This window comes from Parasteatoda tepidariorum, chromosome 4 (assembly GCF_982258835.1).
Source record: "Parasteatoda tepidariorum strain Cologne lab strain chromosome 4, Ptep-v5.0, whole genome shotgun sequence".
NCBI lineage: Eukaryota > Metazoa > Arthropoda > Arachnida > Araneae > Theridiidae > Parasteatoda > Parasteatoda tepidariorum.
In genome coordinates this window covers 94498273-94570361 of record NC_141758.1, presented here as the reverse complement: position 1 = coordinate 94570361, position 72089 = coordinate 94498273, and the positions used below count along the sequence as shown (strand labels likewise).

The window sequence follows — 72089 nt, the reverse complement described above, 5'->3', positions numbered from 1 at the left end:
TGAATGAAGCTTCTTATTACTTTCCTTTTTTTTTTTCCTTCGTTAATCTCCTTTTTCTTTTTGTATTGTGTTACCCGAAATTTTTCCGTCTTATAAAGCGTGTGGTGATAAAAGATGTAAAACTTACCCTAATATTGACAAAAAACATATAATTCATAATAACGGTAGCTCCAGATTTGTTTGTAAAATTAGAAATGTTATTTATACCTGTGGTTTTTGTAATATGAAATGTGTTGGACAAACCAGTCAGTATTTTAATATTTGAATTAATTGACACCGTTTAGATATAAACAGTGATAAAATTATCTATAACCTGGAACTGAATCATTTTAGAGAACATAATTTTAACAGAATTAAAATTAGAAATAGAGAGATATTTTGATTTAAGACTACAAAATGAAATTTATTGCAATGCTTTTATACAAAACAATTTCGCTGTATGCACTAAATGATACCCTACATTATACACAGTTTAACTTTAATAACTCCTCAACTTAATCATTTTTTCCCCACTAAGGATAAGCGTACAAATCGAGGTAAACGGGGGATCAGGATGTATAAAATTTCTCTTAATAGTGACAAATTAAATCTAATATGGAAAAAGATTTTAAAAAACATTCTAATATTAAACCAATAAAAGATTTTGTTTTCTCCTTTAAGAATAATGATGTATATAGGCTTCAAGATCTTATTATTATCCTTTCTTTTGTTGATTTACACTTCAAAATTTTTTGTCACAATTTTGTAAAAGCTAAAATGAGTAAATTTTATTTTGTTATTGACTTTCAAATCGTTATTTTCGATTAAATTTCATGATATTTTTGGAAATTTAAGAGATATGTTTCCATTAAAAGATTTTAACTTAATTCAAAAGCTGTAAATATAATAAATCTATTGATATAACTATTTTTAATTATAATGATATTTGCAAAAATTTAGGGAAATTTAATCTACCCGATTATGGTTGTCACTGTGAGGAGCAAAAAATTTTTTGAACTTGTTGATAAACATCTTGAACATATTATTACTGGTAATTTAATTATTATAGAAAACTTACAACTAAATTTAATTACAACTTAAAACTTGGGATATTAACACATAATTTAAACCCATTTAAAATAGATAAATTAATGAAATTCTAAAATACTTTTTCAATATTTTTTTAAAGATATCAAAATAGATTCTCTTTACCTTTATGTTAACAGAATAATGGACTGTTTATTATTACTTTAAAAACTTTGTTTTCAATAATAAGGAAAATTTAAATAACAATAATAATTCAGCAAATTTTAGGAAAATTGATCGATCAATTAAGTAATTGCAAAGAAAATTTTCATTACCCCATAGACAAAGCTAACAATAATTATGTAAACTTCTGTATAAATTCTACGTTGAACTTTTAAATAAGGAATTAAAAAATAATCAAAATTTTAAGCTTATAAATTGAAAGAATAATATTATCATTAAAAAATTGTTTGCTTTATATAAGAAGTTAAAAATTAAAATTAGCATTATTACTGATAATTAACATATTATTACTGATAATTTAAATATTATAGGAAACATAAAATTTGGGGATTTAATGATAGAAGGTACAAAATTTAGACCCATTTACCATATATAAATTAATAAAATTCCAAAATACTTTTTTAATGATCACAGTAATTTTTGTTTAACGATATCAAAATAGATTCTCTTTACCTTTAGGTATGTAAACAGAATGTAAATGGGCTAATTATTATTACTTTAAAAACTTTGTTTTCAATAATAAGGGAAATTAACTAACAGTAACGATTCAACAAATTTTTCTAGTATTGATCAATCAATTAAGCAACTACTTAAAAAAATGTGTAATTACCAGCATAGACAAAGCTAACAATAATTTTGTACAATGGAATAATTATGAGCAATAATTATGTACAATAGAATTATGTTACAGTGGGAAAGATATTTTTATTAAAATTGATGGAATAACGCAAGGTTCTAATTCTTCATCTCTCTTAGCTAATTTATTTTTGCACTATAATGAAAAAAATTACACTCTTAATATTAAATTTGTTTTTAGGTTTTTTGATGGTCTAATTATCTTTAATTTTCAAGATTATACAATTATGTTTAATAATGTTTACCCGAGGAATTAATTAATCTTGCTTCGTAATCATGATGATAATATTAATTTTATTTTTTTGGATTTGGGTATTAAAAAATGAAGAAAATATCTTCTTGTTTTATTTATGTTATAAAAAATTATTTTAATTTTAATATAAATAAGCTAATTACTCGGAATTCTAATGTTTCTAAAATCATCTATTTAAATGTCATTTTTAATCAAATGAATAGAATTATAAGAATATGTAGTAATGTTTAAAAATCATGTTTCTCTCTCTCCCTTTATTAAATAAATGTTAATTTGCTAAAGATCATTAAATTTGTATAAATAAATATCAACCTTATTAATTATAAACTTATTTAAAAGATCAAGTATAATATTATTACCTTGCTCACATCCATTTTCTTGTTATTTATTATATAGTTTTAAAAATATTCAATGAAATTAAATAAATTTTCAAAGAGAACTTAAGAATTAATTACGAAATTTTTGCTTTAAAATTTGAGAAAAAAGTCGTTCAAAATCGCACAAGATATGAGTAATTAAAGTAATTTCTTTACATTGCGCATCAGCGGAAAAAAAAATTTCTTCTTAATTTTGAAGACAATTGTATTTGGTTATTAATAAAAAAATCCGATATGAATATCTTGAAAATTAAAAAATTTCTAATTAATTTTTGTACTTTTTAAAAGAAGCTCAAAATGATATGGGGTTTCCCACAAGGATCATTTTATGCTAAATGAGATTTATTAAAACTGACACCGGCATTGATAAAAATCCTCAGCATAAAAATATATTTTCTTTCTCCTTTTTTCTTTCTCTATACAAACATATTTCAGCGTATGAACATATATTGTAGGGCGTTATGATTTGTTATTTATTTATCGTTTATTTATCGTGCGTTTACTAATTTATCGTACTCGTTGTTATGATACAAAATAATAATTGGAGAATTGTAGAAAACTGCTCATCACTTTCAGTTTTTTTTAAGTACTAATACTGCTTAGAAAATTGCCTGAAACTTTTCAAATTTTTAAGATATTCAAATCGAACTTTCTTTATTTGTTGCCAGATGTGATTCTCTTCAAAATTAAGGGGGGAAATTTCACTTCTTTCCCAGCACTATTAAAGAACTACTTTAATTGCTCAAATCTTCTGCAATTTTAAACGAATTTTTATTAAAATTTTACAGATATTAATTTGAGGCAATGGTTTTCAAACTAATTTTAAATTGCTTTAAAAATTTTGTTTAATTTTATTAAATACTTTCATAATTAGCACCAACAAAAAAAGTTAGACAAAAAATTATTTTATGCCCATATCTCCATAAATATTTAAGCCAGACTCACGGAATTATTGCATACAATAATCAATATAATTGCTACAAATTACAGATTTATTTCTACATTTTTTTGAAATGGGGTGTTCAAAAACACTATTTTCCTTTTGTAATTTATTGTCGGTTCCTTAAACCTCTTAAAGCATTAAACTTCATTGATATGTATGAAAAATTACATAATCTAAACACTTTGGAGGTCATAAAAAAAATTTTTAAGTAGTTCTTGAGGAATATTGAAAAATTTATTAATATAGAAGTGTTTCCATTATTTTGTCTACCCCCTGTGTGTATATATGTATATGGTCAACTCCTTGAATTTAACTCCGGCTAATATAAGCTGCACACATAGACTCAATATTGAGTCTAGGTGTGTTGCAATAGTAATTACATGCATTGTAATCGATTTATTTCAGTAATAATTCATAGATGCATAGTAATAATAATTTAATATTTGTAGTTAATTCGTGTTCGTTCTCTTTTTCTTGTATTAATAATTTCATGTAAATTCCCGATTCTTGATGCATTTTTTACTATTTACTGATGGATGCAATATATTTAAAATTTACTTTGTATCTTATTCTGTGTTTATTTAATTATTTATTTTTTTTTTGCAGAAATTCTGTCTTTGAAATTAAAGTTGATAGAAGTTAGAACTGAATCATGGCGGAGTATAAAGAAAGTAAGTGTAAATGTTATAACTCTCTTTCACTGTGATAGTTAAATGAATATAAAACTTAAGAATAAAATTTAATTGTCATAGTTTTGCTTATGGGATATTTGAATTCGAGGAATTTAAAATTTCAAAATATCTTTTTTTTTAACTATTATTATTTTAGGAAATTTCATTTCTCTCAATGTTTGAAATGACAATGTTAAAACGTGTTAAAACGACAATGTTAATGAACGACACTGCCACCGCTGTTACAATTTCGCTGCTGTAAATGTTTTTATTTTTTATTTTCCTACTGTTGCTGCGCAAAAATACTGCGTGGGGCCCCCACTCTAAATCTCACATAAGTGCTTGAAATTCAACATTCTAAATGAACCATTTTCATTTATGAAATTGCGGGAGATTTTTTTTTTCTCAAAATTTCAATTTGTTTAAAAATTATTACGTTTTGCTTTGCCCTTTTGGCTTTAAATAATGATCTTGACGCTTTTTATTGTTTAATTAATGAATTTTACTTTAATTATATAAAGGCTTCGTTGATTAGGTGGGGGAAAAATTGAGAACTGTTTGAACTTCAGCGATTTTTTTTTCCTCAAAAATTTCATATAATAATAAAATTATGTAGAATGCTATTCCTAAGAAGAGAAAATTTATACTTGTTTGTTTTTAGAATTTCTAAACTTGACAGTATACTAAAAAGTTAACTTCTCTTTCATCTTTTGATTTCATGATTAGTTTTCATGTACTAAATCCTTAATCTTTAGAGTTCAAGGATATAATCTCAAAAAGCTAATTAATATATGCAGACGATATTTTAAACTGTGACATCAGACGCAATTGGGTATACTATAGCCAACGTCACAGGTTGTGTTATTCCTACTAAATTTAACCCATGAACGGCATTTTCTGCGAGCCTAACTTCAAGCCACAAATAAACAGACGAAGTGTTTGATCGTTTAAATAGCTGCTCGCCAGATTTTATTGCATTATAAAGAAAAGTAATTGATATTCGATTTTTGATTAATAATTGATTTATGTGGATAGTGGCATTTATGTGGATAGTGGCATAGAATTTAGCATTGCGTCATGGTAAATGTTATTCCTACTAAGTGGAAGTAGTTGTGTTTTTATTATATTAGACCCAATAACGAACTTTTTATGGAATATATTTTTCCCCCGACAGATTAGGAATCTTGACTTTCGAAGCCGGTATCTGGAAAAAATAGTTTCAATAGTGGCTAAAAGTTTGGGCTCCTTGATATCGAACTTAATGTTGGCGTATTTCGCTATATTTTCGTATCCAATGAAGAATATCATACATTTTTCGCAATCAGCTATAAATCTTTTTTTTTTATTCAAAAATAATTATCTTCAAAAATTATTTTTTATAATTATTTGATATTTTTTATTATTTAAGTTATTCAATGCAATTTTAAATGAGTAAATCCAAAAATTGAAGGGAATCAGTCGAATAGTTGTTGAAAAATGAAAAGTTGAATTCTTTGAGTTACGCAAAAAGAAAATAGTACAATTAAGAGGCTTACTTTTCAACTACACTACTTCAACTAAAGGGACCGTATTTTCCGGATTGAGGAACCTCCATATTTTGACCTTTCTCCATATGACTACCTTCCTCCATATTTTGAAGGTCAATATTCAAAATCCGCTTAAGGAAAATGGTATATTTTTTCAGAGAATATCCATTTTTGTCCTAGAATTACAAAAGTTGATTCCTAGTACGTGAAAATACAATCTTTAGATTTAAAGTCATTATAAGTTTTTCCCCCTTTGATTTTTTTTTCACAGTGTAAATTCAGTGTTGTTTATGCTGACGGAAACTGATTTGGTTGATAAGGAAAGCTTCGAACGTAAGTTACGTGAAAAGGTGCACAATTTTCGAGATTCTAAAAACCATCATGCATGTAATAGCTACTATATTTCTAAGATGCACTACATATAAACTACTTTTCTGAAAATTTGTAAAAATAATATTAAAGGGCCAAACTTTTTAACGTTCTCCTGCCTAAGCGATTGAGACCATATTTACCAGATTGCGGTTAACAAAAATCCAATCCGCCGAGAGAAAAAAAAAAGGCATTTTTATTCAGAGAAAGAACGCGTCTGACTGCGTAATTTAAATTATCGTCTACATTAATTAAATAACATATTTAAAGCGAGACTCTCAAAACATTAAGACTGAGTCTCTGATGTGAAATCACAGGTATTCAACGTTTTCCGGTTTTTATTTTTATTTATTGATTAATTTTGTGCTCTTTATGTAGCATTTTTAAATTGATGAACTAATGGGATGGAATACGATTTCCTCGGTTTATATAATGGCGTTTACTGAAAAGATTTTTCCTATTATTATAATTTTCATGATATCAATAGTAACTTCTTTTAATAATAATGACTTCTTACAATAAAATTTAAACAGCAATCCCTAGCAATTTCCTATAAAACCGTGATTGGTCTCAGACAAAACAGAGTAAGAAGTGCATAAGATGCGATACATTATTTTCTAGATAGCAATGTCAGAAGAGCAAAAAGGTAGAATTCTTTTAGTATATACCTATAAAAACAATACGCAGAAAACTCAATCGTAATAACTTTTGATTTAATGATCAAATTTTCATGTACTGTGATTCAAACTTAATGGTTTAGTTGGGTAATTTAAAAATGTTAAATTATTTATGCAAACAATATTTTAAGCTACAGCAATTAAGTTACGAAAACGGCAGGTACAAAATCGTACACTTTCCTTGAATGAACATACCTTTCCTTCGGCGGATTTGGATTTTATTTTTTGCGTTTTTCACCATAGAGGCCTTTTAAAGCGAATTGTAATCTTTTGCAAGCAAATATAAAATTCGTTTATACAAAGATAATTCCATGTAAAAAATAATTTTTATTAATTATATATAAATTTGAATTTTAAGGACTTAAAAATTCTTACACCGCTTTAAAGAAAGTTATTTAATATATTATAAAACAAAATTTGTATAAAATTGGTCAAATAATTCTTGATAAATTGAATTTTAAATGTGAAAAATTCGATTTCTCAGGTTCGACTTCATTCATTCTTCTCCATTATACAGAAAGATGGACTCTCCCTCATACTGTCTAGAGGCTATTAATTATCAAAAAAATGCTAAAAACCCTGTCACTGCCATTTGTTAGAGAATTGATGTTTTTAGCCGAAATTTTCCAGCAAAAAAATTTTTTTAATTTATGGCGTAAAATTTTCTGAGTGGTGGGTATTGTACAACAGGTTGCTTGTGATCAATGACATATTTATTCTTTTACTTAAGTGCAATCCACAAGAAAACTTTGGGGTGGGGGCTATCCTCAGTAGGGTGTTGTATACCAAAAAAGGTAGTTTCAGTCTGGGACAGAATTGAGGGCTACCATCATCGAACTCGGCATAATATTGATGCATTGTATCCACGGGTATTGCTCAATATCCAGACCCTGATGGCAGAATTTTTTTTATATCTTTGTTTCCTATCCAGGTAGAGTAAGGACTGAATGCTCCTTGTATATATGTAAAAGAATATCCACTTTCTTAGTAAACATATTGGTTTCACGTTGGTTTCCTTTACGTTAAACTATAGCACGAGAATAATCTGGCTTTATTTAAGTGGGACATATTGTACTGGTGTCAACGCTACTAACATAGTTTTCAATTTTTCTTTTAAACATAATTTAATTTCCTTACCTACAAAGTACTTCTATTTGTTAGATTTTTTTTTCTATTGTACCGAATTATTCTGTTGTTCTGAATAGCCATGATTTATTAATGAAATTTTCATTTTTGAATCTTTTAGGTCGAAGCGTAGCAACATCAACTCTCAAGGAGTTTCGAGACTTGAATCTTCCCAAAGGGAAGGTATATACTAATCTCAGTAAATATCTAATGGACTCGAAGTATTTTGACAAACTCACCCACGAGCTGACTAAGGGAGCCAAGATATCCGAACATGGAACAGTTGTTAGGAAATGCTATAGGTGCCGAAAAAGATTTGAGGTCACACCAGAGGGAAAATACACGGTGAACGAAAAATGTTACTACCATCCAGATAAAGTAATAAAATTTTCTGGCCATCCATCTATCTTCAAGTGCTGTAAAAGACACGCTTCTCTTATTGGATGCAAAGTGTATCCGTTACACATTTGTGGAGATCCACTGCTCAAACCGGAGATCAAAAGAACTGGTGAAAAGCGCCTTGCACACCAGCTTCGTGGAGTCTACGGATTAGATTGCGAGATGGTTTACACTATAAAAGGATTGGAAGTTGCAAAAGTCGGTTTAGTTAATGAAGAAGGCTTCACAATTTACGAGTCCTTCGTACAACCTGAAAATGAAATCCTTGATTATTGCACCAAATTTAGTGGCATAAAGGCCGAAGATTTACTTGGAGTAACAACAACTCTTCGTGATGTGCAAAGTGTCCTAGGTAACCTGCTTCACAGCGAATGCATATTAATCGGACATGGACTTGAAGGAGACCTCCGATGTCTAAGACTGACTCACACAAAAATTGTGGATACGTCTGTTGTTTTTGCAAGGAGTGATGGCTCTAAGCCAAAGCTTAGAGATCTAGCTTACGAAAAACTAAAGCTTGTGGTGCAAAATGACATTGGTGGGCATGATTGCATCGAAGATGCAAGAACTTGCATGGCTTTGATGTTGAATAAAATTAAGGAAGATAAAGCTGCAGAAGCTGTATCACAAAAAAATACTGCAACTAATGAATGTCGAAAGTTCAATATCCCGACTCAAGGTATAGATATGGCATTTCTATCAGCCCAGGGCATTAGCCAGGAAGAGTTACACACCAGAAAATGGCCTTTTTTTGAAACATCACATCAGCCTGAATATCACATAGTTGAACAGAAAGGTAGTTTTAAAAAAGTGTGTTATATTTGCACAAATCTACAATTTGGACATGAGTCTTACTGCTACGCTTAAATTTTTAGTTCTTAATTACGAACGGTATACAGTCATGTTCGTGTGAGTCGAAATAAGGATAATTAAGACTTGACTGTTACATGTTGGCTTATTAATTCACTGTAAGTAGATTTGAATGAATGGATCACAAATATTAATTTTTTGTTTTAAAATTTACTTCATTAAATTAGTTATTAAAATTCATTTAAATTAGTTATTAAAAATTTAGGAAAGTGATTCAGTTTTTTATCTGTATATTTTGAATGATTTCTTGAGTTATGAAAGAGAATTGTAATTGTAATGTTCTGAAGTTATATGCTGTTTTAAGTGAATTGCTGTATTTTCTTCTATTGATATCATTTGTAAATATTTGCATATTGCTGTGTTTTTAATTTTTAATGTTTTGTGATTGCTACTGTGACCTGAAAAATCTTTCCTTTTTGGTATAATTTTTTCTGTTTTAAGTAAATTGCTGTATTTTTTCTATTAATATCATTAAATATTTGTATATAAAATACATTTTTTCAAAAATATTTTGTGATACTAACTGTAACTGTGATTGATAACTGTAAACTGCAAACTTTTAACTTTTTGGTTCAATTATTCTGTTTTAAGCAAACTGCTGTATTTTTTCTAGTGACATCATTTGTAAATATATTCATATTAAATACATTTTTTAATTTTTAATATTTGTCATTATTACTATGAACTGCGATATCTTTACTTTTTTGTATGATTTTTTATTCAAAAATGTCCTTTTTTTAATCTTTTGTTGTAACTGTAGTGTACACTGTGAGCAGGAACTTTTTTGACACTATGACAAGTTCCAGAACGAAACCGTGAATTGAACATGTTTCATGTCTTCTATTTGGTTTAGAAACATGACAAGGTGCTAAAAATTTTAAAAATCTGACAAAATTTTAAAAGTTCACGATAGTTACAATTTTTTTTAAAGAAACATTTTTTCTTTTTAAACGAAAACAACAGGTTGACTTGCAACTCGAATGCACATCCAAATGATTTTAGTTTAAGTTATGGAGTAAAAAGTAAGATATTTTTAAAGGGATAAAAAATGTTCACAAAAATCTTTCAGGTATAATTAATTTAATTCAAAGTAAGACTGATCAGTATTTGATTATAATTAACTGATCAATGATATTAATTTCAAAGTATGGTATTGAGTAATTCTTAATCAAAATATTTTCAAAAGAATCGAAGCTTCCTCTTTGTGTTAAAAGAAAGTTAATGCAGCCATCTCTGCTGTGTCAGAAAATTTAAACAGAGCGTTCTTTTTAATGTCCTATAACTCAAAAACTATTGCGTGAAACGATAATGGAATTGTGCACATTTCTAGATAAATGTTTAAAGAAAATTCTGATAACAAAATGTTATTGATGAAGTCATTAATTCTTGAGTTCCTTGATGTTGAAGAATAGAATGTTACGCATTATTCAGTTCAGCGAGAACTATTAACACAATTATTTAATTTAATTAATGATATATATATATTATTATCATTATTATTATTAATTAAATTACGATATCAGTTATAAAGCAGTTAGCAGTTTTACCGAATAAATATATTATTATCAACTTTCAACCTTTCTTTGCTCATAAATACAGAATCTGTGTTACTCACAAAAAATCCCATGAAACTATAACATAACGTTTATTTGATTATTTTTTTCATTACTAAATTCCTTACAATGATATTTATAGAAATTAATTATAAAACTAAAAAATATTACATCATAATAATAATTAATCATTTTAAACTTTTAAAAAGAACTGAGCTTTTAAGCAAAATTAGTCAATTTTAATTTTTTTTAAAGTCTTTTACAAAGGATTCGAAACAGTTCTAAAAATAACAGCTCTCACCAACGCTAACCACTTATCCATATTAATGGGTAATTTTAAATTTACAATTTAATTTCACGGAGTTTTTGTTCCAGAATTGATTTGGTAATAATATCATTTAATCGTTTGCAGTGACTTAGTTAAAATATTAGGATTCGAAACATATGATTTTCTAGAAATCATATGTTTTTATTCTTCTGTTAACAATAATTAAATTATTATTAACAATAAATAAATCTTTGTGATAGAAGGAACAATATATCTTTCGAAGGTTATCTGTAATCATCCTGCAGGATTGAGACTAGTTTCTCCCATTTGTTTCTGATTACATATGATCTAATTGAGGTTAGCGTACGAGTCAAGGTGTTGAACTAAACAGAATAACTTTTATCTTGTACAGAAGAGAAAATTTTAATGAAAATCTCACTTGCAAATTTTTTATCTTGATTATCATTTTAACTTTTGAAGAGATTAATGGTAGACAGGGTGTGATGAACTGGCTGATAAAAAATGGCCACCAAAAATAATTGTTTTCATAAGTTTATTCAAGGTGATTAAATTTTAAAATTGGAACAACTTGCGATATTTTAATTTTTCTTATTATTACAATTTTATTTGTATATTATTCATAGTTGTCTCAATATTCTTCAATGTTACAGACCTATAAGTCTAAACAGCGGTGGCTTGCTCAGGGGATAGAACGTTCACTTCCCAATGAGAGACCCAAGTTTGATTCCCAGCGGTGGCTGGTTGATACGTTTTTTGCTCCCGTCTAGCATCGACTCCAATGGTGACAAAATATCCTCAGTGATAAAGGGTGGGAATCCCCTTGCCGTTGGGCTAACCTTGGGAGGATTTCGTGGTTTCATACTACATGCAGCGCAAATGCGGATTAGCTCCACCAGAAAGTTCCACTGCTTGATCCTTCTTTTCTGGGTTGGTTCACAAATTACAAGGCTACGGAATTGAACATTGGTATTTGTAAACTCAGAATTGGGTCGGCTGTCCAAATTAAATTTTAAATACTTATAAGTTTGCAGCAATTTACATTTATTACTTTAATTCGTATCGGACAGTGTTTTAGAAATTTAAAAATGTTTCGTAGTAATAATTTTGAAAATGCACCTAATAGGTTTAAAAAAAATTAAAAAAACGATCGACAAGGGTCTCATAAAAGAAGTTGTAAAATATCTAAGTGTCTTTATCATTTCGAATTTATTACTTTATATTCGAAATGATATAATTTTTTTAATACTTTATTTATATATGTGTGCGCAAACATTTTAAAGATTCTTGATAAACTATATATATATGTTACTCGGCGTTATTCTAATATGTACTATATATACGGATCATGATACCTACTATAAGTACTGGAAAAATAGGTTTTTTTACAGCTTACTAAATGGGATAAATACCGGAGAAAATTGTTGATTATAGTAAATTTTGACTATCAGGAATTGGTTTCGAGCAGTAGAATTAAGCCAAGGAATGCTGAACATTGTTAATTTTTGACTATCAGGAATTGATCTTGCGCAATAGAATTAAGCCAAAGAATACTGAGCATTGTTAATTTTTGACTATCAGGAGTTGGTCTCTCGAGCAATAGAATTAAGCCGAAGAATACGGAATATTGTTATTTTTTGACTATCAGGAATTGGTCTCGAGCAATAGAATTAAGCCAAAGAATACTGAACATTGTTAATTTTTGACTATCAGGAATTGGTCTCGAGCAATAGAATTAAGCCAAAGAATACTGAACATTGTTAATTTTTGACTATCAGGAATTGGTCCGGAGCAATAGAATTAATCCAAAGAGTACTGAACATTGTTAATCTTCATTTTTGAGAGGACGAACTTCTAAAAACATGCTTTGCTTAATCTAATAACTTAAAGGCATGAAAATGAGCGAGAAATAACAATTAAAAATTTTTTTTAAAGTTAATTAATTGTATCCTCATATTTCTTTTAATTTTAGGCATGATTGCGCAATATTGTTCATTACCGATTTATTGAAATTTTATTTCTATTTCATTCCATGCGAAGAACGAACATTCAGCTCGTAACAATAATAAGAAACTGAAAAAGTTACATAAACACAAAATGATATTTAGTTTCAATGCAACTTAGCTGAAATTCATTACCAAGGTCTCTAATTCTGTCAACTAATTCAAACCAGAAACAAAAATTATATTCTGAAGCTATTTAAGAGTTTTTTTTTTCGTTTTAAATTATTGATTTGTAAAAAATAAATTTCCTTTAATGTATGGAAGGTTCTGTTTCAGATTTAGGTTAGGTTTTGTTTAGGTTATTGACTACTTGTCGCTAAGTCACTTAACTATTCTTCCATCCAAAGAATACCTAAATAATGTCACTTTTCTGGTTCTTTCATTGAGTATCTTCGGAATTTATAGATTAAGCAAAATATGAATGTTATACTTTTAAATAAGACTAAAATTAGAAAGTCTTCCAAGAAATCTCAATTTTTTTAGAAATGGCACTTAGCCGGTTCTTCCACTAAAGTCTTCATTTATTACTGAGTTATTGCAAAAAATTCATTTTTTAGAATTTACTTTTAAAGTTTTTTTATCCTTTGAAATTTTATGTTAAAATATCACAAGAAGAAAACTAATACAAATAGTTAATACTTTAAAGTATATTCTACTTTCATTCGTTAATCATGAAATTAAATCAGTATTGGAAGGAGATTTTCTTTTATGACTTGAAGGCAAATCGATCTAAAAAATTATAGAAATTATTTGAAAAAGTGAAGACGATAACGATTCTCTACAAGTTATGCTTTTCGTAACATGTAATTCGAACATGATTTCTTTTTTACACTAAAATTTCATAAAGCTAACAATCTTATTATATTAAGTTAAATATTCGAGATATATTAATAAACATAAATGACTTTTTGTAATTCAATTTAAAAATTTTTATTGAAAAGCTTACCTAAAAGACAAACAGCAAAATACTTTTTGAAAACTACCAGAACCAAAGATATGTTTTAAAATTAATGAATTTCATCCACTAGTATACTAAGTATTTTTTTCTGCAAACGATTTTTTAAATCATTAAAAAAAATCTTTTGTTTTTATCAATTCAAATATTTATTTCTATATTTTTTTAAACTAGTTTTGTATAATAAGTAATATTTCAAATGTCATATTATTTCATTTTAATTAAAACTTATATTCTAGTTGATTAACTCGAACAATTACTTCAACTTGCCTGCAAACTAGCATAAGTTAGGGATATGAATAAACATCCACTGAAAAAGGTTGTGCACCCCTACTAGGAGCTAAAATTAACATTTCAGCACATAAATAAATAAATATAAACTGTTTTTAACTTCCTTAGTCATAAACATAAAAATGAAATGTGAAAAGCCTTAAAGCATTTTTGATTTTTAAATAACCGAAAGGCGACTATCATACTTTTTTAACGTTATTATAAGTTTAGAGAAATAAGAAAATTGCTTATATCTTCTTATTACAAATTCTTATGGTTTTCATAAAATTTTTGCTTCTTGTTCACCTCAGTATCAAATTGAATCGCTTTTTTATATCATTTTTTATCAAGAGTTCTGAAAAATTTATTAATGGTAATGAAAATTGAATATCCTGTTCAAGGGTTAATTAAAATAATTTTTAGTTTTTTTTTTCAAAGACTAATTTAAAATATAAATTTATTTCATTGGAAAAAAAAAACTGTAAAAATTAATAAAAGCCCGCTGACTTCCAAAATATTTATTTGAACGTAAATAAAGGAAGCATTTATTGAGAAATATTAAAATAAAAAGGTTAAAACAAACATAAAAAGTTATTTACATAAAGATTTTTAAAAAAATCTTTCGAAAATTGGAAGATTTCGAAAAATCTATTTTTCCAATTAAAAGTTTTACATCAATAAGACAATTCAATTTTTCAAACGTCTGTCCTGAACGATATAATTGAAATTTTTAAACTACTTTTGAGATCTGGGGCAAAATTTGCGCTTTTCATCCACTGTCCAAATTTTAGGACGATTCTGTTATAACAAAGACCCCGACATACAGACGCACAAACTCTTCATTTTGATAAATGACAATGGAAACACTGAAAGAAATAAACAGAAGAAATTTTGAAAATATCTTTCAAGTTTAAGAATTTTTTTTTGTTTTTTAACCAGAAAAATTTACAATTATTAAAATCTTTCGTGGGATATGACATGTACTGTGATGTATAAATTGCGAAACTATCGAAAGTCTGAGTTTTGATGTTTCATATTCTTAAAATTAAAAAGGCTCCGGCAAGAGGTAAGGCCTTCCTGTAAAGAGGTAAGGCTTCCGATTTCAATAAATGAATACATAAATTGTTTTTTTTTCTCGATTTCCCTGTGTATTTTTCTTAATTATTAATACATTTTGATAGAACATTGATTTTATAAACTTTATTATTGGTTATTAGCTATAATTATTGGTTATAATTATTTGGTAAAATTATTAAACATTTTCTGAAATTATTAATTTTTATTCTAATCAAAAATAACGTTCAGAGGTTTAAAGAATAAAATTTAAAAAAAAATTGTAATTTTAAAAATTTATGAGGGAGCTAACACTACACTTACTAATGCCAACTGGTATAATTTGAGTATCGTAAATTAAAATGAATTGTTATCGTAAATTAAAATGAATTGTTATCGTAAATTAAAATGAATTGTTATCGTAAATTAAAATGAAAAATTAAAATGCTCATAAATTAAACTAAAAATGTAAACCAACATTAAAACCATTGAGAACTTATTAGTTAAAAATCATAAGAATATTAAATACAAATATTTTATTAAATTTTTAATTAGAAACTTATATTTATAGCAAATCAGAATATAAGCTTAGAGTTCAAAACTAGCCCTAAAACGTTTAATACTATGAAGCAAAAATGAGTTGAAAAGATACTGAAAATAATACCAGCTACACACTCTAAAATAAAATTTATTTAAAAATCATTACACAATGCTGATAAGAATTTAGTAATAATTAATAAATAATTAATAGCCTAACATTCATAACATAACATAAATTTTTATTAAGTAACTACAAACTAAAATTATCAACTAAATTAAGATATAATTAAAAGACAATTATGGGTTTTGAAAAACCGTTTACATTAAGTGATAACCATAGAGTTATTTTACTTAATTTTTGATAAATTGTCTGCAATTGAATCATTTTTACATATATCAAGAATAACTTTTTGAAATATTAAGAAAATAACTTGTAAATAAAAAGTATTTTGCAACCAAAAAAAAAAAAAAAAACTCTGTGGGAATGATTAGGGATACTCCTCTAGCAACCCTCTACAAGTTCATCTTCATTCCTCTGCCTTGCTCTAATTTTGACAGTTAAAGATTGATTGAGGATTAGGACCACAGAGGGGGGAGTTGGTTTTGGGTCCAGATAGCTGGAACAGGGCTGGGTCAACTGAGCCTTTTATCCCTTCAGTGAGTCAATAAAATGAGTACCAAGCATGCTGGGGGACTACAATAGAACACTGGGTGTTCCGTGTTCAGATAACCACCCAGCCCGAACAACTGCTATTGCACCCCAGAGCTCAAGGTCAAGAAAACTGAGATGGCCTACTATGGGCTGCCGCACCACTGAGTTTAGTATCAGAACTCTTAATCTTCTGGACGTTTTCCACTTTCTTCCCATCCGAATATGAAAATAATCCAACTGTAATTTCTTTTGTTACTTTCTTTTTTTTGCATTTTAAATGTATATTGAAAATAAAAAGATTTTAATGGCGTACCTAAGTATTGCTCAAACCCCCCTTTCCTCTTGTAAGCAAAAATAAGCAATTCTCAACCTCTCTCGCCGTTTTAGGTGCTTACGAAATATTTGAACAGCCCCGAAACAATACTTTTATTATTTTGTTCAACCAGGACGTTCTGCTCCCCCCTATTTGATACCGACCCCCCCAAAATTGCATTTTTGTTTCTTGATTTCTTGAAAAAGCAGATTTATAAATCAGAATTAAAAACAATTCATTTAAGGAATCCAGAAATGTTTTTCTATAAACGAAAATTTGATGCTATAGATATAGGTTCCGATTCTTAAAATGCAGTCCCAGATTACAGGGAATCTTACAGCAAACGTTGTTGACTAATTAATCCTTCTCTAAACAAAATAGAAACATGAGTACAGGGCCGGATTTAAGCTTGGTGGGGCCCTAAGCTACTGAAAATGATGGGGCCCTTATGAGTTCAATTCCATTTCTATACACCTAAAGTAAACGGTCATTATTTTTTATTGTTGAGCATTAACATTATATTACTAAAAAATTTGATAATATCCCTTTATTGTTAAATATATTAATTGTGACGAGACTATTATGTAGAACTTTTCTTTTATTGCACATATTTTTTGAACGAGGGAAAAAAGTTACAAAAGAATCACATTTTAAGCACAGAGTAAAAATTTGGCTTGCTGGGCCACTATATATTTAACAGAGTTTTTTTTTTTAGATTCATTTTGAATATATTTTATTTGCAATTTTTAATGATTTTTTCGCGAATTTTTTTCTCAATTGTTTTTTTTTTACGTTGCAAAATCTATAAGACTTAGAAACATGAAATTTTGAAAGTGCGTAGAAAATATGCAAAGAGTTAGAAATAAAACAAGAAAATACATTTTGATTATTAGTTTTATTTTTTTTTATAACCGCCGTTGAACAACCGATCCAATTTCGAGTTACGACTACTAATATTCAGCACCGTGGCCTTGCAATTTTGAAACCAATCCAGAAGACAAGGGAACTGCCAGATTAGTACCCAGGGGTATTTCTTTGTTATGAGAACTTGGAGGAATTTGTGACCCCGACAGATTTAACATGCACCAGTCACCATTTTACACATGGGTATTCTTCTGCCGGCTGGATTCAAACTCCCATTCTCACGAATACGAGTCCAACGCCCTATCAACCAGGCTATCCCGGCCAAATTTATTAGTTTATTTTATAACAGTCATAGCACAGCCGACCCAATTTCGAGTTTACGACTACTAATATTCAACTCTGTGACCTTGTAATTTTGAACCCAATCCAGAAGAACTGTTAGATTAGTACCCAGAGATATTTGTTTTGAGAACTTGAAGGACTTTGTGACCTCGACAGATTTAACATGCACCAGTCACCATTTTATACATGGGTATTCCTCTGCCGGCTGGATTCCAACTCCCATTCTCACGAACACGAGTCCAACGCCCTATCAACCAGGCTATCCCGGCCAAATTTATTAGTTTATTTTATAACAGTCATTGCACAGCCGACCCAATTTCGAGTTTACGACTACTAATTTTCAACTCCGTTTCCTTGTCATTTTGAACCCAATCCAGAAGACATGGGAACTGCTGGATTAGTACCCAGAGGTATTTATTTGTTGTGAGAACTTGGAGAACTTTGTGACACCGACAGATTTAACATGCACCAGTCACCATTTTGTACATGGGTATTCTTCTGCCGGCTGGATTCAAACTCCCATTCTCACGAACACGAGTCCAACGCCCTATCAACCAGGCTATCCCGGCCAAATTTATTAGTTTATTTTATAACCGTCGTTGAACAGTCGACCCAATTTCGAGTTCACGACTGCTAACATTCAACTCCGTAGGCTTGTCATTTTGAACCCAATCCAGCAGTCCCTGGAGCAGGTAAGGGCCGTTATATTAATACTAATTGTAAAAATAAAAAGACCATTTCGTAAGCTGATATTATTTAATTGATGTTTATGTTGAAAATATTTCTTCATTATTTTTGCTTTCTTTTTAATTATTTTAAGTACATTTGTTAAATTTTTGTGCAAGAAAAAAATGTCATTATTTATGTAAATTTTTGGCTTATATTTTTAAGGATTTATTAAAGGGTCTATTAAATATCAGAGAGAATAAATGTCATACGAGTTGAAAGTATCAGCTCTGCTCTTGATGGTGTATAGTGGCTAGGATGTGAAAGAGCAACAGTCCCGGGCATCCAGCCAAAACGAGCATTCAACATATCAATAGAACACACTAAAGCTTTATATCAATTAGCAATTAGTTTCAGATAATTACAATTGTAGAATAATTATCGTATTATAGAATGAAATGTTTTAAAAGACAAATATCTGTTAATTTTTAACATTTAATCAACGAAAAAACAACCAATATTGAAATCTAACGAATTTATTGTTTTTAATTACTGATAAAGTTTGTGACAGAAAAAAAAATTAAAACCTGATAGATTTCAGAATTTTAGAAACACCTTCTAGTTATACTATTACAATCAAATAGGTTTCGATGTCTTTCATCCCGGTCTCATTAGTGATTCAGCATATTTCGATATCATTTTTGTTTCGTTCTTACTTAATATTAATTTGTTTGCGACAGGTAATTTATATACCTCTTTTACTATATTTTCGAGGAGTTTAAAAATATAATATTGAGGATTTTTACTTTTTTGTTTGCCTCTTTTATTACGTCATCCTCACACCCACACGCAACTGTCTACTCTAAATAATGCTATATAGAATGAGATAGTAAAACAAACGTGTGTAGTTATTTAAATTCTTATTCAAAAGTATTAGTTAATTTATTTTTTTTGAACTAACAATTTCTGTTCTTTTTTAGATATTTTAAAGTGCTATTTAAAACTGCTGCATATCACATGAAAGCATTAAATATATGATTTGTACAATTTTAAAGTAAAATAAAAGGGAATTCTGATCTTTAGAAACAGATATTAAATAGTCTGATGATCGAATGATGGGGCAAAAAAAAACTTTTTTACTTTTAAACTGGAAAATCGTTTATTTATAAATAATTTATTAATATTCAAATTGCTTGAAAGATGATATGTTCCCTACTAGTGACAACGAAGTTTTTTGTTTTATTTAGTCATTTATTTATATTTATTATGTCCGACAATGTAAAAAAGAAAAAAAAATGCATTTTTGGACTTCTGGGGGCCCCAGCTCCGAATAAAACTTTAAAAAAAGAGGGAGGAAAGTAGGATCTGGGGGCCCTTGTCATCTCGGGGCCCCAAGCTACAGCTTATTTAGCTTATACGTAAATCCGGCCCTGATTTAAAGTTAATGAAATCATAATGAAATCATAATGAATGCATACAAATGAATTCAAATTGGAAAAAACAGTTGGCATGTTTTAAGAGCTCAAAAATAGGCACTGATTTTCAAGACGTGAATGAAAAGAAACAAAAGTGATTGGAAAACGAGAACGTAAAGTTAATTTTTAGTAACTCTAGTCAAATTTTGTAGTGAATAAACAAAACAAAACATATGGATATTTTTGGGATTAAAAATTAGTTTGTACCAAATCGGAGGTTTTTCATTAATAGTTTTGGATAATGTTTAAATTTTGTCATTGGCTACTCTAGAGTTTTTATAAACCTTTATTTTGATTGAATTAATTGTTAACCTCCAAACTTTCTATTGCGAACGAATCCATTTATGAGAAAAAGAAGTTAAGTGTCAAAACTATTTATTTATTTGGTAAATTTTTTTCTTCTTGTGATGTACGATAACAGTTTTTTTCTTTTCTTACTGTACTTCTTAAAACTTTCGTAAACACAACCTATAAAACCAAGCCCAACAAACAGGATATTCTTGGTTGAGAGTGAACTGATATCAAGAAATAAAAAAAAACAATTCTCCCAAATTAATAAAACAAGGCTAATTCAATGTTCCTAAGATATAAGCTTAGTGTTAAAATAAGTTTAGCATTCAAAAAATACAAAAATAAAAATTTTTTTCATATGTTTTTTATTTTAATTTATTTATTTATTGACATTTTGCAGGTTTGTCTTATTAACAAATTATTGTGGAAGGTGCTACAGTAGTCTAACATGTAAATTAAATTAAGGTTCTATTAAAATAAGTGATTAATCCGAAGAAGCCGCGAGCTACTTTGGACTAAAATTTTAAAAATAGTAAAAAAACTTTTTTAAAAAAAGCGCATTTTTTTAAAAGAAATTATACAATTCACTTCTTTATACTTTTGTTAATTGATTAACTCCTAATTTAGTCGTTGATGGTCCATTTATTATATTTTTTAATAACAAACATGCAAGTGAAAACGCGAAAAATAGCCCTCGGTTGGATTTATCATTTGATAATATTTCTTTTCTAATAAATTAGCCTTTATTATATTTAAGTTGGGTAAATCATTTCTTTTATTTCAGTTTGTCAGTTGCCCTTTTTAAAGTTGGTCTGGAATATGTCAACTGTAAGATGCCTTTTTTAATATCCTGATTTTTTCTTTTGTCTAATACAAGACCTTATAAAATTTTTTCTTCTAAAATAGAATTCCCTGATGCTCGTCCAATAAAAATTAACTTAGACGAGTATAAAAATTTTATTATTATAATGACCCATTTAATCAGGTTTATTGCTCAGGACTCTCTATGATTGGACTGTAGACTCTCACTTAGTATTTCTTTATTTCATCACAGTATTTTAGACTCTCTCCTGAGTCTGTTACACGCACACACTGCTTCAGCACTCAGTCGTACAATTAATTAAATTTACGCTTACAGCGCCATCTACTATATTGGATGGGAACTAACGCATAGTGCAACAGCAAAGTGTAAATGATAGTCTGACGGTAAGCAAAGCGTGGCTTTTGCTGATTGATAAATTATTAGTAAAACTCACTAGACCCTAAAAGCCTCTCTTTTAAAGTTTTGAAAATCGCTGGAGCATTTACCACATACCTTGCCTACTCCCAAAAAAAAAAAAACAAAAAAAAAAAAAAAAAAAAAAAGACATGTTTTAAAATTTAGAATCAAGGAACACGATAGATACATCAGCTCATCTTGATGCCCTGAAATCTTGTTTCATTCATATAAATTCTGATTTTCTTGTTAACCACCCCTCCATTGCACGTGGAATCATTATTTCTAATCTTTATTTTTGTTTCACTCGGGGTTACTGTGATTTTTCTAGTTTTATTTCTCACTTTTATGTTGCATTTTTCGTTGGTAACATATGTAATTTAACTTTTTATATTTCAAATCCCTTTTGTTGCTTCCCCATCACGTTTAGTAAGCCATCTGCATAGTTTTGAAGTCAATGAAGTTTTTTAATAAATATTAAAATGCTTATTTTCTCATATTACATTAAAAACAATTTGGAGGATTTTAGGTATTTAAAATCCTTAATTTAGCAACTTATCTAACTATCTTAATAACTATCTTCCATTTTTTTAAAATATATTTTGTGAAAAAGAATATATTACCTTCATGTAAATAAATTATATTGATATAATACTAAAATGGTGGCAAAACGGTATATTTAAACTGCTATTGGTTACCATGCTGAGCCCACGAAAGCACAGAGAAAGAAAACAATTAGATCCAAGGATGAAAAAAAGGTTTTACGGACTCTGGGACAAAACTTATTGCTGGCCCTTTCTTCAAAACACAAAAAGCCTTATGTAGAACTTGTGAAGATCCTTTATACAAAATCTTAATTTTTATATAAGATATAAAGAAATTCTCTGCAATTTTTAAAAAAAAAATTCATAAGCACTATATATAACAAATAAGGAATTTTGGTCGATCCGTTTTGACATTTTGCTAATTGTTTCCATCTTTACCAATTCTTTTGACTCATTAAATATTATTTTCTTGTTTGGGCTTTACAATAGGGCATTAATTTTTTTTCTTTCCTATTTGCTCTTGATCATGAACTTGTTTTTTTTTTTTTTTTTAAATTTCATATAGTCTTATAATACTTTTGAAATCTATATCCAATGCTTCACAGACATAAATTGGAATTACTTTCTGTAATATATTTTCCTCCATGTTTTCCAGATTACAGTACTGATTAAGTACGCGGACAAAGCTCGGGGGCCCCAGACACTCAGGGGGCCCTTATAAATCTTACTTTTTATAAATTGTATTAAAAAAAAAAGCTAAGGATAAACAACATCGTCTTATATAATTTATAAAAAAATATATTCTATTTTATATAGTGTGTATTTTGTTTTTCTTTTTATAAAAAGTGATTGAGTATCATTACACACAACAATAATTTGAATAGTTTATCACCAGGAAAGCTTAAAAAGGCACCCGAAATTTATTTTTCTACAATGCGATGAAGTTTTTAGGTAATCGATGATGTTTTTAGGAATCTTCCAGAAAATGTTGACCCATCATTGTGTTCACGAAAAAATATCGATGAAAATATATTAATGTGAGCAGGTTTTATGTTAAGTCATAATGACCACCATCAACTCTGTTTTATTCACAATTATTAAAATAAAGTAATAATCGAAAGAGTTTAGAATTACACAGTACTAGGGGACAACAACTTTTAAACTGGTTACGTCTGATGTGCATTGTAAGATGTTTTAGTAACTGCTAAATTTGACGAAATAATTCACACTCTTGGGCTTTTTCTTCCATTTGTTTTACCTTTATGCGCTTTTTTAAATTTAATTATTTTAATTAGCTTCCATAGTTTTCAAAGTTATTTCATTCTTCGACGATTTTAACTGGCTGCCATCTCAATTTTTTTTAAAATTATCAGGGACGTAGGTAAGGGGGGTGTTCAGGGTGTTCAAACACCCCCCATTGTACAAAGCAGTTTTTCTTTTTTTTTATACTATAGATAATTTTTCCTTAATTTTAGAAAATTTGCAAATATTTTATTTACTGAAAAAAAATGGAGAATTCCCAGGACATTTTATTTTGAGACTTTTATCAGTCACTGCTGCCTCTTTTCTACCCATTCATCAAGAGAGCAATAAACGCAGTGATTAAATAAGATAGCATCCCTTTCCTCACTGATTTACCACCCACAAAGTTTCTCCCCTCAGAAAAATAGTCAGCCCAGCTCATATTACTCTAAGAGAAAATGTTCTTCCTTTCTTCCAATGGGTTCTATCTTATCTCATCTACTTTTTAAAATATCGGCTATACACAGATCCTATTTATGGTCATAAAATGCATGCTTCACACTATAAGAATTCTCTTGGATTTCTAGGACTGCATATATATGTTAACCTTTTCAGGACATAAAACTTCCTTGGCAATTTTTTCGGTCATTCTGTCCGGGAACTTTGTCTTAGACACTCATCCTAAAAGCTCTTAGTTTTAAATTTTTCCTTTTGTTTAATGTAGCATTTTATTTAAAATTTCTTTTTTTTTCTTTCGGATTAATTTTTATTTGTTAATCTCGTATATCTTTGTATTGTGTAATTCTGTTCCTGTAAATAAAATGGGGTATTTTATTGGCTATAAAAAGAGCTTGAATCGAAAATATTGGAGGTAAGCAAATATTTGTATTAAATCAATCTTTCCGAATATAGGTAACATTTAAACTGTACAACAAATAGATTTATTTAGTAAAGTTGAATATTCATGCACATCAGTTTTATTTCCCATTTTTGGTTTTATTTTACGATTATGAAATCAGACTTAAAAATTTTTGAAATTTTAAACTGAAAATTGAAACAACTTTATTATAATTCAGTCAGAATTGAAATATCTATATTACATTTAATTTTAAAATAAAACACGAAAATTTCATGAATGAATAGCTGAGAGTAGTTAATCGTTCAAACTATCTTAGTATAAATGTGTAAGTGTAACTTAAAGTTTAACTATTTTTTAGAAAATTGAAAATACTTTCTACTACTAACTTTCCCTTCTTGGGATCTTATTGCAAGGGAAGTTACTTATGATATTGACACATTTTTAACGATAATACTTCATTGCATAATCATAAGCAGGGCTTAATCCAGGATTCCCATCCTAGTACCTATTTTTGAGAGAAAAAAAAATTTTTTGTGAAAATTTAGTATTGCTAAAAAAAAAAAAAAAAAAAAAAAAAAAAAAAAAAAAAAACTACATTTGTATACGAAAAGTGCAATACTATAAAAAACATTCACATATTGCGCAAGGAATTGCTTATAAGACAGCTTGCAGATTAATTCTATTTATTAATTCAATGTAAATTATACAGCCAGCCAGTATAGAAATTATGGAATTTACTATACAGATTAATATTAAGGTTAAAAATTAGATTTATATAAAGTTTAAAAAATTTTGTTAGCTTACTTACTCATAAAATTTATTGAACTTATTATGATTAAGAAATTTTTATTTTGATATTGTGCTAACTTTTACTTTTGAATTAATAGTTGAAAAATAATAGAAATACAGAATACATAGATAAAATTATAATAACCGCTCGGACAACTATTCAGCACTTTAATTCCTTCGAACTTTTTGTTTTATTTTTTTTTTTCAAAGTTTGTAGAAATACTGATTTTTTTATTTTATTTTGTGAAGGTACCGATTTTTTTTTTTTTACATTTTGTGAAGGTACCCAAAATTGACCTGGATTAAGCCCTGATAAGCAGCGATATATGTAACAGTTTTATAAAATTAAAACAAATGTCAACAAAACTTTAAATTATCATAAAAATTACTGGAATTGTTAATTAAAAGAATAATTCAGTACTTTCTAAGAATAATTTGAATCAGCTCAAATGTTTTTTTTTTTTTTTTTTTGTCTACTTAATTTTATATATATTTATAGCAAAGTCGAGACCCCTTTTTCGTTAGCTATTATATGCATAGACCTTGTGAAGAAATCTTTAAAAAAAAATATACGCCAACTGAAATTTGGTAAATAATGAATATTTTATCCTAACGCAACAGATTAACAGGAAACCTTTACATCCACTTATTAAATAATATCAGTTTAAATTACAAAATATGAGAATAGTATCGAGGAGTTTCTAATCTGTAATAAAAAAAATTATTTACCAATAATAAATTTTTCGTAATAATAAAATTTTCATAATAATAAATTTTTCGTAATAATAAATTCAACGTAATTCTTAAATTTTCCGTCTAATTAAGATTGTGACAACATGTTCTGAACTAAATAAAAATTATGCATTTAATGTTTATTTTTAGTGATTATACATGCAGTAATATATATGAGTGATTCTTTTTAAACATGATAATTCGGACCGAAAAATTTCTTCAAATTTAAAGTCTTCAAAATAGTCTAAAATCTTTTTTTGTGTACTTCTTTAGTTACACTTATTAATATCTTACAGACAGCAATGTAGAAAAAATAAATAAAATAGAAATTCATCAAATTTTGAATGCCAGGAAAATGAGATATTAGCTTAGAAGATTAAAAAACAGTCATTTTAAGTTAATAGTAAGTAACTCAACTTAAGCCTTTATGTTAGATGGACCAAAAATTGCTTAAATTAGTTCTTTTTATTTACTGTAGAAAGAATAAAAAAATATTTTGTTGCTGATATGTACAGAATAAAATTGCGTATAATAATCAATCATTAAATAAATAACTTTGATTACATCCAACATATTACAATCATACATAAACTTGGTATTAGGTTAATATTTGCTTTCCCTCCTTACAGTATTAGCAGTTAAAAAAAAAACTTCTGGTAACACTTCAATGTCCTGGAATTCATAAGCCAGGAAAATGACAAATTCGCCATTTTATAGCATATAACTTTACTTTAATATTTTGGCCTAAGACGTTTATATTCTGCAGAAAATAATAGGATTTCTTAAAATAACTCAGATAAATCTACGTAGTTTATGTTATTAATGATTTCAAGAAGCGAGGAAAATGACAACACAAAACCCTACTCACCTTGAAAAATTGTTTGAAAAAGATTTTGAACCAGAAAATTGGTTCTTTATTCATGCAATAAGACATGTTCATATAGGAAGGCATCTAATCAATCTATTAACATAAGATATTGATTGCTGGCTCTATCTATTTTGGTTATAAATAACTAAATAAAAGTAGCCAGAAAAATGACAGATTCTCTTGGGACAAACAAATTATTAATGCAAAAAATAATTTAAACGAAGTTTTTGTAAATAATACCCTCTGCGTATATTCTAGAAATGGTTGAGATAAAAAAAAATTTGATATTGAAAAATTTATGTGAAGTTTTGAAGTTAGCTATTATTGGAAACATTGTTTGTGACATGCCAGAAACATGAAATTAAAGTGAAACATGAAATTAAGTGAAGTAACATGAATTAAGTTCAATTAAATTTTGTAACTATAAAAAACAGCCAATGCTAGTGCAAAGTCAGCTAATGTTAGCAAAAATGCTAACAGCAATGCTATTTTTTTTTTAAATGTTCTTCTAGTATTATAGTATTAGATCTTGGAGAAAGGGACAGTGAATTGTCATATTTTGGGAGAATCACCCATACATATATATATGTATGTATATATAGATATATATATAGATAGATATCATAACCCTGCTTAACTCCAATATATATATATATATATGTTGTGTGTGAGTATAAAATATTTAAACACATAATGCATTATACTGATTAAGTAACGAAAACTTTTTTTAAAGTCAACAAATTAAAAAGAATTAATTGTTTCTCTGATATTTAAATTTAATTTAGTGTGATAAGTAATTCTTTAAATGTTGAAATGCCCGCGGCCACCCTATCAAAATCCAAATTTGATATCCCGTGACCTTACGAAACACGGATTTTTTCATTCAATATTTATTTACGAAATATTTTGAGACTTTGTATCTAATTTTTTCTTTCTTACGCTGTATATCGTTTGTATTTATTTCTAATTTTTTGTTACATTATTAAAGTTTTACACCTTCTATTTAATAATGTAGTTTAACAAAATCTGATATCATAGAATAAAATGACAGTTTTTTTTAAAGTTTATTTAACATCATTATTATTAGCCTTTTGGAATGATTTTACACATTGTCATTTTCCTGCGTTTTCTAAATAATAAATATAAACTATATTATTCAATCTGAGCTGTTTAATAAAGTCTTGTGATTAATAACACAAAGACTAACTAAAAATGAAATGGAACATGGAAGTAAAAGCTATAAAATTATAAATTGTAATTTTTCTAGCACTTAAATGCCAAAGAATAATTGCTAAATGCTGGTTAACTATTGTACATTGCTCTCTATATTGTACATTGCTTTCTATATATTAGAGGTACTTTAATAAACGAGTGTTTATTTTTTTTTTTAAATATATTATTCCAATCCAAAAGGTTAGAAATTAAAAAAATAATTTCCTAGGTGTCGTATTTTTGACAATAACGGTGGTTTGTCCTAATCGAAGGGAAGCGATTAACGAAGTTTATGGCTTGTCTTTATTTTGATCTTCATTTAGATCACAGGTTTTGATTTTTAACTTTTAAATGAAGCTTATACTGAAAACTTCTGTATTAGATCAATTTATCAAAATCAAAAAGAGTTTACTTGTATGTATGTAACTGGTTTAATTAAATTACATCTAGATAAAAAATTCCTCAATCACAAAACACCCCCCATGAAAAAACTATACCTACGTGCTTGAAAATTATGCATAGTTTAAAAATGTTTTATTTTATATACATTAAATTTTGGGGGCAATCAAAATATGTTGAAATTTGTTAAAATTATTGCATATATTAAGAAAGCTTTATTTCATGTACATGTAATTTTATAATTCGATTTTAAACAGTATGACATGTTATAACATTTGTGTACCGAAGAACCCTGCATGTAATTAAGACGTCCCTGTCTAATCATTTAAATCTCTTACTTCATCAAGCTCTGACTAAAAAATATCTTATAAATCTGAATCAGAAACAGCTTCGTCTCATATACAAATACTGGTTGTGCTAAGTGCAAGCAAAATTTGTAAATAAAACAAATAAAAAAAGTTTAGATTATTTCTTAACTCATTCAATAGCAACAAATGTATCTGAGAAATATTGTAAGCCATAAGAATCAGGAAGAAAAAATCATCAATAGCACGAATCTATTCAATATCATATTGTTAGAAACAAATTGAAAAGCCTTTTATAGTGCGGCTTTCAGAAGAACTCCTCCAAACACCCGTCTACCATCGTGACGGGTACTAGGGTTACGAGGAAAGGTCATTCGAACAGGGGTGTGGGGTGAATAGTTTTGTCTTAATCTTAGCGTAGGTCGAAGTGAGTAAACCAATCGTCACATTCATTCTTCCATTTCAACCCCATTAGAAATGTGCTCTCGCTTGTTACCATAGCAACAGACAATCCCAGACTTTCAGTCTCGAGGAATTCTCCTCAAAGCTGCACTATACATTTCAACTCCAGCATTGTCAAATAACAATAGAAAAAAAAATAAAACACTCCCTGTAAGCCATTACCTTATCAGAAAGAAATTACTTTTCTCTGGTTAGAGTTTCAACAAAAGAGAAAAATATTGATTATGAATGAATACACACCTTACATTACTTTCTAAGAATTGCAATAATCTCTCCCACTACTGTCTATTATTTGCCACCTGCAAATTCAAAAGAATTTGAATTTAGATGTAGTCATCCCCCATTTTCGATTTCAACTTCTTTGTTATTCTTGAACAAGTGTCATAATACCAATTGAATGAACTGCACACAACATAACTGTGTGACTCACATAAAATCTAAAAACCCATAAAATGCATGTTGGTTTTCAACTAGTTATATTTTAACTTTAACATTTCAGGATAAAATTTTGAACTTCATGCCGAACTGTCTGCTGTTTTATCATTTTAAAAGCCCATGTCTTATAAAAATTTAATTTTTGGATAAATTAATGAAATTTAATTTTATTACAAACAGGAGAAAAAGTAACAAATTATATCACAGTTTTAAAATCCATAAAAAAATTATAATAAATACTGATGTAGAATCTCACTAAAAGTACAATATAGTTCATCATGTATATTTTAAATCTATGTAAAAGAAAATATTAATTTGAATTTTGTTTTCTCATTTAATTGAAACTCAAAGTCAATGCTCTATTATTGAAGCATTGGCAGGTAAATAGCTATAACGTACTTAAATCTTTATTTGCATTGATTTGAATGCTTGAATATTCTTTAAAGAATAACAACATAAACACAAAGAAAATTTTAAAAAAGTTAAATATTAATAGTTCAATGGAGATAGATTTGTTAGAAAAATAGATAGGATATCAAATATATAGATAGGATATCGCCTTCTAGGATAGAGAGACACAACCATTCACTGAAGACCACTACCTGGCATGTTTTGATTGCTTCAATAAGTAATCCATTTTATATCAACATGAGATGGGCTTCTAAGAGTATTGTATCGGACGCAAGAAAGAAATAAAATCCATAAAAAAAGACATAAAAATTAAAGAAATGTCCTTTAAAATTTAATAGAACATGTTTTATATTAGCTTTTTTAAAGAAAAAAATTATAAATGGAAACTTGTTCTTATAAATTTGCAATATACACAATAATTAAATGCTTACGTACAATTAATTTTTATAGAAGCGAACGGAATACATAAATTAAATCTTTTCGGGTTCTTCTGTTCCAATAATGAGTCGGAACTATATAACTCATCACCAGGGATAAGACAATGATGATCTTAAAATGCCCTTAAATAAAGCAAAAACTGTTGCTAAAACAAATACTTTAAAATTTTATAAAACGTGTTTTATATTAGTTTTCTTTTTAAAAAAATAATTTAAATCGAAATTTGCTCTTATAAATTTAATAAAAAATGTGGTAATAATTAAATTAAATAAACTAATAAATATCCAATAAGGATAAATAAGAATTAATAAATTTTTAATTATAATTTCCACGAGCATTAGAATTACATTTTATTACCAAATTTCATATCTATTTTTTAATATTCTTAAAATTGAAATTGTCCTAAAGCAATTCGTATGTCTTGAAAAATTGTGTTCAACATTAACACTTATTATTGAAAGTTTGAGGATACACTCGTTTGACTAATTTACAATTAAAAATCTTAATTCACTAACGAATTCTTTTAAAATGTTAAACAGCTTTCAAAATTTAAAGAAAAATATTAATAAAAAGGAAAAAAATCTGAAAAATGAAATAATTTCCAAAATAAGTATGCTTTAAAGCAAAAAAAAAAAAAAAAAAAAAAAACACCCAAAGATGCAAAGGAATACATTCATCATCACAACCTAGCCTTTGTTTGTCACTATTCACAACTCCCAATGGTTGAGTTTTGAATTAATATTCTATTCTTCTTTTTAAGCATTGATATGAATTGTTATTGGGTCAGCATATAATGACTTGCATGTCCCATCTATCATACAATTCTGAGATTTCTGTACATTTTTGTCCTATTCTTGTGATACCTATCCTAAAATACAGTCATACCTTTCTTCGATTGATTGATTTGTATTTTTGTGGTGGCAATCTCTAAAAATGATCAAATGTTATTCTGATTCAAAAGAAAAATACCATGACTAATGATAATAACACTTATGACAATCGAAGTCCTTATTATTGTAAGATTCATTTTTTTTTTCATTAGATAGGATCCAAGCTGGAGGTCTACTGACTTTCCAAAAATGTTCGATTTTTAAAGAGATTCAGGAAAGTTTGTTTGACATTCTACGAACATAGTTCCTTTTTCTTGATATTCTTGTATTGTAAAACACTAACTCATTTATACTAAAAGAGAAAGCGACATGACACATTTAAACAATATATAGGTATGAATTCGCCACATGCAGGAGACCTAAATGTTGTATAAAAATAAATGCATAAATTTATTCTTTATTATTATTCAATACTAATACAATTTATTTTGAAAATTTTGGATCAACATTTTATCTCCATCATAGTGACTTACGCACAAATTTGTTTAGTTAGTAATCTTAATACTAACTTGATTCACAAAGGACAATACTACATAGATTTTCTAGTACAATACAAAAATATATAATTTGCCAAATTCCCTTTTTTAGAAGACACTAAACCGAAAAAATCTTCTAATAATCTAAAAAAAATCTTCATGGCAAATTTCGTTTTGATCTAAGAAGTAATCGATTTTCTCCTGATTTCTTCATTGTCCTGCACTCTCATCCATATAGGGCTATTGGTCTTATATAGTATAACTTTATTTCCTTACTAAGTATTTCGGTTGGCACTGACCTCCCAAAACAGAGTAATATTCAGCTATTACCCACATTAATTCTACATTTGTTTTACGCATAGTTGATTTGTATTTTAAAGTCATTTTTATTATTCAGAATTATTATCTTGCATTTTACCTGTCACTGTCATGAATTTAGCTCCCACCATTGATTATTAAGTCAGAATTTTAGGCAGCAGACATAAGGGCTTCGGTAGCTTCGCTTAGGCTATCTTATTGTTTACCCCACCCTCCCTCGGTTTTCGCTTTAACCATAATTTTATTAAAAGGTCCATAATTAAATTTAAGCAAAAGATCTATAACTTAACACAAAACAATTTTCTTTTTCATTCATTTTATAAAATCTTAGGTAGAATATTCTTTAGAAATCTTTTTTTATTTTCTTTCTGTAGTCAAAACTCTTAGACTCCTGTCGCCGTTTTAGGTGCTTACGAAATATTTGAACAGCCCCGAAACAATACTTTTATTATTTTGTTCATCCAGGACGTTCTGCTCTATTTGATACCAACACCCACAATTACATTTTTGCTTCTTGAAGAAAAGCAGATTTACAAATCAGAATTAAAAACAATTCAATTAAAGAATCCCAAAATGTTTTTCCATAAACGAAGATTTGATGCTATAGATTTAGGTTCCGATTCTTAGAATGTAATCCCAGATTACAGGGAACCTTACAGCAAACGTTGTTGACTAATTAATCCTTCTCTTAACAAAATGGAAATATGAGAATGGCAAGCTTGTTTGCATAAAAACTGAATGAAGGCATGAAGGAAAACTTTATTAACAAAATAATTCGTTTTTTAGTTTTTACTTCATTTTATCTTCTTTTTTTATTTGTCTTCATTTTCATTTTAGCTCTGTCTTGACTGTATGTGTTGAAAACTTATGCTACTATTGTTACAATCATTCCTTATTAATTGATAGAATTGTTACAATCATATATGTTACAATTGTAACTAATTATTTTATAATAATTATTTTAGTTGCATATGTTGATATAGACAGAATTTTGGAAAAAAATTATTATCAAAGTAAACATAACTTATTAAAAACCAATAGCTTGTTCTTCGTTTAATGATTGTAAAATGGTTAATCATTGTGAGCATTATAAAATGTTACAAAATAAAGTAATACCACGCGATTACATTTTAGCAAAAAAAACATTACTTTTAGTTTTAAGTCTTTAGTTGAGAATAAGATTATTACTTTGAAAAAGCAATTATACTTGTTGTTTTCCTTTTTAATAAAAATTTAACAAAAAAGGGTAATAAATTGATTATTTGAAGATAATTTCAACAAGTGCATATTAAATATCTCTATAATCGAAATAGAAGGTAAAAAGTTAAATAATTTACTGGTAAATACCGGAATTACTATGTTTATTTTATGTTGATAACATGCAAAATTTCCGTACTTCTTTTGTTAACAAGGCAAATCAGTTTTAGACCACGATTTTTTTAAACTTTTTAGATTTTTTAATATATGTAGTATAATATATATAGCTAATACATATAATGCACAATACGTTTTTATACTCTCTTTCTTGCTATGTTAATCATGCTAACATATTCATTGACGATTAGAAAATTTTAATGTTACCATCCAGAATAAGTACATAAAATAATATGTGAAATGTAAGAATATATTAAAAATTATATTTGTAGGATTTAAAAAAAAAAAAAAAAAAAACGGATACCAATTTAAAAATGCAACTTTTTCACTCTGTTTTTGACACTGAATTAAACACGCACCTAGCAAATTAAAACAAATTACTATGTCTGACAAATTTTAGGCATAATTATTTATAAAAAAAGATGATTTAATTTATTTAAAATAAAAAATTGATATGACGATGCTATTTTTTTTGGGGGGGGGGGATATAAGTTAACATTCTAGACCACACGGGTTGGGGATGTACTTGATTGGAAAATTCTTCTTATCAGTATAACTTGCTTCCAATGACTAAGTTATTGTGTAGCTAATAATAATGGTTATGCCCCCCCCCCCACCTAGTGTCAATTCTTAGCCAATGGTAATTGATTCGTTGGAGTTCCTTTTAAAGATTCACTTCTCTTTAGGTCTTTCAGTCATTTAACTGTGAAGTTTTCTAAGTGTTGTGTCCTCATTTGGATTAGTTTTTACGTACATTTTAATTAAAGAAGTCATTATAAGAAGATATTTTATTTTAGATTGGGGTGAGTTTTTCTTTTCCTAATGTTCGTATTTATATTTTATTTAATTAAGTGTATCGCGTTACTATTTTATTATTTGTTTTTTTTCTTCTAAATTTTCCACGTGTTTTCCTGTTTTACCCTGAGCTCTTTTTTTAAATTTTTTTTTTTTTTTTATCTAAGTTGATTTGTATCTTCTTATGAAACCAATTAATTTTATGTAATGTAAGGTGAGAAAGTCTTACAGATTTACGCTCTAACTACTTTAAAAGTCCATAATTTATTCTATAATCACTTATTACATTTTGAAGTAATACTTTATTCGTTCAAAGTATAAATTTGATAATCATAAATAATATATCTTGCTTATTAAATTAGTTATTTTAACCTATGAATTCTATTCTTCTGTTAGGTTAATTAGACACCATGTTCCGCCACTATTTCCCTTAATTTTTTATTTATAGCTATTGTATGATCTTTTTATATTCTTCTAAGGCAATGTTTATTTCATGGGAATCTCTGGTTATCCTATGAATTATATTTTTCTGCTAGGTTAATTGGTCAACATGCTCCACCACTAGTTCTCTAAATTTTTTATTTATAGCTATTATATGATCTTTTTATTTATTTTTTTAAAGTCATGTTTATTTCATGAGAACCTCTGGTTATCCTATGAATTATATTTTTCTGCTAGGTTAATTGGTCAACATGCTCCACCACTAGTTCTCTAAATTTTTTATTTATAGCTATTATATGATCTTTTTATTTATTTTTTTAAAGTCATGTTTATTTCATGAGAACCTCTGGTTATCCTATGAATTATATTTTTCTGCTAGGTTAATTGGTCAACATGCTCCACCACTAGTTCTCTAAATTTTTTATTTATAGCTATTATATGATCTTTTTATTTATTTTTTTAAAGTCATGTTTATTTCATGAGAACCTCTGGTTATCCTATGAATTATATTTTTCTGCTAGGTTAATTGGTCAACATGCTCCACCACTAGTTCTCTAAATTTTTTATTTATAGCTATTATATGATCTTTTTATTTATTTTTTTAAAGTCATGTTTATTTCATGAGAACCTCTGGTTATCCTATGAATTATATTTTTCTGCTAGGTTAATTGGTCAACATGCTCCACCACTAGTTCTCTAAATTTTTTATTTATAGCTATTATATGATCTTTTTATTTATTTTTTTAAAGTCATGTTTATTTCATGAGAACCTCTGGTTATCCTATGAATTATATTTTTCTGCTAGGTTAATTGGTCAACATGCTCCACCACTAGTTCTCTAAATTTTTTATTTATAGCTATTATATGATCTTTTTATTAATTTTTTTAAAGTCATGTTTATTTCATGAGAACCTCTGGTTATCCTATGAATTATATTTTTCTGCTAGGTTAATTGGTCAACATGCTCCACCACTAGTTCTCTAAATTTTTTATTTATAGCTATTATGTGATCTTTTTATTTTCTTCTAAAGCCATGTTTACTTCATGAGAACTTCTGGTTATATTTTCTTTTCATTATAAAACTATTTATACGTTAAACTTGTGAAAATTATTAGCTCATAGGAAAATAGGGGATTAGAATAATTAATATCCAGTTAGTTTTAGATGTGTTAGTTACCTAGTGTAATATAAACACGTTAATAATAATTTCTATAGAAGCATAAAAGAAGAAAATTTACGTTTACACAATTTAAATGAAATTTCGAATAAATTGTTCAGATGTATTTTGACATTAGTAATCAGGATTATAATTTATTTATTTTTTCTAAGTGCTTCGACAGTTTGTTTAAAAAATTATCTGATATTAGTGCTTAGAGTAGTGAATTGAAAGAATAAATTCTGTCACAGTCGTTAAACTGAATTTATTTGCCTTTTTAGCAAATCTATTTCATCATTGGTATGCATATGAATTAAACCTTTCTCTTCAGAAATTTCATAAGTCTATAAAACGTCACACAGCGTTCAAGTGTCTCAAAATGCTGATACAGATAATATAACTATATTAAATTTTAATTTGCTTACCTGCATTTTTTTTTATCTCTTTAAAAAATATTTTCCTTGTTTTCTTTGTATTTTAACTTATTTTATAGGTTCTATGTACGTGTACAACTTACCCTAATATTGACAAAAAACATATAATTCATAATAACGGTAGCTCCAGATTTCTTTGTAAAATTAAAACTGTTATTTATATGTTGACCTGTGGTTTTTGTAATATGAAATGTGTTGGACAAACCAGTCAGTATCTTAATATTTGAATTAATTGACACCGTTTAGATATAAACAGTGATAAAATTATCTATAACCTGGAACTAAATCATTTTAGAGAACATAATTTTAACAGAATTAAAATTAATATTTTAGAAATAGAGAGATATTTTGATTTAAGACTACAAAATGAAATTTATTGCATGATTTTGTACAAAACAATTTCGCTGTATGCACTAAATGATACCCTTAATTATACACAGTTTAACTTTAATAACTCCTCAACTTAATCATTTTTTCCCCACTAAAGATAAGCGTACAAATCGAGGTAAACGGGGGATCAGGAAGTATAAAAACTCTCTTAATAGTGACAAATTAAATCTAATATGGAAAAAGATTTTAAAAAACATTCTAATATTAAACCAATAAAAGATTTTGTTTTCTCCTTTAAGAATAATGATATATATAGGCTTCAAGATCTTATTATTATCCTTTCTTTTATTGATTTACACTTCAAAATTTTTTGTCACAATTTTGTAAAAGCTAAAATGAGTAAATTTTATTTTGTTATTGACTTTCAAATCGTTATTTTCGATTAAATTTCATGATATTTTTGGAAATTTAAGAGATATGTTTCCATTAAAAGATTTTAACTTAATTCAAAAGCTGTAAATATAATAAATCTATTGATATAACTATTTTTAATTATAATGATATTTGCAAAAATTTAGGGAAAATTAATCTACCCGATTATGGTTGTCACTGTGAGGAGAAAAAAATTTTTTGAACTTGTTGATAAACATTCTGAACATATTATTACTGGTAATTTAATTATTATAGAAAACTTACAACTAAATTTAATTACAACTTAATACTTGGGAAATTAACACATAATTTAAACCCATTTAAAATAGATAAATTAATGAAATTCTAAAATACTTTTTCAATATTTTTTCAAAGATATCAAAATAGATTCTCTTTACCTTTATGTTAACAGAATAATGGGCTGTTTATTATTACTTTGAAAACTTTGTTTACAATAATAAGGAAAATTTAATTAACAATAATAATTCAGCAAATTTTTCTAAAATTGATCGATCAATTAAGTAATTGCAAAAAAAAATTTTCATTACCCCCATAGACAAAGATAACAATAATTATGTAAACTTCTGTAAAAATTCTACGTTGAACTTTTAAATAAGGAGTTAAAAAATAATCAAAATTTTAAGCTTATAAATTAAAAGAATAATATTGTCATTAAAAATTTTTTTTTTGCTTTATATAAGAGGTTAAAAATTAAAATTAGCATTATTACTGATAATTAACATATTATTACTGATAATTTAAATATTATAGGAAACTTAAAACTTGGGGATTTAATGATAAGAGGTACAAAATTTAGACCCATTTACCATATATAAATTAATAAAATTCTAAAATACTTTTTCAATGATCACACTAATTTTTGTTTAACGATATCAAAATAGATTCTCTTTACCTTTAGGTATGTAAACAGAATGTAAATGGGCTCATTATTATTACTTTAAAAACTTTGTTTTCAATAATAAGGAAAATTAACTAACAGTAACGATTCAACAAATTTTTCTAGTATTGATCAATCAATTAAGCAACTACTTAAAAAAATGTGTAATTACCCCCATAGACAAAGCTAACAATAATTTTGCACAATGGAATAATTATGAACAATAATTATGCACAATAGAATTATGTTACAGTAGGGAAAGATATTTTTATTAAAATTGATGGAATAACGCAAGGTTCTAATTCTTCATCTCTCTTACAAGGGAAACTAGGGAAGTGTGACACGCGAATTTTGAAATAAACTAGTGGGATGTATGCCTTATGAGGAATAATTTTAGGGGGCAACAATCGTTTCGGCCCATAGAAGGTCCTGTGAGAGATAAAAAATAATTCAACATATAGAAAAATCGGTATTTTATTACTTCAATGCAGACTATTAGTTATTGTAATTGTCTCATAATCCAATTAATTTGTAATTAATTGAATAATCAATTAATTTTCTAAATAATAAGTTAATCAGAAAATTAATTAATTATTAATTAATTGCTAATTAATTATTAATAATTAATTGATTTGCAATTACATACTCCGATTAATTTAGAAAGTTTTTTGGAAGAAAAATTAAAAAAATTTGATGTAAATTTTTTTTTTTTAAATTAACCTAGCAGATTTTTCTGAAAAACTACAGATATATAAAACTTTCGAAATCAATTTTGACAATAAATATGCATTATATAGTACGTGAAAATACCACAAAATTAATTGGAGTATGAGACAATTACAATAACTAATAGTCTGCATTGAAGTAATAAAATACCGATTTTTCTATATATTGAATTATTTTTTATCTCTCACAGGACCTTATATGGGCCGAAACGAATCTTGACCCCTAAAATTATTCCTCATAAGGCATACATCCCACTAGTTTATTTCAAAATTGGCGAGTCACACTTCCCTAGTTTCCCTTGTTAGCTAATTTATTTTTGCACTATTATGAAAAAAATTACACTCTTAATATTAAATTTGTTTTTAGATTTTTTGATGATCTAATTATCTTTAATTTTCAAGATTACACAATTATGTTTAATAATGTTTACCCGAGGAATTAATTAATCTTGCTTCGTAATCATGATGATAATATTAATTTTATTTTTTTGAATTTGGGTCCTAAAAAAAGAAGAAAATATCTTCTTTTTTTATTTATGTTATAAAAAATAATTTTAATTTTAATATAAATAAGCTAATTACTCGGAATTCTAAAACCATCTATTTAAATGTCATTTTTAATCAAATGAATAGAATTATAAGAATATGTAGTAATGTTTAAAAATCATGTTTCTCTCTCTCCCTTTATTAAATAAATGTTAATTTGCTAAAGATCATTAAATTTGTATAAATAAATATCGACCTTATTAATTATAAACTTATTTAAAAGATCCAGTATAATATTATTACCTTGCTCACATCCATTTTCTTGTTATTTATTATATAGTTTTAAAAAAATTCAATGAAATTAAACAAAATTTCAAGAGAACTTCAAAATTAATTACGAAATTTTTGCTTTAAAATTTGAGAAAAAAGTCGTTCAAAATCGCACAAGATAAGAGTAATTAAAGTAATTTCTTTACATTGCGCATCAGCGGGAAAAAAAAATTTCTTCTTAATTTTGAAGACAATTTGGTAATTAATAAAAAAATCCGATATGAATATCTTGAAAATTAAAAAATTTCTAAGTAATTTTTGTACTTTTTAAAAGAAGCTCAAAATGATATGGGGTTTCCCACAAGGATCATTTTATGCTAAATAAGATTTATTAAAACTGACACCGGCATTGATAAAAATCCTCATCATAAAAATATATTTTCTTTCTCCTGTTTTCTTTCTTTATAAAAACATATTTCAGTGTATGAACATTTATTGTAGGGCATTATAACTCGTTATTTATTTATCGTTTATTTATCGTACTCGTTATTATGATACAAAATAATAATTGGAGAATTGTAGAAAACTGCTCATCACTTCGAGTTTTTTTTTAAATACTAATACTGCTTAGAAAATTGCCTGAAACTTTTCAAATTTTTAAGATATTCAAATCGGAATTTCTTTATTTGTTGCCAGATGTGATTCTCTTCAAAATTAAGTGGAAAAATTTCACTTCTTTCCCAGCACTATTAAAGAACTACTTTAATTGCTCATATCTTGTGCAATTTTAAACGAATTTTTATTAAAATTTTACAGATATTAATTTGAGGCAATGGTTTTCAAACTAATTTTAAATTGCTTTAAAAATTTTGTTTAATTTTATTAAATACTTTCATAATTAGCACCAACAAAAAAAGTTAGACAAAAAATTATTTTATGCTCATATCTCCATAAATATTTAAGCCAGACTCACGGAATTATTGCATACAATAATCAATATAATTGCTACAAATTACAGATTTATTTCTACATTTTGTTTGAAATGGGGTGTTCAAAAACACTATTTTCCTTTTGTAATTTATTGTCGGTTCCTTAAACCTCTTAAAGCATTAAACTTCATTGATAAGTATGAGAAATTACATAATCTAAACACTTTGGAGGTCATAAAAAGATTTTTTAAGTAGTTCTTGAGGAATATTGAAAAATTTATTAATATAGAAGTGTTTCCGATATTTTGTCTACCCCCTGTGTGTGTATATATGTATATGGTCAACTCCTTGAATTTAACTCCGGCTAATATAAGCTGCACACATAGACTCAATATTGAGTCTAGGTGTGTTGCAATAGTAATTACATGCATTGTAATCGATTTATTTCAGTAATAATTCATAGATGCATAGTAATAATAATTTAATATTTGTAGTTAATTCGTGTTCGTTTTCTTTTTCTTGTATTAATAATTTCATGTAAATTCCCGATTCTTGATGCATTTTTTACTATTTACTGATGGATGCAATATATTTAAAATTTGCTTTGTATCTTATTCTGTGTTTATTTATTTATTTTTTTTTTTTTTGCAGAAATTCTGTCCTTGAAATTAAAGTTGATAGAAGTTAGAGCTGAATCATGGCGGAGTATAAAGAAAGTAAGTGTAAATGTTATAATTCTCTTTCACTGCGATAGTTAAATGAATATAAAACTTAAGAATAAAATTTAATTGTCATAGTTTTGCTTATGGTTGAATTCGAGGAATTTGAAATTTCAAAATATCTTTTTTTTTTACTATTATTATTTTAGGAAATTTCATTTCTCTCAATGTTTGAAATGACAATGTTAAAACGTGTTAAAGCGACAATGTTAATGAACGACACTGCCACCGCTGTTACAATTTCGCTGCTGTAAATGTTTTTTTTTTATTTTCCTACTGTTGCTGCGCAAAAATACTGCTTGGGGCCCCCACTCTAAATCTCACATAAGTGCTTGAAATTCAACATTCTAAATGAACCATTTTCATTTATGAAATTGCGGGAGATTTTTTTTTCTCAAAATTTCAATTTGTTTAAAAATTATTACGTTTTGCTTTGCCCTTTTGGCTTTAAATAATGATCTTGACGCTTTTTATTGTTTAATTAAGGAATTTTACTTTAATTATATAAAGGCTTCGTTGATTAGGTGGGGGAAAAATTGAGAACTGTTTGAACTTCAGCGATTTTTTTTTCCTCAAAAATTTTATATAATAATAAAATTATGTAGAATGCTATTCCTAAGAACAGAAAATTTATACTTGTTTGTTTTTAGAATTTCTAAACTTGACAGTATACTAAAAAGTTAACTTCTCTTTCATCTTTTGATTTCATGATTAGTTTTCATGTACTAAATTCTTAATCTTTAGAGTTCAAGGATATCATCTCAAAAAGCTAATTAATATATGCAGACGATATTTTAAACTGTGACATCAGACGCAATTGGGTATACAATAGCCTACGTCACAGGTTGTGTTATTCCTACTAAATTTAACCCATGAACGGCATTTTCTGCGAGCCTAACTTCAAGCCACAAATAAACAGACGAAGTGTTTGATCGTTTAAATAGCTGCTCGCCAGATTTTATTGCATTATAAAGAAAAGTAATTGATATTCGATTTTTGATCAATAATTGATTTATGTGGATAGTGGCATTTATGTGGATAGTGGCATAGAATTTAGCATTGCGTCATGGTAAATGTTATTCCTACTAAGTGGAAGTAGTTGTGTTTTTTTTTTATATTAGACCCAATAACGAACTTTTTAAGGAATATATTTTCCCCCCGACAGATTAGGAATCTTGACTTTCGAAGCCGGTATCTGGAAAAAATAGTTTCAATAGTGGCTAAAAGTTTGGGCTCCTTGATATCGAACTTAATGTTGGCGCATTTCGCTATATTTTCGTATCCAATGAAGAATATCATACATTTTTCGCAATCAGCTATAAATCTTTTTTTTTTATTCAAAAATAATTATCCTCAAAAATTATTTTTTATAATTATTTGATATTTTTTATTATTTAAGTTATTCAATGCAATTTTAAATGAGTAAATCCAAAAATTGAAGGGAATCAGTCAAATAGTTGTTGAAAAATGAAAAGTTGAATTCTTTGAGTTACGCAAAAAGAAAATAGTACAATTAAGAGGCTTACTTTTCAACTACACTACTTCAACTAAAGGGACCGTATTTTCCAGATTGAGGAACCTCCATATTTTGACCTTTCTCCATATGACTTCCTTCCTCCATATTTTGAAGGTCAATATTCAAAATCCGCTTAAGAAAAAAGGTATATTTTTTCAGAGAATATCCATTTTTGTCCTAGAATTACAAAAGTTGATTCCTAGTACGTGAAAATACAATCTTTAGATTTAAAGTCATTATAAGTTTTTTCCCCCTTTAATTTTTTTTTCACAGTGTAAATTCAGTGTTGTTTATGCTGACGGAAACTGATTTGGTTGATAAGGAAAGCTTCGAACGTAAGTTACGTGAAAAGGTGCACAATTTTCGAGATTCTAAAAACCATCATGCATGTAATAGCTACTATATTTCTAAGATGCACTACATATAAACTACTTTTCTGAAAATTTGTAAAAATAATATTAAAGAGCCAAACTTTTTAACGTTCTCCTGCCTAAGCGATTGAGACCATATTTACCAGATTGTGGTTAACAAAAATCCAATCCGCCGAGAGAAAAAAAAAGGCATTTTTATTCAGAGAAAGAACGCGTCTGACTGCGTAATTTAAATTATCGTCTACACTAATTAAATAACATATTTAAAGCGAGACTCTCAAAACATTAAGACTGAGTCTCCGATGTGAAATCACAGGTATTCAACGTTTTCCGGTTTTTATTTTTATTTATTGATTAATTTTGTGCCCTTTATGTAGAATTTTTAAATTGATAAACTAATGGGATGGAATGCGATTTCCTCGGTTTATATAATGGCGTTTACTGAAAAGATTTTTCCTATTATTATAATTTTCATGATATTAATAGTAACTTCTTTTAATAATAATGACTTCTTACAATAAAATTTAAACAGCAATCCCTAGCAATTTCCTATAAAACCGTGCTTGGTCTCAGACAAAACAGAGTAAGAAGTGCAAAAGATGCAATACATTATTTTCTAGATAGCAATGTCAGAAGAGCAAAAAGGTAGAATTCTTTTAGTATATACCTATAAAAACAATACGCAGAAAACTCAATCGTAATAACTTTTGATTTAATGATCAAATTTTCATGTACTGGGATTCAAACTTAATGGTTTAGTTGGGTAATTTAAAAATGTTAAATTATTTATGCAAACAATATTATAAGCTACGAAATCAGCAATTAAGTTACGAAAACGGCAGGTACAAAATCGTACACTTTCCTTGAATGAACATACCTTTCCTTCGGCGGATTTGGATTTTATTTTTTGCGTTTTTCACCATAGAGTCCTTTTAAAGCGAATTGTAATCTTTTGCAAGCAAATATAAAATTCGTTTATACAAAGATAATTCCATGTAAAAAATAATTTTTATTAATTATTTATAAATTTGAATTTTAAGGACTTAAAAATTCTTACACCGCTTTAAAGAAAGTTATTTAATATATTATAAAACAAAATTTGTACAAAATTGGTCAAATAATTCTTGATAAATTGAATTTTAAATGTGAAAAATTCGATTTCTCAGGTTCGACTTCATTCATTCTTCTCCATTATACAGAAAGATGGACTCTCCCTCATACTGTCTAGAGGCTATTAATTATCAAAAAAATGCTAAAAACCCTGTCACTGCCATTTGTTAGAGAATTGATGTTTTTAGCCGAAATTTTCCAGCAAAAAAATTTTTTTAATTTATGGCGTAAAATTTTCTGAGTGGTGGGTATTGTACAACAGGTTGCTTGTGATCAATGACATATTTATTCTTTTACTTAAGTGCAATCCACAAGAAAACTTTGGGGTGGGGGCTATCCTCAGTAGGGTGTTGTATACCAAAAAAGGTAGTTTCAGTCTGGGACAGAATTGAGGGCTACCATCATCGAACTCGGCATAATATTGATGCATTGTATCCACGGGTATTGCTCAATATCCAGACCCTGATGGCAGAATTTTTTTTATATCTTTGTTTCCTATCCAGGTAGAGTAAGGACTGAATGCTCCTTGTATATATGTAAAAGAATATCCACTTTCTTAGTAAACATATTGGTTTCACGTTGGTTTCCTTTACGTTAAACTATAGCACGAGAATAATCTGGCTTTATTTAAGTGGCACATATTGTACTGGTGTCAACGCTACTAACATAGTTTTCAATTTTTCTTTTAAACATAATTTAATTTCCTTACCTACAAAGTACTTCTATTTGTTAGATTTTTTTTTCTATTGTACCGAATTATTCTGTTGTTCTGAATAGCCATGATTTATTAATGAAATTTTCATTTTTGAATCTTTTAGGTCGAAGCGTACCAACATCAACTCTCAAGGAGTTTCGAGACTTGAATCTGCCGAAGGGGAAGGTATATACCTATCTCGGTAAATATCTAATGGACTCGAAGTATTTCAACAAACTCACCCACGAGCTGACTAAGGGAGCCACGATTTCCGAACATGGAACAGTTGTTAGGAAATGCTACAGGTGCCGAAAAAGATTTGAGGTCACACCAGAGGGAAAATACACGGTGAACGAAAAATGTTACTACCATCCAGATAAAGTAATTAAATTTTCTGGCCATCCATCTATCTTCAAGTGCTGTAAAAGACACGCTTCTCTTATTGGATGCAAAGTGTATCCGTTACACATTTGTGGAGATCCACTGCTCAAACCGGAGATCAAAAGAACTGGTGAAAAGCGCCTTGCACACCAGCTTCGTGGAGTCTACGGATTAGATTGCGAGATGGTTTACACTATAAAAGGATTGGAAGTTGCAAAAGTCGGTTTAGTTAATGAAGAAGGCTTCACAATTCACGAGTCCTTCGTACAACCTGAAAATGAAATCCTTGATTATTGCACCAAATTTAGTGGCATAAAGGCCGAAGATTTACTTGGAGTAACAACAACTCTTCGTGATGTGCAAAGTGTCCTAGGTAATCTGCTTCACAGCGAATGCATATTAATCGGACATGGACTTGAAGGAGACCTCCGATGTCTAAGACTGACTCACACAAAAATTGTGGATACGTCTGTTGTTTTTGCAAGGAGTGATGGCTCTAAGCCAAAGCTTAGAGATCTAGCTTACGAAAAACTAAAGCTTGTGGTGCAAAATGATATTGGTGGGCATGATTGCATCGAAGATGCAAGAGCTTGCATGGCTTTGATGTTGAATAAAATTAAGGAAGATAAAGCTGCAGAAGCTGTATCACAAAAAAATACTGCAACTAATGAATGTCGAAAGTTCAATATCCCGACTCAAGGTATAGATATGGCATTTCTATCAGCCCAGGGCATTAGCCAGGAAGAGTTACACACCAGAAAATGGCCTTTTTTTGAAACATCACATCAGCCTGAATATCACATAGTTGAACAGAAAGGTAGTTTTAAAAAGGTGTGTTATATTTGCACAAATCTACAATTTGGACATGAGTCTTACTGCTACGCTTAAATTTTTAGTTTTTAATTACGAACGGTATACAGTCATGTTCGTGTGAGTCGAAATAAGGATAATTAAGACTTGACTGTTACATGTTGGCTTATTAATTCACTGTAAGTAGATTTGAATGAATGGATCACTAATATTAATTTTTTGTTTTAAAATTTAGTTCATTAAATTAGTTATTAAAATTCATTTAAATTAGTTATTAAAAATTTAGGAAAGTGATTCAGTTTTTTATCTGTATATTTTGAATGATTTCTTGAGTTATGAAAGAGAATTGTAATTGTAATGTTCTGAAGTTATATGCTGTTTTAAGTGAATTGCTGTATTTTCTTCTATTGATATCATTTGTAAATATTTGCATATTGCTGTATTTTTAATTTTTAATGTTTTGTGATTGCTACTGTGACCTGAAAAATCTTTCCTTTTTGGTATAATTTTTTCTATTTTAAGTAAATTGCTGTATTTTTTCTATTAATATCATTTGTAAATATTTGTATATAAAATACATTTTTTCAAAAATATTTTGTGATACTAACTGTAACTGTGATTGATAACTGTAAACTGCAAACTTTTAACTTTTTGGTTCAATTATTCTGTTTTAAGCAAACTGCTGTATTTTTTCTAGTGACATCATTTGTAAATATATCCATATTAAAAACACTTTTTAATTTTTTATATTTTGTCATTATTACTATGAACTGCGATATCTTTACTTTTTTGTATGATTTTTTATTCAAAAATGTCCTTTTTTTAATCTTTTGTTGTAACTGTAGTGTACACTGTGAGCAGGAACTTTTTTGACACTATGACAAGTTCCAGAACGAAACCGTGAATTGAACATGTTTCATGTCTTCTATTTGGTTTAGAAACATGACAAGGTGCTAAAAATTTTAAAAATCTGACAAAATTTTAAAAGTTCACGACAGTTACAATTTTTTTTAAAGAAACATTTTTTCTTTTTAAACGAAAACAACAGGTTGACTTGCAACTCGAATGCACATCCAAATGATTTTAGTTTAAGTTATGGAGTAAAAAGTAAGATATTTTTAAAGGGATAAAAAATGTTCACAAAAATCTTTCAGGTATAATTAATTTAATTCAAAGTAAGACTGATCAGTATTTGATTATAATTAACTGATCAATGATATTAATTTCAAAGTATGGTATTGAGTAATTCTTAATCAAAATATTTTCAAAAGAATCGAAGCTTCCTCTTTGTGTTAAAAGAAAGTTAATGCAGCCATCTCTGCTGTGTCAGAAAATTTAAACAGAGCGTTCTTTTTAATGTCCTATAACTCAAAAACTATTGCGTGAAACGATAATGGAATTGTGCACTTTCTAGATAAATGTTTAAAGAAAATTCTGATAACAAAATGTTATTGATGAAGTCATTAATTCTTGAGTTCCTTGATGTTGAAGAATAGAATGTTACGCATTATTCAGTTCAGCGAGAACTATTAACACAATTATTTAATTTAATTAATGATATATATATATATATATATATATATATATATATATATATATATATATATATTATTATTATTATTATTATTATTAATTAAATTACGATATCAGTTATAAAGCAGTTAGCAGTTTTACCGAATAAATATATTATTATCAACTTTCAACCTTTCTTTGCTCACAAATACAGAATCTGTGTTACTCACAAAAAATTCCATGAAAATATAACATAACGTTTATTTGATTATTTTTTTCATTACTAAATTCCTTACAATGATATTTATAGAAATTAATTATAAAACTAAAAAATATTACATCATAATTAGCTACGTAATTTTAAACTTTTAAAAAGAACTGAGCTTTTAAGCAAAATTAGTCATTTTTAATTTTTTTAAAGTCTTTTACAAAGGATTCGAAACAGTTCTAAAAATAACAGCTCTCACCAACGCTAACCACTTATCCATATTAATGGGTAATTTTAAATTTACAATTTAATTTCGCGGAGTTTTTGTTCCAGAATTGATTTGGTAATAATATCATTTAATCGTTTGCAGTGACTTACAAGGGAAACTAGGGAAGTGTGACTCGTCAATTTTGAAATAAACTAGTAGGATGTATGCCTTATGAAGAATAATTTTAGGGGGCAACATTCGTTTCGGCCCATAGAGGGTCCTATGAGAGATAAAAAATAATTAAGTATGTAGAAAAATCGGTATTTCATTACTCCAATGCAGACTATTAGTTATTGTAATTATCTCATACTCCAATTAATTTTGTGCTACTTTCACGTACTATATAATGCATATTTATTGCCAAAATTGATTTCGAAAACTTTATATATCTGTAGTTTTTCAGAAAAAAAATAAAAAAAATTGGAATTTTTAAAAAAAAAAATTTGGCATCAAATTTTTAAATTTTTTTTTTTTTTTCAAAAAATTTTCCAATATTAAAACTAGTAAACAGTAATAAATTTCATTTATATGACAGTCGAAATATAATACGCATTTTCCCAAATTGATGGAATTTTTTCATATTTAATGTGTATCCAAAAATATGATTTATTAAAAAAAAAAATTTTTTTTTTCATATTGTTAGATCTTGCAAAAAAATTTGAAATAATTTATATGATTGCATAAAATTAAATTGCATTTATAAAAATGCTTTCAAATTTGTTTGGCGGGAAATTTGAACTTAAAAAATGTTTAATATTTCAATTCGATTTTTTTCATAAAAGATCAACTGTACTGTATACACAAAATTTGAAGTGATATGTCACTTTAAGTGGAAAATCCGTTGATATCTATATCCTGTGAATTGTTCAATATTTTGCCAAAACATTGCTATCTTTATAATATTATTTTTATATCTGATATCCTAGCTAATTTTTGAAATATTTAACTTTAAAAGTTGGCATTAGCTAGGATATCAGGTATAAAGATAATTGTATGAATAATATTTCAAAAATAGCAATGTTTTGACAAAATATTGAACAATTCACAGGACAATTTTTTTTAATAATATTTTAATTTCTTGGCAAAAAATTTAAATTTTTTTGAAACGTATTTTTTTTTTCATTTTTTTACCAGTTGTGCAATAAAAAAAATTAAGAAAAAAAATGTGTCTATTAAAGCGACAAATACTTACAAATTTTGTTTATATAGTACGGTATACCTTTCAAGAAAAAAAAAATCATTGAAAACTGAAATATTTTTTAGTTCAAATTTCCCGCCAAACAAATTTGAAAACATTTTTATAAATGCAATTTAATTTTATGCAATCACATAAATTATTTCAGATTTTTTTGCAAGATCTAACAATATGAAAAAAAAATTTTTTTTTTTAATAAATCACATTTTTGGATACACATTAAATATGAAATAAATTAAATACACATTAAATTGGGAAAATGCATATTATATTTCGACTCTCATATAAATGAAATTTATTACTGTTTACTAGTTTTAATATTGGAAAATTTTTTGAAAAAAAGAAAATTTAAAAAATTTGATGCCAAATTTTTTTTTTTTAAAAATTCCAATTTTTTTTCTTTTTTTTCTGAAAAACTACAGATATATAAAATTTTCGAAATCAATTTTGACAATAAATATGCATTATATAGTACGTGAAAGTAGAACAAAATTAATTGGAGTATGAGATAATTACAATAACTAATAGTCTGCATTGAAGTAATGAAATACCGATTTTTCTACATACTAAATTATTTTTTATCTCTCATAGGACCCTCTATGGGCCAAAACGAATGTTGCCCCCTAAAATTATTCTTCATAAGGCATACATCCTACTAGTTTATTTCAAAATTGACGAGTCACACTTCCCTAGTTTCCCTTGTTAGTTAAAATATTAGGATTCGAAACATATGATTTTCTAGAAATCATATGTTTTTATTCTTCTGTTAATAATAATTAAATTATTATTAACTATAAATAAATCTTTGTGATAGAAGGAACAATATATCTTTCGAAGGTTATCTGTCATCATCCTGCAGGATTGAGACTAGTTTCTCCCATTTGTTTCTTCATTTAATTGAGGTTAGCGTACGAGTCAAGGTGTTGAACTAAACAGAATAACTTTTTTCTTGTACAGAAGAGAAAATTTTAATGAAAATCTCAATCTCACTTGCAAATTTTTTATCTTGATTATCATTTTAACTTTTGAAGAGATTAATGGTAGACAGGGTGTGATGAACTGGCTGATAAAAAATGGCCACCAAAAATAATTGTTTTCATAAGTTCATTCAAGGTGATTAAATTTTAAAATTGGAACAACTTGCGATATTTTAATTTTTCTTATTATTACAATTTTATTTGTATATTATTCATAGTTGTCTCAATATTCTTCAATGTTACATACCTATAAGTCTAAACAGCGGTGGGTTGCTCAGGGGATAGAACGTTCACTTCCCAATGAGAGACCCAAGTTTAAATCCCAGCGGTGGCTGGTTGATACGTTTTTTGCTCCCGTCTAGCACCGACTCCAATGGTGACAAAATATCCTCGGTGATAAAGGGTGGGAATCCTCTTGCCGTTGGGCTAACCTTGGGAGGATTTCGTGGTTTAATACTACATGTAACGCCAATGCGGGTTAGCTCCATCAGAAAGTCCTTCTTCTTGATGCTTGTTTTCTGAATTGGGTTCAAAATTACGAGGTTACGGAATTGAACATTGGTAGTTGTAAACTCAGAGTCCAACGCCGGATATAAAATTAAATTTTAAATACTTATAAGTTTGCAGCAATTTACATTTATTACTTTAATTCGTATCGGACAGTGTTTTAGAAATTTAAAAATGTTTCGTAGTAATAATTTTGAAAATGCACCTAATAGGTTTAAAAAAAATTAAAAAAACGATCGACAAGGGTCTCATAAAAGAAGTTGTAAAATATCTAAGTGTCTTTATCATTTCGAATTTATTACTTTAAATTCGAAATGATATAATTTTTTTAATGCTTTATTTACATATGTGTGCGCAAACATTTTAAAGATTCTTGATAAACTATATATATATGTTACTCGGCGTTATTCTAATATGTACTATATATACGGATCATGATACCTACTATAAGTACTGGAAAAATAGGTTTTTTTACAGCTTACTAAATGGGATAAATACCGGAGAAAATTGTTGATTATAGTAAATTTTGACTATCAGGAATTGGTCTCGAGCAATAGAATTAAGCTAAGGAATGCTGAACATTGTTAATTTTTGACTATCAGGAATTGATCTCGCGCAATAGAATTAAGCCAAAGAATACGGAATATTGTTAATTTTTGACTATCAGGAATTGGTCTCGAGCAATAGAATTAAGCCAAAGAATACGGAATATTTTTAATTTTTAACTATCAGGAATTGATCTCGCGCAATAGAATTAAGCCAAAGAATACGGAATATTGTTAATTTTTGACTATCAGGAATTGGTCTCGAGCAATAGAATTAAGCCAAAGAATACTGAACATTGTTAATTTTTGACTATCAGGAATTGGTCCGGAGCAATAGAATTAATCCAAAGAGTACTGAACATTGTTAATCTTCATTTTTGAGAGGACGAACTTCTAAAAACATGCTTTGCTTAATCTAATAACTTAAAGGCATGAAAATGAGCGAGAAATAACAATAAAAATTTTTTTTTAAAGTTAATTAATTGTATCCTCATATTTCTTTTAATTTTAGGCATGATTGCGAAATATTGATCATTACCGATTTATTGAAATTTTATTTCTATTTCATTCCATACGAAGAACGAACATTCAGCTCGTAATAATAATAAGAAACTGAAAAAGTTGCATAAACACAAAATGATATTTAGTTTCAATGCAATTTAGCTGAAATTCATTACCAAGGTCTCTAATTCTGTCAACTAATTCAAACCAGAAACAAAAATTATATTCTGAAGCTATTTAAGAGTTTTTTTTCGTTTTAAATTATTGATTTGTAAAAAATAAATTTCCTTTAATGTATGGAAGGTTCTGTTTCAGATTTTTCATTTTCTCCCCGCGAAGTTGCGTTTGATGCAAAGCAAGTGATTTTGTTTAGGTTATTGACTACTTGTCGCTAAGTCACTTAACTATTCTTCCATCCAAAAAATACCTAAATAATGTCACTTTTCTGGTTCTTTCATTGAGTATCTTCGGAATTTATAGATTAAGCAAAATATGAATGTTTCACATTTAAATAAGACTAAAATTAGAAAGTCTTCCAAGAAATCTCAATTTCTTTTAGAAATGGCACTTAGCCGGTTCTTCCACTAAAGTCTTCATTTATTACTGAGTTATTGCAAAAATTTCATTTTTTAGAATTTACTTTTTAAGTTTTTTTTCCTTTGAAATTTTATGTTAAAATATCACAAGAAGAAAACTAATACAAATAGTTAATACTTTAAAGTATATTCTACTTTCATTCGTTAATCATGAAATTAAATCAGTATTGGAAGGAGATTTTCTTTTATGACTTGAAGGCAAATCGATCGAAAAAATTATAGAAATTATTTGAAAAAGTGAAGACGATAACGATTCTCTACAAGTTATGCTTTTCGTAACATGTAATTCGAACATGATTTCTTTTTTACACTAAAATTTCATAAAGCTAACAATCTTATTATATTAAGTTAAATATTCGAGATATATTAATAAACATAAATGACTTTTTGTAATTCAATTTAAAAATTTTTATTGAAAAGCTTACCTAAAAGACAAACAGCAAAATACTTTTTGAAAACTACCAGAACCAAAGATATGTTTTAAAATTAATGAATTTCATCCACTAGTATACTAAGTATTTTTTTCTGCAAACGATTTTTAAAATCATTAAAAAGAAGTCGAAATCTTTTGTTTTTATCAATTCAAATAAGTTATAATATTTATTTCTATATTTTTTTAAACTAGTTTTGTATAATAAGTAATATTTCAAATGTCATATTATTTCATTTTAATTAAAACTTATATTCTAGTTGATTAACGGAGATTAACTCAAACAAATACTTCAACTTGCCTGTTAACTAGCATAAGTTAGGGATATGAATAAACATCCACTGAAAAAGGTTGTGCACCCCTACTAGGAGCTAAAATTAACATTACAGCACATAAATAAATAAACATCATTGTGTTCACGAAAAAATATCGATGAAAATAAATTAATGTGAGCAGGTTTTGTGTTAAGTCATAATGATCACCACCAACTCTGTTTAGTATTTAAAATTAGTTAAATAAAGTAATAATCGAAAGAGTTTAGAATTACACAGTACTAGGGGACAACAACTTTTAAACGGGTTGCGTCTGATGTGCATTGTAAGATGTTATAATAACTGCTAAATTTGACGAAATAATTCACACTCTTGGGCTTTTTCTTCCATTTGTTTTACCTTTATGCGTTTTTTTAAATTTAATTATTTTAATTAGCTTCCATAGTTTTCAAAGTTATTTCATTCTTCGACGATTTTAACTGGCTGCCATCTCAATTTTTTTTAAAATTATGCATAGTTTAAAAATGCTTTATTTTATATACATTAAATTTTGGGGGTAATCAAAATATGTTGAAATTTGTTAAAATTATTGCATATAATAAGAAAGCTTTATTTCATGTACATGTAATTTTATAATTCGATTTTAAACAGTATGACATGTTATAACATTTGTGTACCGAAGAGCCCTGCATGTAATTAAGACGTCCCTGTCTAATCATTTAAATCTCTTACTTCATCAAGCTCTGACTAAAAAATATCTTATAAATCTGAATCAGAAACAGCTTCGTCTCATATACAAATACTGGTTGTGCTAAGTGCAAGCAAAATTTGTAAACAAAACAAATAAAAAAAGTTTAGATTATTTCTTAACTCATTCAATAGCAACAAATGTATCTGAGAAATATTGTAAGCTATAAGAATCAGAAAGAAAAAATCATCAATAGCAAGAATCTATTCAATACCATATTGTTAGAAACAAATTGAAAAACCCTTTATAGTGCGACTTTCAGAAGAACTCCTCCAGATACCAGTCTACCATCGTGACGGGTACTAGGGTTACGAGGAAAGGTCATTTCGAACAGGGGTGTGGGGTGAATAGTTTTATCTTAATCTTAGCGTAGGTCGAAGTGAGTAAACCAATCGTCTCATTCATTCTTCCATTTCACCCCCATTAAAAATGTGCTCTCGCTTGTTACCATAGCAGCAGACAATCTCAGACTTTCAGTCTCGAGGAATTCTCCTCAAAGCTGCACTATACATTTCAACTCCAGCATTGTCAAATAACAATAGAAAAAAAAAACACTCCCTGTAAGTCATTACCTTATCAGAAAGAAATTACTTTTCTCTCGTTAGAGTTTCAACAAAAGAGAAAAATATTGATTATGAATGAATACACACCTTACATTACTTTCTAAGAATTGCAATAACCTCTCCCACTACTGTCTATTATTTGCCACCTGCAAATTAAAAAGAATTTGAATTTAGATGTAGTCATCCCCCTTTTCCGATTTCAACTTCTTTGTTATTCTTGAACAAGTGTCATAATACCAATTGAATGAACTGCGCACAACATAACTGTGTGACTCACATAAAATCTAAAAACTCATAAAATGCAAGTTGGTTTTCAACTTGTCATATTTTTAACTTTAACATTTCAGGATAAAATTTTGAACTTCATGCCGAACTATCTGCTGTATTATCATTTTAAAACAGAATTAAATGAACTGCACACAACATAACTGTGTGACTCACATAAAATCTAAAAACTTATGAAATGCAAGTTGGTTTTCAACTAGTCATATTTTAACTTTAACATTTCAGGATAAAATTTTGAACTTCATGCCGAACTGTCTGCTGTATTATCATTTTAAAAGCCCATGTCTTATGAAAATTTAATTTTTGGTTAAATTAATAAAATTTAATTTTATTACAAACAGGAGAAAAAGTAACAAATTATATCACAGTTTTAAAATCCATAAAAAAATTATAATAAATACTGATGTAGAATCTCACTAAAAGTACAATATAGTTCATCATGTAAATTTTAAATCTATGTAAAAGAAAATATTAATTTGAACTTTGTTTTCTCATTTAATTGAAACTCAAAGTCAATGCTCTATTATTGAAGCATTGGCAGGTAAATAGCTATAACGTACTTAAATCTTTATTTGCATTGATTTAAATGCTTGAATATTCTTTAAAAAATAACAATATAAACACAAAGGAAATTTTAAAAAAGTTAAATATTAATAGTTCAATGGGGATAGATTTGTTAGAAAAATAGATTGGATATCAAATATATAGATAGGATATCGCCTTCTAAGATAGAGAGACACAACCATTCACTAAAGACCACTACCTGGCATGTTTTGATTGCTTCAATAAGTAATCCATTTTATATCAACATGAGATGGGCTTCTAAGAGTATTGTATCGGACGCAAGAAAGAAATAAAATCCATAAAAAAAGACTTAAAAATTAAAGAAATGTCCTTTAAAATTTAATAGAACATGTTTTATATTAGCTTTTTTAAAGAAAAAAATTGTAAATGGAAACTTGTTCTTATAAATTTGCAATATACACAATTAAATGCTTACGTACAATTAATTTTTATAGAAGCGAACGGAATACATAAATTAAATCTTTTCGGGTTCTTCTGTTCCAATAATGAGTCGGAACTATAACTCATCACCAGGGATAAGACAATGATGATCTTAAAATGCCCTTAAATAAAGCAAAAACTGTTGCTAAAACAAATACTTTAAAATTTTATGAAACGTGTTTTATATTAGTTTTCTTTTAAAAAAAATAATTTAAATCGAAATTTGCTCTTATAAATTTAATAAAAAATGTGGTAATAATTAAATTAAATAAACTAATAAATATCCAATAAGGATAAATAAGAATTAATAAATTTTTAATTATAATTTCCACGAACATTAGAATTACATTTTATTACCAAATTTTATATCTATTTTTTAATATTCTTAAAATTGAAATTGTCCTAAAGCAATTCGTATATCTTGAAAAATTCTGTTCAACATTAACACATATTATTGAAAGTTTGAGGATACACTCGTTTGACTAATTTACAATTAAAAATCTTAATTCACTAACGAATTCTTTTAAAATGTAAAACAGCTTTCAAAATTTAAAGAAAAATATGATAAAAAGGAAAAAAATCTAAAAAATGAAATAATTTCCAAAATAAGTATGCTTTAAAGCAAAAAAAAAAAAAACAAAAAAAAAAAAAAAACAAAAAAAAAAAAAAACACCCAAAGATGCAAAGGAATACATTCATCATCACAACCTAGCCTTTGTTTGTCACTATTCGCAACTCCCAATGGTTGAGTTTTGAATTAATATTCTATTCTTCTTTTTAAGCATTGATATGAATTGTTATTGGGTCAGCATATAATGACTAACATGTCCCATCTATTATACCATTCTGGGATTTCTGCACATTTTTGTCCTATTCTTGTGATACCTATCCTAAAATACAGTCATACCTTTCTTCGATTGATTGATTTGTATTTTTGTGGTGGCAATCTCTAAAAATGATCAAATGTTATTCTGATTCAAAAGAAAAATACCATGACTAATGATAATAACACTTATGACAATCGAAGTTCTTATTATTGTAAGATTCATTTTTTTTTTTTCATTAGATAGGATCCAAGCTGGAGGTCTACTGACTGTCCAAAAATGTTCGATTTTTAAAGAGATTCAGGAAAGTTTGTTTGACATTCTACGAACATAGTTCCTTTTTCTTGATATTCTTGTATTGTAAAACACTAACTCATTTATACTAAAAGAGAAAGCGACATGACACATTTAAACAATATATAGGTATGAATTCGCCACATGCAGGAGACCTAAATGTTGTATAAAAATAAATGCATAAATTTATTCTTTATTATTATTCAATACTAATACAATTTATTTTGAAAATTTTGGATCAACATTTTATCTCCATCATAGTGACTTACGCACAAATTTGTTTAGTTAGTAATCTTAATACTAACTTGATTCACAAAGGACAATACTACATAGATTTTCTAGTACAATACAAAAATATATAATTTGCCAAATTCCCTTTTTTAGAAGACACTAAACCGATGGAGAAAAAAAAATCTTCATGGCAAATTTCGTTTTGATCTAAGAAGTAATCGATTTTCTCCTGATTTCTTCATTGTCCTGCACTCTCATCCATATAGGGCTATTGGTCTTATATAGTATAACTTTATTTCCTTACTAAGTATTTCGGTTGGCACTGACCTCCCAAAACAGAGTAATATTCAGCTATTACCCACATTAATTCTACATTTGTTTTACGCATAGTTGATTTGTATTTTAAAGTCATTTTTATTATTCAGAATTATTATCTTGCATTTTACTTGTCACTGTCATGAATTTAGCTCCCACCATTGATTATTAAGTCAGAATTTTAGGCAGCAGACATAAGGGCTTCGGTAGCTTCGCTTAGGCTATCTTATTGTTTACCCCACCCTCCCTCGGTTTTCGCTTTAACCATAATTTTATTAAAAGGTCCATAATTAAATTTAAGCAAAAGATCTATAACTTAACACAAAACAATTTTCTTTTTCATTCATTTTATAAAATCTTAAATAGAATATTCTTTAGAAATCTTTTTTTATTTTCTTTCTGTAGTCAAAACTCTTAGACTCCTGGTGGCTGAGTGGTAGTGCGATCTCGTGCCAGAGGTCCTTGGTTCGATCCTCGGGCCTGGCAGAGTGACCCAGCTAAATCGGCCCAAGATTCCCCCCCCCCCCAATCGAACAAAAGGCATTATAAGGAGGGTTTGAAAAAAACACCTGTTACTAATGATGGTCACGTTTATGATCAGTTAAAGAGGCTATAGGGTTATCTTTTTAAGTGTATGTTCTTGCGCGTTTATGAATAAGCCGTGAATATTTTAGCCTTTCCGTAGAGTAAGGAAAAAGAGGTTAAAACAATATTTTCTCATGTTTGCAAATAGTAGAATAATAATATAAAAAACAATGCGTACAATTTTCTTTAATTGTTTTTTAGCAATGTATTTATTTCAATTGGTCTTTCAAAGGTCATTGCTACGAAATTTTGCTAAGTTGTAAAAAAAAATCACGATTTTAATACAATCATTACACAATGTTCATAAATAGTAAATTATAAATAATTAGTAACTTAACATTCATAACAATACATAAATTTAATTAAATAACTACAAACTAAAATTATCGATCAAATTAAGTTATCGCACTACTAAGTTTTGTTTAATCGAAACTCTTAATCTTCTGGACGTTTTCCACTTTCTTCCAATCCGAATATGAAAATAATCCAGCTGTAATTTCTTTTGTTACTTTTTTTTTTTTTGCATTTTAAATGAATTTTGAAAATAAAAAGATTTTAATGGCGTACCTAAGTATTGCTCAAACCCCCCTTTCCTCTTGTAAGCAAAAATAAGCAATTCTCAACCTCCCTCGCCGTTTTAGGTGCTTACGAAATATTTGAACAGCCCCGAAACAATACTTTTATTATTTTGTTCAACCAGGACGTTCTGCTCTATTTGATACCAACACCCACAATTACATTTTTGCTTCTTGAAGAAAAGCAGATTTACAAATCAGAATTAAAAACAATTCAATTAAAGAATCCCAAAATGTTTTTCCATAAACGAAGATTTGATGCCATAGATTTAGGTTCCGATTCTTAGAATGTAATCCCAGATTACAGGGAACCTTACAGCAAACGTTGTTGACTAATTAATCCCTCTCTTAACAAAATGGAAATATGAGTATGGCAAGCTTGTTTGCATTAAAACTGAATGAAGGCATGAAGGAAAACTTTATTAACAAAATAATTCGTTTTTTAGTTTTTACTTCATTTTATCTTCTTTTTTTTTTGTCTTCATTTTCATTTTAGCTCTGTCCTGACTGTATGTGTTGAAAACTTATGCTACTATTGTTACAATCATTCCTTATTAATTGATAGAATTGTTACAATCATATATGTTACAATTGTAACTAATTATTTTATAATAATTATTTTAGTTGCATATGTTGATATAGACAGAATTTTAGAAAAAATTCATTATCAAAGTAAACATAACTTATTAAAAACCAATAGCTTGTTCTTCGTTTAATGATTGTAAAATGGTTAATCATTGTGAGCATTATAAAATGTTACAAAATAAAGTAATACCACGCGATTACATTTTAGCAAAAAAAAACATTACTTTTAGTTTTAAGTCTTTAGTTGAGAACAAGATTATTACTTTGAAAAAGCAATTATACTTGTTGTTTTCTATTTTAATAAAAATTAAATAAAAAAGGGTAATAAATTGGTTATTTGAAGATAATTTCAACAAGTGCATATTAAATATCTCTATAATCGAAATAGAAGGTAAAAAGTTAAATAATTTACTGGTAAATACCGGAATTACTATGTTTATTTTATGTTGATAACATGCAAAATTTCCGTACTTCTTTTGTTAACAAGGCAAATCAGTTTTAGACCATGGTTTTTTAAACTTTTTAGATTTTTTAATATATGTAGTATAATATATATAGCTAATACATATAATGCACAATACGTTTTTATACTCTCTTTCTTGCTATGTTAATCATGCTAACATATTCATTGATGATCAGAAAATTTTAATGTAACCATCCAGAATAAGTACATAAAATAATATGTCAAATGTAAGAATATATTAAAAATTATATTTGTAGGATTTAAAAAAAAAAAAAAAAAATTGGATACCAATTTAAAAATGCAACTTTTTCACTCTGTTTTTGACACTGACTTAAACACGCACCTGGCAAATCAAAAAAAATTACTATGCCTGACAAATTTCAGGCATAATTATTTATAAAAAAAGATGATTTAACATATTTAAGATGAAAAATTGATGTAACGATGCTATTTTTTTGGGGGGGGGGGATATAAGTTAACATTCTAGACCACACGGGTTGGGGATGTTCTTGATTGGAAAATTCTTCTTATCAGTATAACTTGCTTCCAATGACTAAGTTCTTGTGTAGCTAATAATAATGGTTATGCCCCCCCCCACCTAGTGTCAATTCTTAACCAATGGTAATTGATTCGCTGGAGTTCTTTTTAAAGATTCACTTCTCTTAACGTCTTTCAGTTATTTAACTGTGAAGTTTTCTAAGTGTTGTGTCCTCATTTGGATTTATTTAGTTTTTACGAACATTTTTAATAAAGAAGTCATTATAAGAAGATATTTTATTTTAGATTGGGGTGAGTTATTCTTTTCCTAATGTTCGTATTTAAATTTTATCTAATTAAGTGTTCTCGCGTTACTATTTTATTGTTTGTTTGTTTATTCAAAATTTTCCACGTGTTTTCCTGTTTTACCCAGAGCTCTTTTCTTTTTTCTTAATCTAAGTTGATTTGTATTTACTCTTCTTATGAAACCAATTAATTTTATGTAATGTAAGGTGAGATAGTCTTACAGATTTACGCTCTAACTACTTTAAAAGTCCATAATTTATTCTATAATCACTTATTACATTTTGAAGTAATACTTTATTCGTTCAAAGTATAAATTTGATAATCATAAATAATATATCTTGCTTATTAAATTAGTTATTTTAACTTATGAATTCTATTCTTCTGTTAGGTTAATTAGACACCATGTTCCGCCACAATATCCCTTAATTTTTTATTTATAGCTATTGTATGATCTTTTTATTTTCTTCTAAGGCAATGTTTATTTCATGAGAATCTCTGGTTATCCTATGAGTTCTATTTTTCTGTATGGTTAATTAGTCACCATGTTGAACCACTATTTCCCTAAATTTTTATTTATAGCTATTATATGATCTTTTTATTATTTTTTTTAAAGTCATGTTTATTTCATGAGAACCTCTGGTTATCCTATGAATTATATTTTTCTGCTAGGTTAATTGGTCAACATGCTCCACCACTAGTTCTCTAAATTTTTTATTTATAGCTATTATATGATCTTTTTATTTTCTTCTAAAGCCATGTTTACTTCATGAGAACTTCTGGTTATATTTTCTTTTCATTATAAAACTATTTATACGTTAAACTTGTGAAAATTATTAGCTCATAGGAAAATAGGGGATTAGAATAATTAATATCCAGTTAGTTTTAGATGTGTTAGTTACCTAGTGTAATATAAACACGTTAATAATAATTTCTATAGAAGCATAAAAGAAGAAAATTTACGTTTACACAATTTAAATGAAATTTCGAATAAATTGTTCAGATGTATTTTGACATTAGTAATCAGGATTATAATTTACTTATTTTTTCTAAGTGCTTCGACAGTTTGTTTAAAAAATTATCTGATATTAGTGCTTAGAGTAGTGAATTGAAAGAATAAATTCTGTCACAGTCGTTAAACTGAATTTATTTGCCTTTTTAGCAAATCTATTTCATCATTGGTATGCATATGAATTAAACCTTTCTCTTCAGAAATTTCATGAGTCTATAAAACGTCACACAGCGTTCAAGTGTCACAAAATGCGGATACATTTAATATACATATATTAAATTTTAATTTGTTTACCAACATTTTTTTTCATCTCCTTAAAAAATATTTTCCTTGTTTTCTTTGTATTTTAACTTATTTTATAGGTTCTATGTACGTGTACTTCACGCGTACTAAATGAAACTTCTTATTACTTTTCTTTATTTTCCTTGTTAATCTCCTTTTTTTTTGTTTTTGTATTGTGTTACCCGAAATTTTTCCGTCCTATGAAGCGTGTGGTGATAGAAGATGTAAAATTTACCCTAATATTGACAAAAAACATATAATTCATAATAACGGTAGCTCCAGATTTGTTTGTAAAATTAAAAATGTTATTTATATGTTGACCTGTGGTTTTTGTAATATGAAATGTGTTGGACAAACCAGTCAGTATCTTAATATTTGAATTAATTGACACCGTTTAGATATAGACAGTAATAAAATTATCAATAACCTGGAATTGAATCATTTTAGAGAACATAATTTTAACATAGTCAAAATTATTATTTTAGAAATAGTGGAATAATTTGATTTAAGACTGCAAAACGAAAATTTTTACATGCTTTTATACAAAACAATTATGCTGTATGGAGTAAATGATAGCCTCCAACATGCACAGATTAACTTTAATAACTCCTCAACTTAATAACTTTTTCCCCACTAAGAATAAGCGTACAAATCGAGGTAAACAGGGCATCAGGAAGTAATAAAAACTCTCTTAATCGTGACAAATTAAATCGAATATGGAAAAAGATTTTTATAAACATTCTAATATTAAACCAATAAAAGATTTTGCTTTCTCCCTTAAGAATAATGATGTATATCGGCTTCAAAATCTTATTATTATCCTTTCTTTTATTGATTTACACTTCAAAATTTTCTGTTTCAATTTTGTGAAAGCTAAAATGAGTAAATTATATTTTGTTATTGACTTTCAAATCGTTATTTTCGATTAAATTTCATGATATTTTTGGAAATTTAAGAGATATGTTTCCATTAAAAGATTTTCACTTAATTCAAAAGCTGTAAATATAATAAATCTATTGATATAACTATTTTTAATTATAATGATATTTGCAAAAATTTAGGGAAAATTAATCTACCCGATTATGGTTGTCACTGTGAGGAGCAAAAAATTTTTTGAACTTGTTGATAAACATCTTGAACATATTATTACTGGTAATTTAATTATTATAGAAAACTTACAACTAAATTTAATTACAACTTAAAACTTGGGAAATTAGCACAAAATTTAAACCCATTTACCCATATTATAAATTAATGAAATTCTTAAATACTTTTTCAATATTTTTTTAAAGATATCAAAATAGATTCTCTTTACCTTTATGTTAACAGAATAATGAGCTGTTTATTATTACTTTAAAAACTTTGTTTTCAATAATAAGGAAAATTTAAATAACAATAATAATTCAGCAAATTTTTCTACAATTGATCGATCAATTAAGTAACTACAAAAAAAAAATCTGTAATTACCCTCATAGACAAAGCTAACAATAATTATATAAAATTATGTAAAAATTCTGCGTTGAACTTTTAAATAAGGAGTTAAAAAATAATCAAAATTTTAAGCTTACAAATTAAAAGAATAATATTATCATTAAAAAATTTTTTGCTTTACATAAGAGGTTAAAAATTAAAATTAGCATTATTACTGATAATTAACATATTATTACTGATAATTTAAATATTATAGGAAACTTAAAACTTGGGGAATTAATGATAAAAGGTACAAAATTTAGACCCATTTACCATATATAAATTAATAAAATTCTAAAATACTTTTTTAATGATCACACTAATTTTTGTTTAACGATATCAAAATAGATTCTCTTTACCTTTAGATATGTAAACAGAATGTAAATGGGTTAATTATTATTACTTTAAAAACTTTGTTTTCAATAATAAGGGAAATTCAATAACAGTAACGATTCAACAAATTTTTCTAGTATTGATCAATCAATTAAGCAACTACTTAAAAAAATGTGTAATTACCCCCATAGACAAAGCTAACAATAATTTTGCACAATGGAATAATTATGAACAATAATTATGTACAATAGAATTATGTTACAGTGGGAAAGATATTTTTATTAAAATTGATGGAATAACGCAAAGTTCTAATTCTTCATCTCTCTTAGCTAATTTATTTTTGCACTATTATGAAAAAAATTACACTCTTAATATTAAATTTGTTTTTAGGTTTTTTGATGATCTAATTATCTTTAATTTTCGAGATTATACAGTTATGTTTAATAATGTTTACCCGAAGAATTAATTAATCTTGCTTCGTAATCATAATGATAATATTAATTTAATTTTTTTGGATTTGGATATTAAAAAAAGAAGAAATTATCTTCTTTTTTTTTATGTTATAAAAAATTATTTTAATTTTAAAATAAATAGGCTAATTACTCGGAATTCTTATGTTTCTAAAACCATCTATTTAAATGTCATTTTTAATCAAATGAATAGAATTATAAGAATATGTAGTAATGTTTAAAAATCATGCTTCTCTTTCTCCCTTTATTAAATAAATGCTAATTTGCTGAAGATCATTAAATTTGTATAAATAAATATCAACCTTATTAATTATAAACTTATTTAAAAGATCCAGTATAATATTATTACCTTGCTCACATCCATTTTCTTGTTATTTATTATATAGTTTTAAAAATATTCAATGAAATTAAACGAAATTTCAAGAGAACTTCAAAATTAATTACGAAATTTTTGCTTTAAAATTTGAGAAAAAAGTCATTCAAAATTGCACAAGATATGAGTAATTAAAGTAATTTCTTTACATTGCGCATCAGCGGGGGAAAAAATTTTTCTTCTTAATTTTGAAGACAATCGTATTTGGTAATTAATAAAAAAATCCGATATGAATATCTTGAAAATTAAAAAATTTCTAATTAATTTTTGTACTTTTTAAAAGTAGCTCAAAATGACATGGGGTTTCCCACAAGGATCATTTTATGCTAAATAAGATTTATTAAAACTGACACCGGCATTGATAAAAATCCTCATCATAAAAATATATTTTCTTTCTCCTGTTTTCTTTCTTTATAAAAACATATTTCAGTGTATGAACATTTATTGTAGGGCATTATAACTCGTTATTTATTTATCGTTTATTTATTTATCGTTCGTTTATTTATTTATCGTACTCGTTATTATGATACGAAATAATAATTGGAGAATTGTAGAAAACTGCTCATCACTTTGAGTTTTTTTTTTAAGTACTAATACTGCTTAGAAAATTGCCTGAAATTTTTCAAATTTCTAAGATATTCAAATCGGACTTTCTTTATTTGTTGCGAGATGTGATTCTCTTCAAAATTAAGGGGAAAAAATTTCACTTCTTTCCCAGCACTATTAAAGAACTACTTTAATTGCTCAAATCTTGTGCAATTTTAAACGAATTTTTATTAAAATTTTACAGATATTAATTTGAGGCAATGGTTTTCAAACTAATTTTAAATTGCTTTAAAAATTTTGTTTAATTTTATTAAATATTTTCATAATTAGCACCAACAAAAAAAGTTAGACAAAAGATTATTTTATGCCCATATCTCCATAAATATTTAAGCTAGACTCACGGAATTATTGCATACAATAATCAATATAATTGCTACAAATTACAGATTTATTTCTACATTTTTTTGAAATGGGGTGTTCAAAAACACTATTTTCCTTTTGTAATTTATTGTCGGTTCCTTAAACCTCTTAAAGCATTAAACATCATTGATAAGTATGAGAAATTACATAATCTAAACACTTTGGAGGTCATAAAAAGATTTTTTAAGTAGTTCTTGAGGAATATTGAAAAATTTATTAATATAGAAGTGTTTCCATTATTTTGTCTACTCCCTGTGTGTGTATATATGTATATGGTCAACTCCTTGAATTTAACTCCGGCTAATATAAGCTGCACACATAGACTAAATATTGAGTCTAGGTGTGTTGCAATAGTAATTACATGCATTGTAATCGATTTATTTCAGTAATAATTCATAGATGCATAGTAATAATAATTTAATATTTGTAGTTAATTTGTGTTCGTTCTCTTTTTCTTGTATTAATAATTTTATGTAAATTCCCGATTCTTACTGTATTTTTTTACTATGTACATATGAATGCAATGTATTTAAAATTTGCTTTGTATCTTATTCTCTGTTTATTTATTTTATTTATTTATTTATTTTTTGCAGAAATTCTGTCCCTGAAATTAAAGTTGATAGAAGTTAGAGCTGAATCATGGCGGAGTATAAAGAAAGTAAGTGTAAATGTTATAATTCTCTTTCACTGTGATAGTTAAATGAATATAAAACTTAAGAATAAAATTTAATTGTCATAGTTTTGCTTATATGCTATTTGAATTCGAGGAATTTGAAATTTCAAAATATCTTTTTTTTTTTTACTATTATTATTTTAGGAAATTTCATTTCTCTCAATGTTTGAAATGACAATGTTAAAACGACAATGTTAATGAACGACACTGCCACCGCTGTTACAATTTCGCTGCTGTAAATGTTTTTTTTTTATTTTTTATTTTCCTACTGTTGCTGCGCAAAAATACTGCGTGGGGCCCCCACTCTAAATCTCACATAAGTGCTTGAAATTCAACATTCTAAAAGGACCATTTTCATTTATGAACTTGCGGGAGATTTTTTTTTCTCAAAATTTCAATTTGTTTAAAAATTATTACGTTTTGCTTTGCCCTTTTGGCTTTAAATAATGATCTTGACGCTTTTTATTGTTTAATTAATGAATTTTACTTTAATTATATAAAGGCTTCGTTGATTAGGTGGGGGAAAAATTGAGAACTGTTTGAACTTCAGCGATTTTTTTTTCCTCAAAAATTTTATATAATAATAAAATTATGTAGAATGCTATTCCTAAGAACAGAAAATTTATACTTGTTTGTTTTTAGAATTTCTAAACTTGACAGTATACTAAAAAGTTAACTTCTCTTTCATCTTTTGATTTCATGATTAGTTTTCATGTACTAAATCCTTAATCTTTAGAGTTCAAGGATATAATCTCAAAAAGCTAATTAATATATGCAGACGATATTTTAAACTGTGACATCAGACGCAATTGGGTATACTATAACCTACGTCACAGGTTGTGTTATTCCTACTAAATTTAACCCATGAACGGCATTTTCTGCGAGCCTAACTTCAAGCCACAAATAAACAGACGAAGTGTTTGATCGTTTAAATAGCTGCTCGCCAGATTTTATTGCATTATAAAGAAAAGTAATTGATATTCGATTTTTGATTAATAATTGATTTATGTGGATAGTGGCATTGATGTGGATAGTGGCATAGAATTTAGCATTGCGTCATGGTAAATGTTATTCCTACTAAGTGGAAGTAGTTGTGTTTTTTTTATATTAGACCCAATAACGAACTTTTTAAGGAATATATTTTCCCCCCGACAGATTAGGAATCTTGACTTTCGAAGCCGGTATCTGGAAAAAATAGTTTCAATAGTGGCTAAAAGTTTGGGCTCCTTGATATCGAATTTAATGTTGGCGTATTTAGCTATATTTTCGTATCCAATGAAGAATATCATACATTTTTCGCAATCAGCTATAAATCTTTTTTTTTTTTATTCAAAAATAATTATCTTCAAAAATTATTTTTTATAATTATTTGATATTTTTTATTATTTAAGTTATTCAATACAATTCAATTAAATGAGTAAATCCAAAAATTGAAGGGAATCAGTCGAATAGTTGTTGAAAAATGAAAAGTTGAATTCTTTGAGTTACGCAAAAAGAAAATAGTACAATTAAGAGGCTTACTTTTCAACTACACTACTTCAACTAAAGGGACCGTATTTTCCAGATTGAGGAACCTCCATATTTTGACCTTTCTCCATATGACTACCTTCCTCCATATTTTGAAGGTCAATATTCAAAATCCGCTTAAGAAAAAAGGTATATTTTTTCAGAGAATATCCATTTTTGTCCTAGAATTACAAAAGTTGATTCCTAGTACGTGAAAATACAATCTTTAGATTTAAAGTCATTATAAGTTTTTCCCCCTTTGATTTTTTTTTCACAGTGTAAATTCAGTGTTGTTTATGCTGACGGAAACTGATTTGGTTGATAAGGAAAGCTTCGAACGTAAGTTACGTGAAAAGGTGCACAATTTTCGAGATTCTAAAAACCATCATGCATGTAATAGCTACTATATTTCTAAGATGCACTACATATAAACTACTTTTCTAAAAATTTGTAAAAATAATATTAAAGGGCCAAACTTTTTAACGTTCTCCTGCCTAAGCGATTGAGACCGTATTTACCAGATTGTGGTTAACAAAAATCCAATCCGCCGAGAGAAAAAAAAAGGCATTTTTATTCAGAGAAAGAACGCGTCTGACTGCGTAATTTAAATTATCGTCTACACTAATTAAATAACATATTTAAAGCGAGACTCTCAAAACATTAAGACTGAGTCTCTGATGTGAAATCACAGGTATTCAACGTTTTCCGGTTTTTATTTTTATTTATTGATTAATTTTGTGCCCTTTATGTAGCATTTTTAAATTGATGAATTAATGGGATGGAATACGATTTCCTCGGTTTATATAATGGCGTTTACTGAAAAGATTTTTCCTATTATTATAATTTTCATGATATTAATAGTAACTTCTTTTAATAATAATGACTTCTTACAATAAAATTTAAACAGCAATCCCTAGCAATTTCCTACAAAACCGTGATTGGTCTCAGACAAAAAAGAGTAAAAAGTGCATAAGCTGCAAAACGTTATTTTCTAGATAGCAATGTCAGAAGAGCAAAAAGGTAGAATTCTTTTAGTATATACCTATAAAAACAATACGCAGAAAACTCAATCGTAATAACTTTTGATTTAATGATCAAATTTTCATGTACTGGGATTCAAACTTAATGGTTTAGTTGGGTAATTTAAAAATGTTAAATTATTTATGCAAACAATATTTTAAGCTACGAAATCTGCAATTAAGTTACGAAAACAGCAGGTACAAAATCGTACACTTTCCTTGAATGAACATACCTTTCCTTCGGCGGATTTGGATTTTATTTTTTGCGTTTTTCACCATAGAGGCCTTTTAAAGCGAATTGTAATCTTTTGCAAGCAAATATAAAATTCGTTTATACAAAGATAATTCCATGTAAAAAATAATTTTTATTAATTATATATAAATTTGAATTTTAAGGACTTAAAAATTCTTACACCAATTTAAAGAAAGTTATTTGAAATATTATAAAACAAAATTTGAACAAAATTGGTCAAATATTTCTTGATAAATTGAATTTTAAATGTGAAAAAAATCAATTTCTCAGGTTCGACTTCATTCATTCTTCTCCCTTATACAGAAAGATGGACTCTCTCTCATACTGTCTGAAGGTTATTAATTAGCAAAAAATGCTAGACACCCTTTCACTGCCATTTGTTGGAAAATTGATGTTTTTAGCCACAATTTTCCAGCAAGAAAAATGTTTTAATTTATGGCGTAAAATTTTGTGAGTGGTGGATATTGTATAACAGGTTGCTTGTGATCAATGACATACTTATTCTTTCCCTTAAGTTCAATCCCCAAGAAAACTTTGGGGTGGGGGCTATCCTCAGAAGGGTTTGTATACCAAAAAGGGTAGTTTCAGTCTGGGGCAGAATTGAGGGCTACCATCATTGCCTTCGGCATAATATTGATGCATTGTATCCACGGTATTGCTAAATACCCAGACCCTGATGGCAGAATTTTTTTATCTTCGTTTCCTATCCAGATAGAATAAGGACTGAATGCTCCCTGTAAATATGTGTTAGAATATCCACTTTCTTAACAAACATATTGGTTTCACAGTGGTTTCCTTTACGTTAAGCTATAGCACGAGAATAATCTGGCTTTATTTAAGTGGCACATATTGTACTGGTGTCAACGCTGCTAACGTAGCTTTCAATTTTTTAAGCATAATTTAATTTCCTTATCTACAAAGTTTTTCCATTTGTTAGATTTTTTTTCTATTGTACCGAATTATTCTGTTTGTTCGATAGTTGTTCTGTATAGCTATGATTTATTAATGAAAGTTTCATTTTTGAATCTTTTAGATCGAAGCGTAGCAACATCAACCCTCAAGGAGTTTGGAGACTTGAATCTACAAAAGGGGAAGATATATACCTATCTCGGTAAATATCTAATGGACTCGAAGTATTTTGACAAACTCACCCACGAGCTGACTAAGGGAGCCAAGATATCCGAACATGGAACAGCTGTTAGGAAATGCTACAGGTGCCGAAAAAGATTTGAGGTCACACCAGAGGGAAAATACACGGTGAACGAAAAATGTTACTACCACTCAGATAAAATAATTAAATGTCCTGGCCATCCATCCATCTTCAAGTGCTGTAAAAGACACGCTTCTTCGATTGGATGCAAAGTGTATCCGTTACACATTTGTGGAGATCCACTGCTCAAGCCGGAGATCAAAAGCACTGGTGAAAAGCGCCTTGCACACCAGCTTCGTGGAGTCTACTCATTAGATTGCGAGATGGTTTACACTGTAAAAGGATTGGAAGTTGCAAAAGTCGGTTTAGTTAATGAAGAAGGCTTCCCAATTTACGAGTCCTTCGTACAACCTGAAAATGAAATCCTTGATTATTGCACCAAATTTAGTGGCATAATGGCCGAAGATTTACTTGGAGTAACAACAACTCTTCGTGATGTACAAAGTTTCCTAGGTAACCTGCTTCACAGCGAATGCATATTAATCGGACATGGACTTGAAGGAGACCTCCGATGTCTAAGACTGACTCACAGTAAAATAGTCGACACATCTGTTGTTTTTGCAAGGAGTGATGGCTCTAAGCCAAAGCTTAGAGACCTAGCCTACGAAAAACTAAAGCTTGTGGTGCAAAATGACATTGGTGGGCATGATTGCATCGAAGATGCAAGAACTTGCATGGCTTTGATGTTGAATAAAATTAAGGAAGACAAAGTTACCCAAACTGAATCACAAAAAAATACTGTAACTAATGAATGTCGAAAGTTTAATATCCCGACTCAGTGTATAGATATGGCATTTCTATCTGCCCAGGGCATTAGCCAGGAGGAGTTACACACCAGAATATGGCCTTTTTTTGAAACATCACATCAGCCTGAGTATCACATAGTTGAACAGAAAGGTAGTTTTAAAAAGGTGTGTTATATTTGCACAAATCTACAATTTGGACATGAGTCTTACTGCTACGCTTAAATTTTAAGTTCTTAATTACGAACGGTATACAGTCATGTTCATGTGAATCGAAATAAGGATAATTCAGACTTGGCTGTTACATGTTGGCTTATTAATTCACTGTGAGTAGATTTGTATGAATGGATCAACCATATTAATTTTTTGTTTTAAAATTTAGTTCATTAAATTAGTTATTTAAATTCATTTAAATTATTTCTTTTAAAATTTTCTTCTTATTAGTTAAAATTCATTTAAATTAGTTATTAAAAATTTAGGAAAGCGATTCAGTTTTTTATCTGTATATTTTGAATGATTTCTTGAGTTATGAAAGAGAATTGTAATTGTAATGTTCTGAAGTTATGTGCTGTTTTAAGTGAATTGGTGTATTTTCTTCTATTGATATCATTTGTAAATATTTGCGTATTGCTGTATTTTTTAATGTTTTGTGATTGTTATTGTGACCTGAAAAATTTTTCCTTTTTTGGTATAATTTTTTCCTTTTTAAGCAAATTGCTGTATTTTTTCTATTGACATCATTTGTAAATATTTGTATATAAATTTTTTTTTTTTTTTAATTTTAAATATTTTATGATTATAACTGTAAACTGCAAAATCTTAACTTTTTGGTTCAATTTTTTCTGTTTTAAGCAAATCGCTGTATTTTTTCTAGTGACATCATTTGTAAATATATTCATATTAAATACATTTTTTAATTTTTAATATTTGTCATTATTACTATAAACTGCGATATCTTTACTTTTTTGTATAATTTTTTTTTTCAGAAATGTCCTTTTTTTTAATCTTTTGTTGTAAGTGTAGTGTACACTGTGAACAGGAACTTTTACTACTATTTTTTTTACTTTTATTTATTAACACTGTGAGCAGGAACTTTTTTGACACTATGACAAGTTCCAGAACGAAACCGTGAATTGAACATGTTTCATGTCTTCTATTTGGTTTAGAAACATGACAAGGTGCTAAAAATTTTAAAAATCTGACAAAATTTTAAAAGTTCACGACAGTTGCAATTTTTTTTAAAGAAACATTTTTTCTTTTTAAACGAAAACAACAGGTTGACTTGCAACTCGAATGCACATCCAAATGATTTTAGTTTAAGTTATGGAGTAAAAAGTAAGATATTTTTAAAGGGATAAAAAATGTTCACAAAAATCTTTCAGGTATAATTAATTTAATTCAAAGTAAGACTGATCAGTATTTGATTATAATTAACTGATCAATGATATTAATTTCAAAGTATGGTATTGAGTAATTCTTAATCAAAATGTTTTCAAAAGAATCAAAGCTTCCTCTTTGTATTAAAAGAAAGTTAATGCAGCCATCTCTGCTGTGTCAGAAAATTTAAACAGAGCGTTCTTTTTAATGTCCTATAACTCAAAAACTATTGCACGAAACGATAATGGAATTGTGCACTTTCTAGATAAATGTTTAAAGAAAATTCTGATAACAAAATGTTATTGATGAAGTC

At 27.5% G+C, this 72089-nt stretch overlaps 3 protein-coding genes across 3 annotated transcripts in view; all 3 read left to right on the top strand.

The window, feature by feature from the left end:
• LOC147812034 (RNA exonuclease 1 homolog) overlaps positions 1-9757 on the top strand; it is an 11168-nt gene extending 1411 nt beyond the window's left edge. The window contains exons 2-3 of the mRNA XM_087161721.1: positions 4064-4128; positions 7947-9757. Of these exons, the coding sequence (XP_087017847.1) occupies positions 4110-4128; positions 7947-9091 (1164 nt within the window). The 5' untranslated portion in view covers positions 4064-4109 and the 3' untranslated portion in view covers positions 9092-9757. The remainder of the gene's footprint in view (positions 1-4063; positions 4129-7946) is intronic.
• A 24244-nt stretch (positions 9758-34001) lies between these two features.
• Positions 34002-46570, top strand: LOC147812033 (RNA exonuclease 1 homolog). Its single transcript, XM_087161720.1, has 3 exons — positions 34002-34131; positions 40876-40940; positions 44759-46570. The coding sequence occupies exons 2-3, from the start codon at positions 40922-40924 to the stop codon at positions 45901-45903; spliced, it is 1164 nt and encodes a 387-aa protein (XP_087017846.1). The 5' UTR covers positions 34002-34131; positions 40876-40921; the 3' UTR covers positions 45904-46570.
• A 22915-nt stretch (positions 46571-69485) lies between these two features.
• Positions 69486-71136, top strand: LOC147812032 (RNA exonuclease 1 homolog). Its single transcript, XM_087161719.1, has one exon. It carries the CDS (start codon positions 69569-69571, stop codon positions 70622-70624), a length of 1056 nt encoding a protein of 351 aa, XP_087017845.1. The 5' UTR covers positions 69486-69568; the 3' UTR covers positions 70625-71136.
• The last annotated feature ends 953 nt before the right edge of the window (positions 71137-72089 follow it).

What these genes read in the sequence shown, in the direction of transcription:
- LOC147812032 (XM_087161719.1), top strand. Translation starts at nt 69,569, where the DNA reads ATGGACTCGAAGTATTTTGACAAACTCACCCACGAGCTGACTAAGGGA.